The sequence below is a fragment of the Salvelinus namaycush genome, chromosome 2, assembly GCF_016432855.1.
Source record: "Salvelinus namaycush isolate Seneca chromosome 2, SaNama_1.0, whole genome shotgun sequence".
NCBI classification, from domain to species: Eukaryota; Metazoa; Chordata; class Actinopteri; order Salmoniformes; family Salmonidae; genus Salvelinus; species Salvelinus namaycush.
Genome location: NC_052308.1, coordinates 23,268,379 through 23,329,326, shown reverse-complemented (window position 1 = coordinate 23,329,326; position 60,948 = coordinate 23,268,379). Strand labels below are relative to the sequence as shown.

Here is a 60,948-nt window from a genome sequence, read left to right as displayed (position 1 = left end):
CCTCGCTTTGTGCACGGGGGCATTGTCATGCTGACACAGTAAAGGGCCTTCCCCAAATTTTTGCTGCAAAGTTGGAAGCACAGAATCATGAAAAACAGCCCCAGACTATTATTCCTCCTCCACCAATCTTGACAGTTGGCACTATGCAATGGGGCAGGTAGCGTTGTCCTTGTGAAGTGGTGGGGTTGGATCCAGGTGCAGAGAATGGACCAGATGAGGAATCAGTGATTTGGGATAAATGTAAATAGTTTACGAAAAATAAGGTAACAGAAGGATCACAGTAATACTGGAAAAAAAATAAAACACTAGGACTAGATGACTTACTCAGGCGAAACACAGAGCAACCGAAATCAAGCTTCTGCAAACAAGAACAGAAAACACCTATTTTAAAAGGGAAATGATAACGAAATGATAAGCAACATCTGAGTAACAAAGAAAGTCTCTAGTGCGGTCTCTGCCGCCCTCTGGTACCCAGAGGAACCATGACAGTACCCCACCCTAGGAGTGGCTCCAGGCTCCAGCCGCGGAGTCCTGACAACCACCACGTAGTCGGCTGAAGTCTCTTACCAGACCCGGATCCAGGATGTCCCGGGCCGGGACCCATACCGCTCCTTGGGATCGTAGCTCTCCCAGTCCACCAGGTACTGCAGGTTCCCTTGGACCCGGCGAGCCTCCAACAGACGCCAGACAGTGTAGCAGAGGAGCAGGTGTGGGGGGAGAGAAGGGACTGGTACTTACCAGCTTGAGACAGGAGACATGGAAGGACGGACAGACCCTCATGGACCTGGGAAGCTGGAGACGATAGGTAACCGGGTTGATGCGACTCAGGATCTTGAAGGGTCCTATGTAGCGAGGAATGTAGCGAGGAGCAAGTTTCCGTGAATCCACCTTTAAGGGAAGACCACGGGTGAACATTCACACCCGTTGACCCGGTCGGAGGAGCCGAAGAGGTCTTTAGTGATGGTTTGCCTGATGTTGATGTCAGGCAGAGGAGCGGAGCAAAGAGGATCGCGCTCTGATCCAGGTGCGACGACATCGTTGAATGAACGCCTCAGCCGATGGCACCCTCACTTCGGCCTCTTGTTCAGGAAACAGGGAGGGTGCGAACCCAAACTGACACTCGAACGGTGACAGTCCAGTGGACGAGTTTGGCAGTGTGTTATGAGCATACTCCGCCCAGACGAGGGACCTGCTCCAGTTACTAGCCTGAGTGGAGACGAAGCAGCGGAGGAACTTCTTTAGCTCCTGGTTGGCCCTCTCAGTTTGCCCATTCGACTGTGGGTGGAACCCCGAGGAGAGACTCACCGATGCCCCCAACAGAGAGCAGAAGGCCTTCCAATACCGTGCGACGAACTGGGGCCCCCGAACTGAGACAATGTCCTGGGGAAGTCTGTGTAGTCGAAAGACATGGATAATCAAGCTGTCTCCTTCGCTGAAGGCAACTTTGGTAAGACTATGAAATGGGCTGCCTTGGAGAATCGATCGACGACCATCAGGATAGTTGTAAGCCCTTGAGATGGAGGTAGCCCAGTGATAAACACTAGGTGTTAAAGTCAGTTTTCCACTCACCTCCTTTCCTGATTCTCACCAGATTGTAAGCGTTGCGGAGATCCAGTTTGGTGAAGAATTGGGGGTAACGATTCTTGATCATAATCTGGTTCAGCCCTCTGTAATCGATGCACGGACGCAGGCCTCCATCCTTCTTACCCATGAAGAAGAAGCCTGCACCAGCTGGGGATGTAGAGGGGCAAATGAATCGAGCCTCCAGCAACTCCCGGATGTAATTGTCCATGACCGCTGCTTCAGGGCTCGAGAGGGAGTACAGACGGCCCCGGGGAAGTGTGGAGCCGGGTAGGAGTTCTATGGCACAGTCGTATGGACGATGAGGGGGAAGGGTGGCCGCTTGCCTCTTACTGAAGGCCTCCCGGAGGTCGAAGTATTCGGGAGGAAGAGCGGTCTTCAATGGATGCAGGAGGACACGACGACGTTGAAAGTCACTGAGCCCTTCAGTAAGGCCATTGTACTGCCAATGTTCGTCTATGCAGATTGCATGGCTGTGTGCTCGATTTTATACACCTGTCAGCAACAGGTGTGGCTGAAATAGCCAAATCCACTAATTTGAAGGTGTGTCCACATAGTTTTGTATATACTGTATAGTGTACTTTATAAAGAAAGGCGCAGATTTGGCAAATCATGAACTAAAGCATGTGGTCTCTACTGAGTGGAGGAGTTGTTGGTATTATCTCATGTTGTTCCTCCATCAACGTTGATAATCCTCATAATGAGATTTAGCCACACTGATCTGAGAGGGTCTTAAAACGATTCAAACTCAGAACAGACTTCTCTACTGGTCAATCTGAGAACTGAGGGGAAATATTGTAGAAACACCAATGTTCTAAATGTGAATAATTCATTGACTCTGAATGATTTGCTGACTCAGCAAAAGTGTGTATGATCCACATAATGTACATGCACCACTAAAATGCTTATTTTCACAATGTATTCCAGTGCAGTAGTACCTTGACTACAGTGCAAATAGAGTAATACTCTCAAATATTCCACATTCATTCAACTTGATCTTGCAAGACATCCTCAACTCTGCCAGCCAAAACTATGAGCCCTGGGAGAGAACTAAGTGGGATGCAAGGGAGTTGGGCTTACTGCAATATTCCTGATGGACAGCAGAGAGCATTATATCAACACACTGTAAAATGTTCAATCCAAAAATAGGCTTATAATATTGACATACCAACTCAGTGGTCTCCACTGTGCACTTTGAATAAGTGTTTTAAATGCACTACAGTTTTCCAGTAGGCCTACCAGTTTCATTATATTTGATTGCTCCTGGTAACTGCATTCTCCAGTTCATCCATGTTTCTCCAACTTAAAATGTTGAAGTTGTTCCAAACGTCAAATTTTAAGGTGTTTAAGGTTAAGTTTAGGCATTAACTCAAAATATCTCCAAAAATCTCTTACGGTGAGATATTAAATACGAACGGTTAAGTTAAGGGTTACAATTTGGGAAAGACTTAAAATAAAAAGATCAAAGACAACTTCCTATCGCTGGAATCGACGTCCTCAGACATTGATGGACATCGAATACTGACATGTATCACGGATGATCTGGCTGGTCATGATAGTTCCATCCTATGGACATTCTCTCAGATACTGGTGGTGGACTGCAGTATTTCCACTAGGGCCAGGACAGCATCAATTGATTTATCAAATCACCATCCCATCTCCTATGGGCTCTACACAGTTGCTTCTGCATTTCAAATTGTCAATGCTAAAGAAAGATATGTTGCAGCTATTTATCTATTCAGTTCTAATGCACAAATGAACCTCTATCTGATCAAAATGGCCCTTTGGTGTGTGCTGTTTGGTGCTATGTTGTATAGAATTAGGAATTTGAGTACTAAAATGGACATGAAAGGTCTTATGACAGTAAAGGTCAGCCATTTTGGTCAGGGAGTTGGTAAACCATGGTCAGCCAGTGTGCTGTGATAAGATTGAATTAAATCAAATCAAATACTTGTCACAGGCACCATATACAGCAGGTGTAGACCTTACCGTGAAATGCTTACTTACAAGCCCTTAACCAACAATGCAGTTCAAGAAATAGAGTTAAGAAAATATTTACAAAATAAATTAAAGTAAAAAAAAAAAAAAAATAACACAATAAAATAACAATAACGAGGCTATATACAGGGAGGACCGGTACCGAGTCAAAGTGCGGGGGTACAGGTTAGTCAAGCTAATTTGTACATGTAGGTAGGGGTAAAGTGACTATGCATAGATAATAAACAGCAAGTAGCAGCAGTGTAAACACAAAGGGGGGGGGGGTCATGGGCCACCGTGTTGAGGATCAGCGTGGCAGATGTTTTGTTGCCTACCCTTACCACCTGGGGGCGGCCCGTCAGGAAGAGGGAGCTGTTTAGTCCCAGGGTCCTTAGCTTAGTGATGAGCTTTGTGGGCACTATGGTGTTGAACGCTGAGCTGTAGTCAATGAAAAGCATTCTCACATAGGTGTTCCTTTTGTCCAGGTGGGAAAGGACAGTGTGGAGTGCAATTGAGATTGCATCATCTGTGGATCTTTTGGGGCGTTTATGCGAATTGGAGTGGGTTTAGGGTTTCCGGGATGATGATGGTGTTTATGTGACCCACGACCAGCCTTTCAAAGCACTTCATGGCTACCGACTTGAGTGCTCATTTAGGCAGGTTACCTTCGCTTTCTTGGGCACCTGGACTTGAAACAGATATTGTGTAAAACAATTAATTTTAAGATTATGCTACCCCGGGTCCTCTCCAAATACTACCGCTGCACCATCGAGCGGTTGACCGGTTGCATCATGGCCTGGTACGGGAATTGCTCCGTCCACAACCGCAAGGCCATCCAGCGGGTTTTGAAGATTGCCCAGTACATCACTGGGACCATCCAGGACATCTACTCGAAATGGTGCCTGAGGGAGGCCCGCAGAATTATCAAGGACCCCACACACCCCAGCCACGAGCTGTTCAATTGCTTACAATCAGGCAGACGGTATCGGAGCTTGAGGTCTGATAACAACAGGCTCAGAGACATTTTCTATCTACAAACCATCAGACTGCTGAACACTTGAACTAGACTGAAAACCTGCTCTTATTCTCCGCACCTTAGCACACATTCACTGACTCACGCACACACCCACACAGACATACACACATCCACATACACACACACACACACATTCATGCTACACACACATCACGTCTGCTGCTACCAGACTCTTTTTATGATTTCTAAATACTGCACAATTTAAACACTTCAAATCAAATTTTATTTGTCACATACACATGGTTAGCAGATGTTAATGCGAGTGTAGCGAAATGCTTGTGCTTTTAGTTCCGACAATGCAGTAATAACCAACGAGTAATCTAACCTAACAATTTCACAACAACTACCTTATACACACAAGTGTAAAGGGAGGAAGAATATGTACATAAAAATATATGAATGTGTGATGGTACAGAACGGCATAGGCAAGGTGCAGTAGATGGTATAGAGTACAGTATATACATATGAGATGAGTAATGTAGGGTATGTAAACATATAAAAGTGGCATTGTTTAAAGTGGCTAGTGATACATGTATTACATAAAGATGGCAAGATGCAGTAGATGGTATAGAGTACAGTATATACATATGAGATGAGTAATGTAGGGTATGTAAACATTATATTAAGTGGCATTGTTTAAAGTGGCTAGTGAAACATTTTTTACATACATTTTTCCATTATTAAAGTGGCTGGAGTTGAGTCAGTATGTTGGCAGCAGCCACTCAATGTTAGTGGTGGCTGTTTAACAGTCTGATGGCCTTGAGATAGAAGCTGTTTTTCAGTCTCTCGGTCCCTGCTTTGATGCACCTGTACTGACCTCGCCTTCTGGGTGATAGCGGGGTGAACAGGCAGTGGCTCAGGTGGTTGTTGTCCTTGATGATCTTTATGGCCTTCCTGTGACATCGGGTGGTGTAGGTGTCCTGGAGGGCAGGTAGTTTGCCCCCGGTGATGCGTTGTGCAGACTACCCTCTGGAGAGCCTTACGGTTGTGGGCGGAGCAGTTGCCGTACCAGGCGGTGATACAGCCCGACAGGATGCTCTCGATTGTGCATCTGTAAAAGTTTGTGAGTGCTTTTGGTGACAAGCCGAATTTCTTCAGCCTCCTGAGGTTGAAGAGGCGCTGCTGCGCCTTCTCCACCACGCTGTCTGTGTGGGTGGACCAATTCAGTTTGTCCGTGATGTGTACGCCGAGGAACTTAAAACTTACTACCCTCTCCACTACTGTCCCGTCGATGTGGATAGGGGGGTGCTCCCTCTGCTGTTTCCTGAAGTCCACGATCATCTCCTTTGTTTTTTTGACGTTGAGTGTGAGGTTATTTTCCTGACACCACACTCCGAGGGCCCTCACCTCCTCCCTGTAGGCCGTCTCGTCGTTGTTGGTAATCAAGCCTACCACTGTAGTGTCGTCTGCAAACTTGATGATTGAGTTGGAGGCGTGCATGGCCACGCAGTCGTGGGTGAACAGGGAGTACAGGAGAGGGCTCAGAACGCACCCTTGTGGGGCCCCAGTGTGGAGATGTTGCCCCCCACCCCCCCTTTCCCAAAACACATGTAAGTATTGGATTATAAATTGTGTGTGCATTCCTGCATTATACTTATGCTAAAATGTTTATTCTATTCTACTGAGCCATTTTACTTTATGTTCATATTCTTCTTTGATTATTTGTTATTGTTGTTGCACTATCAAGAATGAACCTGTAAGTAAGTATTTTATTGGACTGTGTATACCATGTATCCCGAACATAAGATTAATTCAACTTTAAACTTGATCTGCACAGTATGTTCATTAGCTAGCAATCAATTGGAATGATTCCAATAATTTCTCAAATTAACTGACAAAATCACAACATTCCATACAAAAAATGCAGTCAATCGACAGCCATACACTGGCTGAAATCGGTTGATGATAAGACTTAGACAAGTTGTAAATGCAATAAATATGTCAGGTTTTGGCCATGACTGTTCGGGTTTTGGTCACTAGATGTCCCCATTGCACCTTTTTTGTACCTTTTGTTTTTCTTGCTCTAATTATTGTTTGCACCTGTAGGTCATTCCCTTGTTAGTATTTAAACCCTGTGTGTTCCTCAGTTCCTTGCTCAGTGTTTGTAAGTTAGCACCCAGCCCCAGCCCAAGCCTTGTTTTATTTAGATATTTCTCTTGTTGGATTTTCCAGAGGTTCTCTGGTTTAGTTCTTGTGTATTATTTGAGTAGTCTTTTGAGGTTTGTTTTTCCCTGCTGTTTTTTACCACTTTGTGGAGTTTCTTTTGTATTTTGGAGGATTTCCACTTTGTGCCTCTTGGCTTTATTTTTGGACATTGTGGATTTAGTTTCTTTGCCTGGAGATTTTGTTCTTTAATTAAACCACCATCTCTAGTACTGCTGTGTCTGCCTCATCTTCTGGGTTCTGACGATTATTAGTGACTGTTTCTCGCACCGGGTCCTGACAAAATACTGATATTATAAACTGGGTGGTTCGAGCCCTGAATGCTGATTGGCTGAAAGCCGTGGTATATCAGACTGTATACCACAGGTATGATATAACATTTATTTTTACTGTTCTAATTATGTTGGCAACAAGTTTATAATAGCAATAATGCACCTTTTTTGTTTGTGGTCTATAGCCAATATACCATGGCTAAGGGCTGTATCCAGGCACAAACATTGAGACATTTATGGTTTGTTTACATATATACATTAGAGGCTAGTTATACAGAAAATGTGTATAACACCTGTATAAACTGTATTTATAATTATACGACCAGTGTTGTAAAGCACTTAAATAAAAATACTTTAAAGTACTACTTAAGTATTTTTTGGGGATATCTGTACTTTACTTTACTATTTATATTGTTGAGCACTTTTACTTCACTACATTCCTAAAGAAAATAATGTACTTTTTATTCCATACATTTTCCCTGACACTCGTTACATTTTGAATGGCTATCAGAACAGGAAAATGGTTAAATCCATGCACTTATCAAGAGAACACCCCTGGTCATCCCTATTGCCTCTGATCTGGCGGACTCACTAAACACAAATGCTTCCTTTGTAAATTATGTCTGAGTGTTGGAGTGTGCCCCTGGCTATCCTTAAATAAAAAAATTAAAAATTAAAAAAAATTGTGCCATCTAGTTTTCTTAATATTGGGAATTTGAAATGATTTATTATTTTACTTTTCATACTTAAGTATATTTTAGCAATTACATTTACTTTTGATACTTAAGTATATTTTAAACCAAATTGTTTAACTTTTACTCCAATAGTATTTTACTTGGTGACTCACTCTTACTTGAGTAATTTTCTATTAAGGTATCTTTACTTTTACTCAAGTATGACATTTGGGTACTTTTTCCACCACTGAATAGGACAATATTTTAGGTTAATAATTATATTACACAATTTCTGATAGCCGTATATATGTACGTATGTTTTGTAGAAACTACGTGGGACCACTGAATGCGTGGGACCGAGAGCACGTTTTGAGGAGGGGGGGGCTAAAATTGGCAAACTGCTTTTCCCCACCCATTTAAAAAGACACGCGCATGCGCATTTACATACAATTTGGACTTAGTCTGTTACACAACTGTTTCTTTCTTCATTCTGCTCGCATCACATCGTCGGCTGTTTCCTCCAACACGTTTCACACTTTGCTTTTAACAGATTAATAATTGAAAATGAGTGGAGATCGTTCCCACAACGATAGCCAGGTAACATTTGTAATCGTTTGCCGTGTCATTGCGAAAGAGCTTTGTAGGACATTAAACTCGCTTGCTTTTTTATTTGCCTCAGCAGCCAGGCTACACTAACGTTAGCTAGCTAGGTAACTTGGCTAACTAGCCAATCAACAGTGAATATAATTGCAACAAATGTGACAGAAATACGTGTTTTGTCATACTTTCAATATTGTGTTTTTCAGATAATAAAAAGTAAAGTCCATTCAACTAAACTTTGTGGCTAACTGAGGATGGCCAAGGCACTGTGCGTTAGCTCGTTAGCCATTTTATCAGACTATTCTAAATTGCCAACCATCAGCAGGGTTGCTAGCTAGTCGTTAGCGAGCTAGCCAACAAGTTCAAAGTTATCCAGCTAGCAAGCCATCAATCAAGGAACATGGCTAGTTAACCAATCTTTGTTTTACAATTTGCAGATAGACTCCGGCTCTCGGGTCATTGGTAAGTGTAACGTTAATGTGTCAAACAAATGTCCCAATGATTTTCTCCTTCAAATTCTGACGTGTCCACACTGTAGTTAGCTAGCTAACGTTTATCTATCTGCTAACATGGGCTAGTTCGCTAGCCAGACATAGCTAGTTTAGCAAAGGGCAGAAATGGCGTCCAGAGACTAAGTCCTCTGCCTCACTCACAAGCGCCTATTGTTCAAATGGGTGGCTCTTTAATAGCTTTTAGACATTTTATAATCACGATCTGATAACAAATTCTTAAAGAATTGGAGGTGTTTTATTGGTATGCCAAATTAGATTTAGTTGTTGGCCGGCTTAAAATGCCACATTCCGAGTCTAAAAGTAAGGGTTTGGGGGTTGAGAACTTAGTCTCTGCGCCATTTTCTTTTTTCTGTCTAGCGGTCTGACTGTAGAAAACATAGCTGAAGTGCAGATGGCTGTGATATGGAGGGGAAACACGCAGGACCGTTTGTATCAAGACACGATTTCCAGCGGCGGAGGAAGTAAAATCATCTGATGGCCCCGTTTTGCTTTTAAACAACATTGTATAGTCTTATCCGAATGTATTATGGATAATTTTGTATCATATAGAAGTTAATTTACATTAGCTAGTTGTAGACTAAAGTATAATGCGGGATTTTATAACATCCCTGACATATTTGTGGTGCAAGTTTGACAATGCACATTGACTTCCACTACTAACACAATTTTTGATGACTGAATTCATTGATTTGATAGTTTTGTTGGCATGGTCTAAACCACATGGCCACTGAGGCCTAACAAGTTAAACCCCCAGCATTGGTATTTAACAAGTATGAATGGCCTTTTTAAGGTTTCAGAAGCTACAACATGCTTCCCCTCTCCACTAGGTACACATCTTTTTGTGAAAGATTATTTCTGAACAATTTCAAATAAGGTAATTTCAATTCATTTTTATTTATCATATGACAGTGTATTTCTTATGGACAAGGACTCCACTCCTAGCCCTTGGGACAGCATGGTTGGCTGCCTCAAAATCCTACAGCTTTGGACAAACAATTAATCTTTCCAGATTAGTTTTGTGTGAATCTGTTTTGAAGTCCAGATAGGGATTGGGCTTTTAACATGCAAGGGAGTGATTGCAGTCCCAATTCAAATATAAAGTTGTCAGAACACTGCATTGAATGCATTTTCTACTGTGGCACATCTCAGAACAGCCTTTCCTGCATCAAAAAATTCCCTGCTCACAGTGATTTTTGAATGAATACTAGGCCTATATCATATTTGGTTTGTGGTTTTGGTTCTCACCCTCACATTGTGTGCTCCTGAAATGGTTGTGTGTGTCATGTTGGTAGAACACGGCACTTGACATGCCATAGTTGTGGTTTCGATTCCCATGGTGGGGCAGTATGGAAATGTGTGCACTCACTACTAAGTTGCTCTGAATAAGAGCGTCTGCTAAATGACTCAAATGTAGTGTGGGCTGTCCATTGTTGGTCAGAACAGCCTATGTCAAGCACAAAACCTGATACCTTGTTAGAACATGGAATACAGGGGTCCAATGGAGACTCAGGGGTTAAGAGTTGTCCCTGTATACAAGACATATTTATTCCTTGTTTTGTCTTCCGCAGTAGTGGAGCATGGGGCCCTGAAGTGAAAACAGCCAGTTACCGATTTGCTCTAATTTGTTAGATTTAAGATCTACAAGAAACACTGTAATGATATACCCACTACCTACATCATTACAAGGTATATAGGCAAACATCAGTCCAAGCTCTGCAAGGGCTTGCCCCAAAGAATCCTCAGGCGAGTTTGTTAATCAATACCACGATACAAATTGTTTAGATTTTATTTCATGGCTCTGAAGAACTATAGCCCGCATTCCAACTGCAGTCCCTAACTAATAGAATCTACCGATGCCAACATATTAATTGAATCTAGCATCTGTGTCCTCTTTGGTTTCAAATGCATTTATTGCCTGCCATAGGTGATGTCAGATCATGAGGAAGGGGAAATCTGTTGGTTATTGGTGTGTCGGCCAGTAGCTTGCTGTGGGGCATAGAACCTTGTAACTGAGTCCCTTATTTTAAAGCCTCACATCTTTCAAAACATGCCTCGATTGCGCTAGGAGAAAGTAATTTAATGTATTATGTTTCTTTGGCTGTCAACTTTTGTTTGACTGCGAAGTACCTGTGTTGTATATGTATCAACTAAGGAGAGACGATTGGCATTCATTTAGCTACTATTGCTGCTTGTAGGGGTTTGGTTAGGTGAAAGCAGATGGACTAGGCCTGTTAGAGCTTGCTCCCTCTTTTCATCCATGTTGATACTGTTTCTGAGTAAAAATGAACCTCAACTGTCAATGGGCACTAGGAGGTGCTGTCTTACCATGTATGGCACATCCTCTCATGGCCCTAAGTCTGACCTGATTGTTTTTTTTTTTTTTTTAATTTGTGAAGGGTGTTCTGTTAAGTTTTTGGTCTGTCATGAACAAGGTCCCCAAATCCAACTGTGCCTGAAGTTGACTGGAGATGGTCCTATTCTATGTAACCTCTACCAACCAGTAATGTATTCCGGCTGACACGGATGCACATACAATCCGACTGTCAGTATTCAGATTCACACCCAGGTGTTGGATGAGTGTTCTGGCCTAGCACTTCCTGAGCCAAGAGGCACTCTATCTAGTCAGTCATTCAGACATTACAACACTGTCAAATCTTCCCATGTCTTTTTGTGCACATATTTGTATTTTGCGTATATATTTTTTCTCACATTGCCTGTTGGGTATTTCTTTTACTAACCTTTTAGTTTTACCATGGAAACTTGTCAACTTGTTTTGTGTGTTTCTTAAGTATAGACTGGAGTATTGTTTACTTATTGTTCCTGGTGCAGTAGATGTTTTCTTTTGTGTTTAGTATTAGCTGTTTTCACCTGCTGGGTTTAGAGAAGGGTTGAAGAAAAGTGGATATATTTACAGAATGTTTCTGTAGCCTAAATGTTTCCTATTCCTTTGGCAATGGTCATTATTTAGCCTTTTCGTCAGTCCGCGTTTGAATAACTTTCTTCTTTTGCAGATTCTCATAAGCATAAAGATAAGTACAAGGATAAAGAACACAAACACAAGGACCACAAGAAGGACCGGGAGCGTGAGAAATCAAAATATGGCAACAGGTATGACTCTCCAGTCTTTTTAAGCAGGGTTACATAGGTGAAACTTAGTGCGTCACTAGGGCAGTAATTGACACCCACACATTTGCTTTGAGCTCTTTAACGTAGCTGTTTGTATGATGATTTGTCTGATAAGCAGGGTGTGTATGAATGAGCGTAGGACCAGCCAGAGACTCCTCATTGTTTTATTGCTATAGTATATCCTCAAATATACACTCTTAGTTGATTTCCTTATTGGTATGTTCAATCTGATGCTGATGTAATCTGTGAAATTCCAGTGACCATAAGGAGTTCTCGGAAAAGAAACACAGAGAAAAGGAGCGAATAAAGCACGAAGATGTCAGCACAGACAGACACAAGGACAAACACAAGGAAAAAGACCACAGGAAGGAGGAGGTGTGCTAATTATCCAACGGAGAGGGATGCATCGCTGCCATTTTGGTTTAGATGTGCCAATCAGTTTGTCAAATATTTGTCCAGTCTCTTCCTCAGTGAAAACCTGAATTTATAGCTCTTAACATTTCAAAAGATGCATGTTTTAACTCTTCGTTGTCATCTTGCAGATCAAGCCGAAGAAGGAAAAAGAGAATGGCTTTGCCAGGTAGGTTTGGTTTATATTGTTAATTTGACATTTGTGCTGCTTACAAATGCTGGTTACATGTCTAGGGCCCTATAAAATCAGCAATTGTATTATTTAAAAAAAATATACATACTTTTTTTGCTGCAAAAGTTTGTTTTCCCCCAAATTCAGGTTTTGGTCTCAATCACACTTTTTAAAATGGAACATCCCATGTTGTTTTTCTAAGTCCATAACAATGCTTAAACCACATCTGGAGACCACTTTTGAGGTCTGGAAAAGGCTAAGAAATGTACATTTTTGGATGCAGTTACCCTTTAAGTGCCAGAGATGGTTAGCAATGTTTCTGTAGCGTTTATGTGATTCCAGAGTTTGCTAAATAAATTGCTGCTTGATTGATGCAAGTAATCACGATATCATTCTGCCAGTTAGACATAGGCTACTTTGTATTTAACATTTAATTGAGAAGGTTTTTGAGAGCCTTAAATCTCGACCAGAAGGTTATTATTAGCATCATTGCTAACGTCTACACAGTGTAGACATGTGCACGGGGGCATTCCTGTGCTGTTGCAGGAAAATACTAATCAGATTTTGTTCATGTGTTATGATTAACTTGGGCAAATTAATGCATTTTCTATAGTTCAATACATTAAGTTGATTTCCTACTCATTTCAATCAGTTTTTGAATATTGTTAAATTCCGTTATGTCTACATTCCGTGCGCGTTTTCCACAACAGATTTTATAGGACCCTACATATTTGATTTCAAATGCACAATGAATGTACCGGTAAATGTTTGAATTCTATCACCAGCCCTCATCGCATTAAGACGGAGCCGGACAATGATCACTTCTACCACTCTCCCAAGTCCCTGAAAAGACAGCGTGACAATGACGAGTGAGTAGATCTGTACTTAACTCTGTCAACTGGCCCATTTCTTCCTTAGTGTTTGGCCCTGTTACATTTGTATGATAAAAATGTTGGCTGTAGTTGCCATGTTTAGACCAACCCCATCTGGTTTTTCCTCGTTTGTTGGGAAATGACAATGTTTGGTCATTGTTGGCTTTGCAAGAAGCACACAGCTGCCTTTCGGTATGACTGTAGTTTGGTGTAGAGAAGACAAGATAGTTGTTGAATCTACCATTAGTCAGGCCTCCTTATATAAGGTGTTTTTTATTTTTTTAGAACTGAATTCAAGCCCAAAAAAATTAAAATTGAAAATGACAGAGTGGACAAGAAAGCAAAGAAGAGGAAACAAGATGAGGTACGTGGAAATCTTTGGATTTTATATTGGATATATTTCAGTGATCCGTTGCGAGAAAGGATACTCATGCGTTCTTTGTTTCTTGTAAAGGACATCAAGCCCAAAAAGACACAAAAAAACAAGAAAGGGGAAGTTGCTGACGGGAAAAAGAAAGCAAAGAAGGAGCCTGAGGAGAAGTGGAAATGGTGAGTGTCATAGTTGCCCTCCAGCTGTGTTGCTGCAAAGAGCTTTTGTGAAGGCACACTGACTGCCTCGTTATGGAATGCTCATTATGGTGATGGATAAAATATGGATGTTCTTTGTATCTCTGTTGGACAAAGGATTTAGTTTGTGCATCAACCATCACTTCACGTTGTTGTATCCTGTTGGACTACAGGTGGGAAGAGGAGAGGGCAACTGACGGTTCCAAATGGAGGTTTCTGGAACATAAAGGCCCAGTCATGGCAGCACCTTACGAAACTCTTCCCAGCAAAGTCCGATTTTTCTATGATGGTAAGATTAATACTCAAGTGCTGCTATTTCTATGACACTCGGTCCATTTATGAGTGGGCTTTGCTGAGTGGAAGTGGAGGGTTTGGCTGGTTGAACAAGTCTGTTGAAATCCCTCTGTAGGGAAGCAGATGAAGCTCGGCCCAGCGGCTGAGGAGGTGGCCACCTTCTTTGCCAAAATGCTGGACCATGAGTACACTACCAAGGATGCCTTCCGGAAAAACTTCTTCAAAGACTGGAGAAAGGTAGTGAATGTTTAAGGCTGTATACCTGGAGTTTGCAATTGCATTGCTTAGATTTCTTTCATATTTTTAGAAATGGTGATTTGGAACAGTAATTCCATACACACATGATCATGACTTGTCTACCTTTGTTCCCTCTTCTACAGGAAATGACCTCGGAGGAGAAGTCTAAGATCACAGACCTGAAGAAGTGTAACTTCAATGAAATGGGGGAATACTTCAAGGCTCAGTCTGAGGCCAGAAAGGCCATGACTAAAGATGATAAACTGGTGAGCAAGAACAATACTTTGTGCTTTTTCTTACATTTGTCCTTTTTTATAACCTCGTTCAGACCACGACTGTCCAGTGAAGTTCTACATGAGGCAGTGGAGGTAATACCTGGAATCTTCAGGCTGGTCCGGTGTTCCAACAACTGTACCCAGATCTAACTAGTTTGTCTCTGGTTCTCTGCTTCTTGTAGAAAATCAAAGTGGAGAATGAACGCCTCCTACAGGAGTATGGCTTCTGCATCATGGACAACCACAAGGAGCGCATTGCTAACTTTCGCATTGAGCCCCCGGGCCTGTTCCGTGGCCGAGGAGACCACCCCAAGATGGGCATGCTGAAACGCCGCATCCGCCCTGAGGACATCATCATAAACTGCAGCAAGTGAGTGACAGGGTCCTGGGTAGGGGTGCAACGGTTACATGTATTCGTACCAAACCGTTTGGTATGGGGACCTCAATCCGGTCCGCACTGTGAACCTAAATGAATACATAAAATAAAAAAACTAGGCCATAAGGCTATGCCTCTTGAGTAAATCTGAGCTGAGAACATTTCAGGCACTAGTCGTTTTAACAGAATAGCCTATGTGCACATTGTAATCGGAATTCTTGTCTTAATTGGCACGTTTTGTAAGGCGCACCTGGGAACTAGTTCTGTACGATGGCGGGTGGGGGCGTCCATGAACTAGGAGTCTCAATCATTTAAATCTCCAGTTTGGGAACATTTTGGCTTCCCAGTAGATTACGAGAGTACCCTATGCAGCTGCCAACACCTCAAACATGTTGACACATTTACTCTGACATCACCCCAGTATTCCTACCACCGGAGCAAGACGGAAACGCAATAAAACACCACTTAGTATCCGCTCTGCATTCAAGCAGCCCATCGAGCGTTGGGTCAGTAACCGGAAGGTATCCACCTTTCCCTTTCCACAGCTGATTACAAACCGTGGGTGAACCATTACACTCATAGTCCTGGGTGCAGGTGGCAATATGAACATAATGAAAAGGCTTACAACATTTTCTACAGCGCTTTCCCCTTCTCTTGATTATATTAACCGATGGACTGCTTGTTTGGACCAGATTAGTGTGTGTATGTCTGGGTACTTGCTCTGACTCAGCCACTCTATTCTTTCTCTCTCACACAGGGACTCCAAGCACCCCAAGCCTCCCCCTGGTACCAAATGGAAGGAGTTGCGTCATGACAACAAGGTGACCTGGCTGGTGTCGTGGACAGAGAACATCCAAGGCTCTATCAAGTATATCATGCTGAATCCCAGCTCAAGAATCAAGGCAGGTTCATCTTTATTATGGCTCATGGTGGTTGCAGTGATGGTGGGGGCGAGTGACGTCTTGTATCGTTAGCTTTTAATGAAGTCTCTTGAGACGACAAAGTCTGCAATCCTATTCAACATTTCTCAATTAATTAAAGAAAAAAATTATCCCCTGTCTCGCCAATTTCGAAGTATCCAATCGCTGCAACTCCCGCGCGGACTCGAGAGGCGAAGGTCGAGAGCCGTACATCCTCAAACCCAACCAGGCCGCACTGCTTCTTGACACAATGTCCACTTAACCCAGAAGCCAGCCACACCAATGTGTTGGCGGAAACACTGTGCACTTTGGCGACCGTTTCATCGTTCACTGCGCCCGGCGCGCCACAGGAGCCGCTAGTGCGCGATGGGACAAGAACATCCCTGCTGGCCAAACCCTCCCTAACCCGGACGACGCTGGGCCAATTGTGCGCCACCCCATGGGTATCCCGGTCGCGGCCGGCTGGGACAGAGCCTGGACTCGAACCCCGAATCTCTAGTGGCCCAGCTAGCACTACAATGCAGTGCTTTAGACCACTGCGCCACTCGGGAGACCCAACCTTTCACAATTCTGTTTATTTTTTTTAACATATTTGTTCATTGTTGTGCCCCATGTATCTTCCCCCTGGTTGCTGTAATGGTGGTGTGTGTTGATCTGCAGGGAGAGAAGGACTGGCAGAAGTATGAGACAGCCCGAAATCTGAAGAAGTGTGTGGACCGGTTAAGGAACCAGTACCGCGAGGACTGGAAGTCCAAAGAGATGAGGATCCGACAGAGAGCCGTGGCACTCTACTTCATCGATAAGGTGAGACTGCTGCCACACACACACACACACACAGCTCCAAGTTTGGTTGTAACATGTTCCCTGTGGTGTTGTGCACCAGCTGGCTCTGAGAGCAGGTAATGAGAAGGAGGAAGGGGAGTCTGCGGACACAGTGGGCTGCTGCTCCCTCAGAGTGGAACACATCAACCTGTACCCCGAGAAGGACGGCCAGGAGTTTGTGGTGGAGTTTGACTTCCTGGGTAAAGACTCCATCCGCTACTACAACAAAGTCCCTGTGGAGAAGAGGGTAAGGCCTTGAAGAATTGACATTTGGTTCACCAGAACATTTTCTATGTCCTTTTTCACTCAAGTTGAACTACAATGGTTTCCAGATTACTCTCACTTCAGAGAAACTCTCACCTTGTTATTCTTATGAGTTGTAAATATTCTGTCCTCCCTTTCTTAGGTATTCAAGAACCTGCAGCTGTTCATGGAAAACAAGCAGCCAGAGGATGACCTCTTTGACCGGCTCAATGTAAGAACAAAAAAATACTTTCAATTCACGTTACTTGTGAATTGCAGTGTATTAGTCATGTCACTGGACCTTGTGAGGGAAAATGAATACCCTGTTTGACGTGTGGGAATTGGATATCCTCTTGTAATTCTGCGTCTCTTGCCATCAGTCATATTTAATGGTGGCATTCCTCTCTATCCTCCATCTCTCCAGACCTCCATTCTGAACAAGCACCTTCAGGAGCTGATGGACGGGCTGACGGCCAAAGTGTTTCGTACCTACAACGCCTCCATCACTCTGCAGCAGCAGCTGAAGGAGCTCACCAGCCGTAAGTCCTCACGGTCATGAAGCCCCACCCAGAGACAGAGGGTCTAAGAATGCACAACCTACCCAAAAACACATTTATCTCATATTCTGGTTCGGTATGATCAGAGGTGGGGACAGGGAGGAGCTGTTGTAGATAGTTGTGTGCAGGTGGTCACTTGTAATATGGTGTAAAGTCTATAGCAAGAGTCATAGTAATGTCCATTTTCTCCCCTACTTGTAGCGGATGAGAACCTTCCAGCCAAGATCCTGTCATACAACAGGGCCAATAGAGCTGTGGCCATCCTGTGTAACCATCAGAGGGCCCTGCCCAAGACCTTTGAGAAGTCCATGCAGAACCTCCAGACTAAAGTGAGTCACGGGGAGGACACACGGCCAGTTGACCTGACAGATGAGACGGCTCTTTGCTGATGGGAGAAAAGGAAACAAAATACTATTGCTATGATTTGGGATTTTGTTTGGGGTTTATTTGTGACTTGTATTTAGAGTTATGTTTGTCTGCTGGATGCATACTCTTGGTTATTTTGGGAATACTTGGCTCGGTAATGTCTCTTAATAGCTGCATAGTAAGAATCCAGCTCTACTTGGCCTTAGTTTCAAGATTATTGACGTTGATAATATTTCTACCAGATTGACGCAAAGAAAGACCAGCTGTCTGACGCAAAGCGGGATGTGAAGAGCGCCAAGGCTGACCTCAAAGTACGGAGAGACGAGAAGTCCAAAAAGTAAGTATGTGGATATGCTTGGCTTGTTGAGGCATCCACTGGTACTTGTACGCTGGGATGTAGAAGTAGCTGATTCTTTCCCTTACTCCCCCAGAGCTGTGGAGACCAAGAAGAAGGCTGTGGAGAGGCTAGAGGAGCAGCTGATGAAGCTAGAGGTGCAGGCGACGGACCGTGAGGAGAACAAGCAGATCGCTCTGGGCACCTCCAAACTCAACTACTTGGATCCACGCATCTCTGTGGCCTGGTGAGACATGACCACGAACATGTTGACAATCATGCACAACATCTTGCTTTCTCCATTGCTTGTCCCTTGGCCCACACAATCAGTTGCTCAGGATATGTGGCACATGTGGCTGTCTTTTGATTAGTTAAAAGTAGTGAGTGAGTTGAGGGTTTTAGTTTCGAGTGTCTAAACTCCTGGAGGGTTTATCATTCTAATATCCTCCTGCTGTCTCCTAGGTGTAAGAAGTGGGGTATCCCTATCGAGAAGATCTACAACAAAACTCAGCGTGAAAAGTTTGCCTGGGCTATCGACATGGCAGAGGATGACTATGAATTTTAAATCCTGTTTGCGGTTTTATAATTGTGATTTCTATTGTAATTTTATTGGATACTTGTTTTTAGCTTAACCGATTATACAGAATGGCCAGCCTGACAAGGAAATTATAGAATGAGTGTACACTCAACAAGCATGGTGAGGTTGAATGTCAGGGGTCAGGACGTATAGGCCATTACAGATGAGCTGGAGGGAGGGGGGACGAGGTGGGTTAGTCTGAGGTCTGGTCGGACGTCAGATTCAAGGGCAGAACTATACCCATACCCAAAGGTGACGCGGTAATCTCTATGATTGGATGAGAACCAGTGGATTGCCTTTTGGTTCTCTTCCTCTTCAGCCACATGCACGACTTAAAGGTCTTTGAACTCTGGGGTCCTATTGCTACTGTATTCAACAAAAAATGACTGCTTTGTGTATTAGATTTTATTATTTTTTTGTTCACTTGGTCTGTATTTTTAGCCCTCCCATGTATTATTAATGGATTCTATATTTTAATAGAGAGAACAGTTAAATCAAATGAAATCCTGAAGTACACCCATGCGCCTTTGAGGAAATTACATGTGATCTCTAGGTATGAGTTGTAGGGGGGATAAAGACCATGAAAGCTGTGTTTTGGTGAGTGTGATGTTTTAAACTGGACTATGTTGATTGTGTACCATAAAGAGGATGCGTTGACACGGAAGGGAAAATGCTACACATGTCAATATTTACATAAGCAGGTAGGATGTGATTAATTTGTTTTACAGTATCTATCAGGGACTGATTTTCAATGTAAATGTGAACCAATCATTTAATTTTTCTCCCCTTGTGTTGCCAGCATCCTCTGGATCTTTCTGCATAGTCTATTTGGTTTTAACTTTATAATTTCTAATGATTGTTTGAGTGGAAAACAACTCCCTTATCTGTTACTTGAAAAAAAAAAAAAATGCTATTTTAATTTAGTTCATTGAAAATATATTTTTCTTCCAGAAGGGTATGTGAGGGATATCAACTTTGCCAAAAAAAATACCAATCTGTTACAGTTTAGGCAGTTATTTCTTAAATTGTGTTAGACTGAGGATGAAGAACATTAACAGGAGTTTCAATGTGAATTTTATTCCACTCTAGTGTTTTTCAACCTCTTCTGTCATAGCCTCCAATCATGTTCTTGTTTTATGCTCATTGTAGGTTGAAAATGAATAAAACCCCTCAACTCCACACTTGGTCTATTTTGTGTTATTGCTGCACTTGACTGATAGGCCTTGCACCAAAGGGATAGTTTTTTTTTTTCTTGTCAAACTTCCTCCACAGAAGTTGGATCTGTCACTGGTATGTTCAGCCTGCTTAGTCACTTTTCAACATTTCTCTTGAAAGTGTTCTGTGGTTATGTTTCAGGAGGGTTCCTGTGTTCCCAAAACCCAGTGTAATAACCAGCTCAATCTTTCCTGAGAACAGAACCCAGGAAGCACCACTGCCTGTTGATTTTAGACCAGTCGCTATGAGCGATTAAGCAGGGTTTGGCACAGGCCTGGCTCTCATGTTTGGAATTCTTTAACACCTTGGATCTTTTATTTTTAATGAAAAGATGAAGCTATCAAATTGTGCCTCTGACAGACTGCTGTTTACAGGGTGACCGAGACCAGTTGAGTGCAGACGTCAAGGCCCGTACAAGTGCTCTACGTAAGATTTATTATAAACGGTTTGAGCACTGAATGCTGATTGGCTGACAGCCGTGGTATATCAGACCGTATACCATGGGTATGACAAATGTTTTTTTTTTTTTACTGCTCTAATGACGTTGGTAACCAGTTTATAATGACATTATGGCACCTCGGAGGTTTGTGGTATATGGCCAATATACCACGGCTAAGGGCTGTATCCAGGCACTGCGTGTTGCGTCGTGCTGAGAACAGCCCTTAGCCGTGGTGTATTAGTCATATACCACAAACCTCCGAGGTGCCTTATTGCTTAAGTATAACGGGAGTGCAGACTTCCAAGATGGTCCATTTGCACTTAAGGGCATGTTTCTGAGCTGGGATCCATTCAACATGAGCAATAACTGAGGCTGATTGGACTGATATGCATAATGTTTTCAGTATTGTTCAATAAATATCAGTAAGGCAAACATCTGCAGATTTTGGATATCCTCTATCGTAACAAAGGTATCTAAAATGTCTTACATCTTTAAACCCATTATTATGCATTCTTTCATGTCCCTAGACTTAAGTATGGAAAATCATTCAAAGGACCAGTGAAATGCCATTTCAAAAGTAGCTAGTGATCAGGCCTTAGATTTGGAGTCCCAAGATTGAGCTGTTCATATTGACATAGGCCTACACAATACATTTTTGTATGGCTCTGATTACAACTTGCCAAATACAGTACACTGGAAATAATGATTATAGACTTCTGCCATGGCAGCAAGTGCTCAATTTCCCTAACCAATTGATTGTTCTTGTTGGCATGTAGTTAACAGAGAGAACAGTGCATCAACTTGTCCTCTACCAGTAGATGGCACTACCTGTGTTTATAAAATAACCTGCCAATTCTGTATGTTTGCCAATTCTTCAATGCAATTTCTGTAAATTAATACACCCATATAAATATCCAAAGGCATCTTGAATTCATTAGCAAATGTCATGTACTATAATCATTCTACAGGTGTGATAGCTTTTAATGTGGCAATAAAAACAAGTAAACTGTTTCTCTGAGTATTTATTCAGTAAAGATTCAAAGTGTAGAAAGGATGATACAACAGTGCTTTTTGATCAAACTATTTCATAAAAGTGATCATAACACCGTAAGTCCAGATTTCTTTTCATCTTTATTTTTCTAACCAAAAGAAATAGTTAACATTCAACACAAGTGCATACACTGCTGGTAGGAGATCGCCTCCAATTTGGATGGTATAGCACCGTTTTTCTCTATTTAGCAGCTATCAGGGATGCAGCTTTGTAGGATTCATGTAGTGACTACCTTTATATGAAAATTCAGTAGAGTGAAAAGATCTCTTCATTTGGCTCTCTAGCTAGCACAAGACCTACCTCTGTGTCCTCCAGGGCATTTGATCAAATTTACCTTTATTTTATAACATTTGCCAGTAATGATATTTCATATTATTACAGCTGAATGTTAAGCTTTTCCAAGAATACAGAAGCAGCATATTTTTTTATTCCTAGATATAGACCATCACAGGAGTGACTAATACACTGGCACCTTGTTTTGATCTCAACATCACAGCAGCTGGAAAGCTATAAGTGATGGGCAGACCAGTCATATAAATGCATGGACAGACTGAGTAAGGCAACGTTTGCGTGACAGGCTTCTTTTATGTTTGGGTTTGCAGATGAAGCCAGGGCAGTGTATTGATTCTGTCAGCTCTCTGCCAATATCTTTACTCTGGGGCAGTGTGGTTTTAGCATTGCTGTCTGCTAGTGCATTGTATTGTCTGTTGCGTATAGCTGAACTGTTAAGTGATCACCAACATTTATACAGAGCTAAATAAAACTAAAGGCTCAATTGCTTCTGGACTTACAGTGATTATAGAAGAAGAGTAAGAATTGGAGAAAAAAAATGTTTTACAGAGAAAAGAAAAATTCAAGGCAGTGAAGTACGGGTTGCTAAAAAAGTAAAAAATATCACAAAGCCAACAACAACATCTCCTAGACACTTGTCATTTTGTCCAGTCAACAAAACCCCTCTATAGTGCAGTTTGAATCATATACTGTACATCTCATTATCCCTCTCCCATCTTCCCTCACTCAAGTCAATTGTCCAGTCAGTGTGCGCCTCCTTTCTGTCTCAGTTTCACCGCCCTCTACATGCATCTTCCTATTCCCCACATGACCACAAAGAAGCATGAAGAAAGGCTTGAACACCACAGGACTCAATGGTGAGAAGTTCTTTCTTTAGAGGATGGCAGGGTGTGATGGTATAAGGGGGGGGGGGGGGGGGGTATTCACAGTTACAGTCCAACGGTCCAGCAACAATCACATCTGCTGTCATAATGAACACACCAGACCATGGCCATCTGTAAAGCCGGACAGCCAACCCATCCTTTACCCCTAGTACGTTTGGGCCACTCCATCAGACTTCAAGCAGCTCTATCCTCAGACGATCCCTGAAAACACGCGCACACACGCATTAGTACAATATTGTTCTGATTAAATTACATTTCCCATGAATACATGTCATATTAAGTGTCTTTAGAATCAGCACCGTTAACAGGTGGTAGGAAATCAGAGACTAAGTTATGTAACAGCCAACTCATAAAATACAATTTTCATGATTTATTCACATATATTAGCACTCTCTCTTAATCTATAATTCAATGGCCCAGACTCCAACTCTTCTAAAAATAGCTTCTTAATACACAGACCTTTGATTGTCTGTGAAAGCCACTCTGTATGAGTACCCACACTCCCTCCCCGGGTTTATTTTGTTCTTCAGAAATCACAGTAATAACTACAAACACATAACTGACATTTATTTCTTTAACGTAATTTTCACAGTTTACAAAGCCCTAAATAAATCATATCCAGTTTCAGAATAATATATAGCTACTGTAGAAATCAACAGTATAGTGTTTGACATTCTGTTATGGCCAAGGAGCAATATTAACCTTTGAAAAATAATCATCAGTCTCAAAGAGTCTGACAAGTAAACAACTGACCTAACATATACATTCCATGAAGGTATGGGGTGATCACAGATTGAGTCATTTTCAGTAGACAACGGTAACTGATAGAACTCACCTGGCCTCTGCCTGCTTCTCCCCAAAGGCCTGGCTGCTAACCGGCTGAGGGTGGTCATCCTCCCTCTCTGCCCAGTGACCATGTAGTCCTTCTGTCTCCACAGCTCTCCCTCTCTCCCCAGTCTCCTCTGGCTCTGTTGCACTCAGCAGTGGCTTCTGTGTGTCTGCGCCCCACCAGAATCCCAGCTGCCCTGAGTGGAGCTCCTTAGGTCCTTCATTAAGCTGCTTGTTCACCTCCTGCTCCACTAGTTTCCTATTAACCTCCTGGGGATTGATCAGTGCTTCAGAGTCTCTGTGGCCCTTTCCCTCCTCTCCCTCTACAGGTAGGCACTGGTAGCCCTCCAGCCATTTCAGTTGGCCGTTCTGGTGGATGTAGCGGCTGTCGCTGAACCAGCGGACCACCTCTGGATTTGGCAGGCCCGTCATGATACTCAGCTCCTCATACTGCTGGCTGCTGGGCCACCGTGTGCTGGTGAATGCCAGCCTCAAAAGGTGTACCTGCTGGGGGCTTTTCTTGGATGGGTGTGACAGGTCTGAGACATGTGTCTCAGACTTGAGCTCTGGAGGGAAGGCCTCTGAACCAGGTTTGGCAGCTGGATCACTCACCATGAGCCTCTGCAGGTTGATCTTGATGGGGTCAACTTTTAGTTCAGGGCAGGTTCTGTCTTCCCCAAAATGGTCTTCCTCTTTGATAAGCTGCCGCAGGACTGATATAGCTTTCATAGGAACCTCCTTGATGCATTTGCCATCCTTAATGATAGATATGCTGTTGCTGCTACTGCTGCTTTTGGTAATGACACTGATGCTGGTGTTTTCGTTTTGGGCTTTGCTGGCAAGGTTCAGGTTATTGACACTATCATTATTTCTAGTGCTGGAGTAGCCACTGCTAAAATTGCCATTGTTGGACTTGTGGATATTGTTGTTGTTACTGTCATCATCGTTCTTTGTTGATGTGTACTGATCCTGGTTAGCTGTGTTGCCATTGCTATGAATGTTATAGGCGATAACGTTAGATTTGCTGGTGTTACTCATGATCACTTTACCTTTGTTGCTGCTGTTGCTGAAGCCTTCCAAGACAGATGCAATGCTAATATGTCTGCTGCTTTGATTGTTTGGTTTGTCATGGCTGTCAGTGCTACAGTCATCTTTGTTGCCAATGTTGGAGGAGCAACTGACAATGCTGTTGCTGGAACTGATGTTGTTCATTGGTTTCCTAGTGCCATGGTCCCTGCTGTTACTACTGATGGAGGAGTTACTACTGATGCTGCTGCTACTACTGCAACTACTACTGTTACTGCTGCTGCTACTGCAACTACTACTGTTACTGCTGCTTCTGCCGCTGGTGCTAATGACACAACTGTTGCCCAGCCTCAGAGCAACAGTCTTGTCAGACTCTTGGCTGGCCACAGCAGTGGGGATAGTGTTCCTGGCCACTACCTGTGTTGTTCTGCTGACTACAGTCTGATATTTTGGGGGGATCATGGTTGGGGTAGCATAAGAGACCCTAGTGGTGACCGGGTGACCAGCGGCTGACATGCTAGCCGAAGTGGATATGACTCCAGTATGCCTGCTCACTACACTGCCATGGGTCACCTTGGCAGCCTGGTGGCTGGGGCCCACTGGAGCAGGCTGGGCATGGACAGTGTGATGGGTCACAATGTGATTTGTGTGCCGTTGCTTGGGGGGCTGTTTTTGGGGTGCTGCTCCTTGGAAGACCGTGTTGAACATCTTCCTCCTGGCCTCCTCTATCTCCTCGGGGGACCAGCTGATCCCCTGTTTGAGTCTCTGGGCAGTGAACCACAGTTTGATCTGCTCCTCTGGCCAATCAGAGACCACAGTCAGGTAGCAGAGCTCAGCTTTGGTCGGGTAGGGGAACTTACCAAAGGAAGTCTTGAGAAAGCTACTGGTGTCCATGGCAGAATCATAAGTGGGGATGCTGCTCAGGGGAATCATCACCTTTGGAAGGTTTTTGCTGGAATCCGAGGAGGAGAAGGTGGGAGAGCTGTGCTGGTGATAGGTTTGATTGGGCACTGTTGTTGTTATCACATGAGTGACAGGGTTTCTCAACATAGCAGCACCACCGGTCCCACTGAGAGACCCATTTTGTAGTTCAGGCACATTCGTCAACATGGTGGGGTCTGTCCGCTCCATTTTCTTCCCAGTGTCTTTCCTCCGCACCTCCACCGTGTGGGAGACCACAATCTTCTTGTGCTCTCCCTTGGCCTTCATCACCCTCACTATAGGTGTTTTAGTGAGGAAGATTGCAGTCTCGCGCGAGTCCTCCCCATTGGTCGTGAACAGGCTCTGCTCTACGGTGGTCGCACCATCTCTCTTCCTGACATGCAGGGAAGCGTAGACAGAGCCCCCTGACACCCCAGGGTGGGCTTTAGCATTGTGCAGAGCCAGGGCCTCAAACCTGACCACTGACACGCCACAGTTCAGGCAGGAGAAGCTGGGTTGGGCCCTGAAGTCTATGTGGCAGTTGTGTAGGTGGTCCAAAAAGTAGTTCAGCTCTCTGGACTCAAAGCGGCAGGGTGGGCAGCTGTATGTGCTACCTTTCTGCCATTTGTCGCCCCTTTCAGGTCTGGAGGAATCATGGGAGAAATGGCCTCTGTCTTCTCCAGATATACTGAGGATGCTGTCCTCTGGGATTGTGGGTAGGAGCTCAGGAAGGCAGCCAAGTATGATCTCCTCACGCATGTGTTTGCTTTTGGATGTGATCATACAGGGCACTGTTGACTTCCTCTTGCTGGCCATTGTAATATAGCTGTGTGCAGATGATGGGTGACTGACTGGTTGTCCCGTATGGTAACGGAGGGCGAGTGGTTTGTGGATAGGGCTGAGAGTTTAAGTGTCATGGGCCGGCCGCGATGACTTCACAGTGTTGCTTCATGTTTGCCCTCAGCTTCTGGGACTCCTCTCACACGATGAGTTAGGGTTAGACAGCTGTTTTAGCAGTTCACTGGGAACCTATAGGAGAGAAAACAGAACAAATATGTGATAAGGTAAATCATTCCTTATAAGAATAACACCACACACAATTGGTTAATTAGCTATTTAGTTATTTTTACACTGTCAGTAAAAAAAATGATGGTTGTATCCTATCCTTCTATATGGGTCCTTAACCCCCCACCCATACCATCAGCGAGTGTCTAATGAGCATCCTGATCATGTGCCTCATATTAATGCCAAACTCTGCCAACCTTGGATGAGAGCCACTGTTCACATTTGAGCCACTGTTCACATATTTATGACGTATGAGTGAAGTATGAGTGTTGGCACACACACACATCCATGCAGAGGCTTCATACCCATAGGGGATACAGGGGCATATGCACCCCCAGATCTGTCCGGTTTAAGAAAATATTTATTTAATTTAAAAGAATCTCTCTCTCTGTAATGCCTAGTGCATTCCCCAAGAGAGGACGGCTTTCACTTCAGCAGTAATAAATTCATGAACTTCTTTGAGGAAAAGATCATGATCATTAGAAAGCAAATTAAATCTGCGTATTCCTCAAAAGCTCAGTTGTCCTGAGTCTGCACAACTCTGCCAGGACCTAGGATCAAGAGAGACACTTAAGTGTTTTAGTACTATATCTCTTGACACAATGATGAAAATAATCATGGGCTCTAAACCTTCAAGCTGCATACTGGACCCTATTCCAACTAAACTACTGAAAGAGCTGCTTCCTGTGCTTGGCCCTCCTATGTTGAACAAAATAAACGGCTCTCTATCCACCGGATGTGTACCAAACTCACTAAAAGTGGCAGTAATAAAGCCTCTCTTGAAAAAGCCACACCTTGACCCAGAAAATATAAAAAACTATCGGCCTATATCGAATCTTCCATTCCTCTCTAAAATGTTTGAAAAAGCTGTTGCGCAGCAACTCAATGCCTTTCTGAAGACAAACAATGTATACGAAATGCTTCAGTCTGGTTTTAGACCCCATTATAGCACTGAGACTGCACTTGTGAAGATGGTAAATTACCTTTTAATGGCGTCAGACCGAGGCTCTGCATCTGTTCTCATGCTCCTAGACCTTAGTGCTGCTTTTGATACCATCGATCACCACCATCTTTTGGAGAGATTGGAAACCCAAATTGGTCTACACGGACAAGTTCTGGCCTGGTTTAGATCTTATCTGTCAGAAAGATATCAGTTTGTCTCTGTGAATGGTTTGTCCTCTGACAAATCAACTGTAAATTTTGGTGTTCCTCAAGGTTCCGTTTTAGGACCACTATTGTTTTCACTATATATTTTACCTCTTGGGGATGTCATTCGAAAACATAATGTTAACTTTCACTGCTATGCGGATGACACACAGCTGTACATTTCAATGAAACATGGTGAAGCCCCAAAATTGCCCTCGCTAGAAGCCTGTGTTTCAAACATAAGGAAGTGGATGGCTGCAAACTTTCTACTTTTAAACTCGGACAAAACAGAGATGCTTGTTCTAGGTCCCAAGAAACAAAGAGATCTTCTGTTGAATTTGACAATTAATCTTGATGGTTGTACAGTTGTCTCAAATAAAACTGTGAAGGACCTCGGCGTTACTCTGGACCCTGATCTCTCTTTTGACGAACATATCAGGACGGTTTCAAGGACAGCTTTTTTCCATCTATGTAACATTGGAAAAATCAGAAACTTTCTGTCCAAAAATGATGCAGAAAAATGTATCCATGCTTTTGTTCTAGGTTAGACTACTGCAATGCTCTACTTTCTGGCTACCCGGATAGAGCACTAAATAAACTTCAGTTAGTGCTAAATACGGCTGCTAGAATCCTGACTAGAACCAATTTTTAAAAATCATATTACTCCAGTACTAGCCTCCCTACACTGGCTTCCTGTTAAGGCAAGGGCTGATTTCAAGGTTTTACTGCTAACCTACAAAGCATTACATGGGCTTGCTCCTACCGATCTTTCCGATTTGGTCCTGCCGTACATACCTACACGTACGCTACGGTCACAAGACGCAGGCCTCCTAATTGTCCCTAGAATTTCTAAGCAAACAGCTGGAGGCAGGGATTTCTCCTATAGAGCTCCATTTTTATGGAATGGTCTGCCTACCCATGTGAGAGACGCAGACTCGGTCTCAACCTTTAAGTCTTTACAGAAGACTCATCTCTTCAGTAGGTCATATGATTGAGTGTAGTCTGGCCCAGGAGTGTGAAGGTGAACGGAAAAGCTCTGGAGCAACGAACCGCCCTTGCTGTCTCTGCCTGGCCGGTTCCCCTCTCTCCACTGGGATTCTCTGCCTCTAACCCTATTACAGGGGCTGAGTCACTGGCTTACTGGTGCTCTTCCATGCCGTCCCTAGGAGGGGTGCGTCACTTGAGTGGGTTGAGTCGCTGACGTGGTCTTCCTGTCTGGGTTGGCGCCCCCCCTTGGGTTGTGCCGTGGCGGAGATCTTTGTGGGCTATACTCGGCCTTGTCTCAGGATGGTAAGTTGGTGGTTGAAGATATCCCTCTAGTGGTGTGGGGGCTGTGCTTTGGCAAAGTGGGTGGGGTTATATCCTGCCTGTTTGGCCCTGTCCGGGGGTATCATCGGATGGGGCCACAGTGTCTCCTGACCTCTCCTGTCTCAGCCTCCAGTATTTATGCTGCAGTAGTTTATGTGTCAGGGGGATAGTTATATCTGGAGTATTTCTCCTGTCTTATCCGGTGTCCTGTGTGAATTTAAGTATGCTCTCTCTAATTCTCTCTTTCTTTCTCTCTCTCGGAGGACCTGAGCCCTAGGACCATGCCTCAGGACTACCTGGCATGATGACTCCTTGCTGTCCCCAGTCCACCTGGCCGTGCTGCTGCTCCAGTTTCAACTGTTCTGCCTGCGGCTATGGATACTGACCTGTTCACCGGACGTGCTACCTGTCCGAGACATGCTGTTTTCAACTCTCTAGAGACAGCAGGAGCGGTAGAGATACTCTCAATGATCGGCTATGAAAAGCCAACTGACATTTACTCCTGAGGTGCTGACTTGTTGCACCCTCGACAACTACTGTGATTATTATTATTTGACCATGCTGGTCGTTTATGAACATTTGAACATCTTGGCCATGTTCTGTTATAATCCCCAACCGGCACAGCCAGAAGAGGACTGGCCACCCCTCATAGCCTGGTTCCTCTCTACGTTTCTTCCTAGGTTTTGGCCTTTCTAGGGAGTTTTCCTAGCCACCGTGCTTCTACACCTACATTGCTTGCTGTTTGGGGTTTTAGGCTGGGTTTCTGTACAGCACTTTGATATATCAGCTGATGTATGAAGGGCTATATAAATACATTTGATTTGATTTAGTGCCATGGTCCCTACAGTCTGATATTTCAGGGGGATCGTGGTTGGGTTAGCCACCTAGCAATTTTATGAAGTTGGCTTTAGCTAGTCCAGATAGGTTCCCAACCTCATAACTACTTGCCAAGAAGCCATTTCAGGCTATCAATCAAGTTAGAGTAGCTAGCTTGTCCAACTACCTTAGCTGGCATGCCTGCTGCAAGGTTGGTAGACTTTAGAAAAGCAATCAATAACGAAATGTAATGAATAAGTTTATCAATCTTTTACCCAGATTTTTGCAGAGAAGCATATACAGTGGGGAGAGTATTTGTATTTGATACACTGCCGATTTTGCAGGTTTTCCTACTTACAAAGCATGTAGAGAGCTGTAATTTTTTATCATAGGTACACTTCAACTGTGAGAGACGAAATCTAAAACAAAAATCCAGAAAATCACATTGTATGATTTTTAAGTAATTAATTTACATTTTATTGCATGACATAAGTATTTGATCACCTACCAACCAGTAAAAATTCCGGCTCTCACAGACCTGTTCTTTTTTCTTTAAGAAGCCCTCCTGTTCTCCACTCATTACCTGTATTAACTGCACCTGTTTGAACTCGTTACCTGTATAAAAGACACCTGTCCACACACTCAATCAAACAGACTCCAACCTCTCCACAATGGCCAAGACCAGAGAGCTGTGTAAGGACATCAGGGATAAAATTGTAGACCTGCACAAGGCTGGGATGGGCTACAGGACAATAGGCAAGCAGCTTGGTGAGAAGGCAACAACTGTTGGAGCAATTATTAGAAAATGGAAGAAGTTCAAGATGACGGTCAATCACCCTCGGTCTGGGGCTCCATGCAAGATTTCACCTCATGGGGCATCAATGATCATGAGGAAGGTGAGGGATCAGCCCAGAACTACACGGCAGGACCTGGTCAATGACCTGAAGAGAGCTGGGACCACAGTCTCAAAGAAAACCATTAGTAACACACTACGCCGTCATGGATTAAAATCCTGCAGCGCACGCAAGGTCCCCCTGCTCAAGCCAGCGCATGTCCAGGCCCGTCTGAAGTTTGCCAATGACCATCTGGATGATCCAAAGGAGGAATGGGAGAAGGTCATGTGGTCTGATGAGACAAATATAGAGCTTTTTGGTCTAAACTCCACTCGCTGTGTTTGGAGGAAGAAGAAGGATGAGTACAACCCCAAGAACACCATCCCAACCGTGAAGCATGGAGGTGGAAACATCATTCTTTGGGGATGCTTTTCTGCAAAGGGGACAGGACGACTGCACCGTATTGAGGGGAGGATGGATGGGGCCATGTATCGCGAGATCTTGTCCAACAACCTCCTTCCCTCAGTAAGAGCATTGAAGATGGGTCGTGGCTGGGTCTTCCAGCATGACAACGACCCGAAACACACAGCCAGGGCAACTAAGGAGTGGCTCCGTAAGAAGCATCTCAAGGTCCTGGAGTGGCCTAGCCAGTCTCCAGACCTGAACCCAATAGAAAATCTTTGGAGGGAGCTGAAAGTCCGTATTGCCCAGCGACAGCCCCAAAACCTGAAGGATCTGGAGAAGGTCTGTATGGAGGTGTGGGCCAAAATCCCTGCTGCAGTGTGTGCAAACCTGGTCAAGAACTACAGGAAACGTATGATCTCTGTAATTGCAAACAAAGGTTTCTGTACCAAATATTAAGTTCTGCTTTTCTGATGTATCAAATACTTATGTCATGCAATAAAATGCAAATTAATTACTTAAAAATCATACAATGTGATTTTCTGGATTTTTGTTTTAGATTCCGTCTCTCACAGTTGAAGTGTACCTATGATAAAAATTACAGACCTCTACATGCTTTGTAAGTAGGAAAACCTGCAAAATCGGCAGTATCAAATACTTGTTCTCCCCACTGTATATATAGATATATATATATATATATAGATATATATATATATATATATACACACACATGTTTTACATGTACGAACCACCAGTCGGGAGGATACAGACAGCTCAATAAGTATGCATTGAATTAAGCATAATGATTATGGCTCTAGATTGCAGGAAAAAGCTATTTCAGGTGTTTGAAAAATGCTAAATTCTCCAACTTCCGGACCCGGGGGCCTATCCCCCTTCCAGACCAACCCCCAGCCATCCTCATGTACTTTGTGCCCCCTCAGATTTTTGGGGTGCATGCCTATCCATCCATGAATACCCCCTTTGTACTGTAAAACACTCACGCATGACGTTCCTCACAATTGCTTAAAATGTCACATATGCACGCACACCCCTTAATGCAGTTTGAAACCTTTTCAGGACACAGGTCAGTGATTTCCGCTTATTCTGTTTTTACAGTTATGTAGCTAAATATCTCATAATGATTGTTTCTCTGGGCACTCTATCATATGCAACAACATTCTGAGCACAAAAACAGAATCGGAAAGTGAGAACACGAATCGGCTTCTCTTACTCGCTGCACTCTTGGTGAACCCTACCCTCCCCACACATATTTTTTCTCTCTCTCTATCTTTCTGTCTCTCCCTCTCTCTGACTCTCTTGCTGTGAATTTGTTGATGTGTGATGTGGTGTCGAAAACTGCTCTTTATTCATCTAGTTCTCACAGAGATATCATGATGCTTTGGTAGATAGACATGTGTAAGCTCTCTTTAGCGAATGTTCATCATCATCCTCATCAGTGCCGCTCTCAGTACTTAAAAGTATTTATTACAAGGAGTGTTATTACTTTATATATTACAATAGAGCCCACTGCTCAGTATGCAGAATGCGCACACTATTACGTTATTGAAATCTTAAGTCAAATGATTTACAGTCATCCACATTCTCTTGAACATGGCTACACTCCTAAAACAAAACAATATGTCTTCAGCCAGTGAAACTGAATGGAGTCACATGTATGCATTCACCATGGCCTGCTGGTCAGTAAATAATTTTTTTTACCTGTTCCAGAATTTAAAATCCCAAATGACTGCCCACAATACATGCTGATCCCAGATGGGCCGTGACGTCCTTTTTGTAACTGCCTCTTTATTTCTAATGACGGCTCCCTTTCAACAACAAAAAAAAACACCCCAAAAAACTAGGTCACCAGCCTCTTATGCAGTAATCCCGGTTTGCTGCATCCAGACGTGGGCATTTGCTGTATGTTTAGCCAGCGGAGAGGTCATGATACAGCACACAATTAACCCCTGACAGCAGGTTTAGTGAGTGCATTCCATTGAGATGAAGGCTATAGCTCTCATGCGAGAGTCTGGTCTTCTCATGCTCATCTAATAAAATGTGATGCTATGGTTTTAGTATAGTGTGGACAGTGGACGGGCAGCCAATGAAGTTAAGTTACTGGTTATGATACCGTAGTTAAAGAAAAAATCCACTAAAAACAATGTTTTGGTGTGTTTTTCATTAGTCCACTGTTGATACTGTCCCAAAATGGCAGCCAAGCACGAGTGCTCAGTGTAGTATCCTTTTAGGACACGTGTGAGTTCGCTAATTCCATTCAAAAAGTTTCCTAAAGTAGCCGGTCTAGACTCCATCTCTTAATGACAAATAATATAACAAAATTGTAAAAATATAAGAAAATTATGATGATCAGCATATGTGCGAGGAATGACAACAGGTGTCAGTTTTTTAGTTTCTTTCCTCTCGTTATCATTAATGGGGATGCAACTGAAGCAAACATAGCTCGATTGAATCTTGTTGGCTAATATTTTCAGTATCATTAATTCTCTCTCATTACGGAGTCTTCTCTAGCCACTATGAACAACATGATCTTGCATTGACTGCAGCAGGTTGTAACGGTGTTGTTTATTGTTGTTCTTAAAATTCAAACTATATATTGCGCAAAATTTGCAAGCACCACATGTTCCATAACGTTGTCATGGAAAATGTGAATGTTGTTTCCAACTACCAATCAGCAACTGCGCCATAAATCCGGCTCTATATTGAACGTTGAGATTGCCGAAAGCAAATGACAAGAGTGGCAAGGAGTAGAATGTTAGCTAAAAAGACCGGTAACCAGACTAAAAGAGACTGGTACTGATCCTGCGTTCAAAACAACTGGGAACCCGGAAATCTCCGACTTGGAATTCCGAATTCCAAGTCGGAAACTCAGGCATCTTTCTAGAGCTCTTGCTTTCCGACTTGAAGATCACTGAGGTCATGATTTGACCTTGATCTTTTCCAAGTTCCCAGTTGTCTTGAAAGCACCATCAGACTAGCCATGTGGCAAGTGACGAATGGTGCTTTCAAGACAACTGGGAACTCTGAAAAAAAACAAGGTTGAATCATGACCTCAGTGATCTTCCGGTCAGAAAATCAGAGCTCTAGAAAGATGCCAGATTTTCCAACTTGAGGGGCTTCCCAAAATGTATAGTGGCACAGCCTTAGACCACTGCGCCACTAAAGATTCTGGGTTCGAGTCCAGGCTCTGTCGCAGCCGGCCGCGACCGGGAGATCCATGGGACGGCGCACAATTGGCCCAGCGTCGTCTGGGTTAGGGGAGGGTTTGGCCGGCAGAGATGTCCTTGTCCCATCGCGCACTAGCGACTCCTGTGGCGGGCCGGGCGCAGTGCACGCTGACACGGTCGCCAGGTGTACGGTGATTTTTCCGACACATTGGTGTGGCTGGCTTCCGGGTTAAGTGGGCATTGTGTCAAGAAGCATTGAGGCTTGGTTGGGTTGGGTTTCGGAGGACACACGGCTCTCGACCTTCGCCTCTCCCGAGTCCGTACGGGAGTTGCAGCAATGAGACAAGACTGTAACTACTAATTGGATACCACGAAATTGGGGAGAAAAAGGGGTAAGAAAATACAAAGGCCATGCCATTTAAAAAAAAGACCATGTGATGGAAAATAATGTTATCTGAGCACTAATAGGTTATTTGATGTAGCCTGTGTGGATGTGGTCCAGGACAGGAGTACTGTGCTGAGCAATATCCTAGTGGCAAGACAGCCGTTGCCCTGGTATCTCTCCTCCTAAAACATCAAATTTCCTGCATGACAAACCAAAGACAGGCCAAAAGTTGAGCAAGGGTACATAAAGAACCAGGTCACCTTTCAAAAGAATGGGGTGCATTATCTAGCGAGTAAGAGGTGCGATCAGACACAAGACAAGGGCTTCCCAGACAGGGACTGGAGCCAATGAATTGTGCACTTTGAAAAGAGGGGCCTCGTGTTTCAGCGCTGAAGGAGACGACTCAGACGAGCACCATCTCCTGGTGTGTCATATGTCCCGATACTGGCACTGGCTCTATGGCTGAGATTAAAAGAGTTTAATCTCCGTAGACCTGGGGAGTACTGATCTGAACTGAGGCAAAGTGACAGAGCTCTCAGACAAGCTCTTAGAACACCTCCGCTCACTCTTCACAAGCAAAGTCCTCGTATTACCTTGTGTGCTCAACTCAGCCAGCATGATTTAATTTCAAGAGACTACTTCATGTTTGGCTTTTTAGAATAAAATGTTAAGAAAAAATGTGGCTTCATATCTAGAAGGGGTGTAAAGTGGTACACATTCAATAAAATAGCCCATAGGCACTCGCACTGTTGACATTTGCAAACAGATTGGTATTTGCAATGCCATGTCGCTGGTCACATGACTGAGGAGTGAGGGGACAGAAGAACGACATAGGGAAAGCAGACCCAGACAGACAGCTGGGTGATTATGACAGAGAAAGTGTTTTAGTATTCCACTTCCTCCAATACACGCACACAACACACACCCTTCTTGCCTGTTCTCTTCAACATCGTTTTACACCAAAGCTTTCAGAAATATTTCTCTTTAAACTCAACTGCCAGTAAACAGTCTGTGGTGCTGCAGTCACACAAGGGCTGATGAGAAATCTTGGCTGTTTTATGACAACATTTGTTTTCCATATATTATCATTTCAGTGATCCATGGCTGTCTTGAAAGTCTGACAGACTCAGCCTGCTTCCCTGGTTTTGAGTTGAAAATCAACAGAAACAGTGCCTGGCATAAGTGGGTGTGGGACAGACAAAACAGTTCCTGATAGACACACCTAAACAATAGGAGAAATCTGTTTAGGGGTACATCTTCTGCCAAATGTTCATTAAATAGATTAAAGTCATGTGAGTGGATCAACTGGACATCCAAATATAAGTCAGAAACAGATAGCAATTACTTCCCTGAACAAGGAAGATGTTGGGAACAATGGCGCCTCATTTATAAGAGAAAAGTGATCCAGCACTGGGAACCTTATTTAGACGACTGTCCGTCAACTTGCCATTGTTCAATTTCCTGCATGTCTGGATGTCTGCTGTGTCTATTATGATTTCTGTATCTAGTAATGTGTGTTTGACAATGGCTGCGACTTAGTTTGCACATCATAATTAAAGTGTATTCTCATGGGTTAGTGTTTGTATGTCCATAATATCCACATTAACTACAGAGTTGTAAGCTCCACAAGTGGTTAACCCAGTGTATCCGTCTTCAGCATCTGGTCGTTTGTATGCCCCTTAATTCTGTGTTTGACTGTGTCTTCATGGCGTGTGTGTGTGTGTGTCTGTCTGTTCTATGTATTTATGTGTGTACCAGTATATGACTAAGGGTGTGTGAACGTGTGAATGCCTGCTGAGAGACGCAGGTGTTGTCAACCGTCTCCTCCTCACCCCCCTTACCTCCATGACTGCAGCCCGGTCCGCTGGGAGACCAGTCGGCGGTGCCACTCATGTGTTAACATTGCCATAGCAACCCCTCTCTTCTCCTTGCCCACCACACCACACACAGAGGAGTCTCTCGACTACACCCACCACACATCCAGACGCATTTACACACACACACACATACACACATAAATGAGCACCTTTTATGCCAGGCAAAGGACAAAGTTAAGCCTCCTGCTGTGCCATCTTTGAAAATGCCAGTCTTGGCTTAGCTGTTCCAGACCATTGGGGTTGGGTGGGTCAGTGGTAAAGACACCTTCTCACAATGACAATACAAAAATACCTGCTCGACTGCACAGTCCACTCTACTGATTAAGTGTTTGTGACAGTCCTTTCATAAAAGACAAATGAGGGATATATACATTGCAAAGGACATCCTGTCAGTGTTGTCTTGTAAAATTGGTACAGAGGTCTGAGGACTGAGGTATTGTAATACAGTATAATGTACACTGCCAAAGCATCTCTTGTTCTGTTCAAATGCATTTTCATGTCATCCACCACAATCTTATATTGTTCACCAAAGCCTTCCTCTATGGCCTGGCTGAATGACAGACCAAAAATGTGTGAAAACATCCTGAGTAATGAGAGCCTATTTCTGTGTTTTTTTAATGAATAAATCTCCTTCAGTTCTGTATCTTGGACTCCATGCCATTGATATGGCAACTTAAAAAGAAAAACGAAGAAAAATGGCAGCGTATCGCGCATTGTACTGTCCAACCTAAAATGGCTGACATCACAGCCTCTTGTAAGTGCCAGAGCTTGGCAAATGCCAGCTCCTGCTGACCAAACCTTTCTTGCACGGGACAGAGAAAGTGGCAGGGGCTCTCTCCTCTCTAGCCCCCAGTTTTTTTCTTCCACGAGTGCAGAGAAGTTTCTTTTGGTTGGAACTGAGCAAACATGCTGTCTCAGGGAGGCTTTCGATCGCTTTGTGCCTCGATACTCCTAAGACAAAAGCAATACCATACGATGAATAGGAGAGAATAAGAGCAAACCCATACAGAGTGGTATAGACTTTCAGACTAACAAAACAAAGCTCTCTAAGTAGTATGCTTATGGGACTGTTTTTGTGAGGAGGGGGAAGTATGCTGTTATCACGAATATGGTTGTTTGTACGGAACTGCTGGGAAATAGATCTGGTTGGCATTAGATAGCTGATTTTCCTCTCTGAACTCGAGGAATGTTATACACTCGATGTCAGCTAAAACTGCAAATCACGACCATATGACCTCCTTGATGGTGCTCTGGCAATGACTATACGGCACAGTGAAACCTAAGCCACAGACATGAAAATATTATCTGACTGGTGTCGATAGACATCAGAACATTTAATCCTCAAAGCGGTATATTCGTACAGTAACTAAGGAGTGGCATTCAATTATGTTTTTGTAGAGTGGGGTGGGCACTCTCTGCCCATTACACAGTGTCTGTGTATACAAACACTCTCTGTTATGGCCATAACCAAAACTGTGAGCTGTTCCTAATTGCAGGGAGTCCTGATAAAAGGCAATATGCCGGGCCTCATTAGAACAGTTCCGAGAAGGGAGATGGAAGAACGTTCCCAGGGATCCACAAAAGGGAATTGACATTCCCCCAGTGTAACCGCCTAGAAGAGTGCAAACCTCTACACAGACACATTCACTGGACCAGGCTGAACCTAGCTAGCCTAGAGGAGCCAAGCTATGGGAGCCAAGCTATGGGAGCTAGCTTGTCTAGCTTTGTATTAGTCAGTAAGGAGAGACGTCTGCCAAGCATAGTAGCAGAATGAGGCTCTTTTACGAACTTCATGCATCTATGTATTTTGAGGGGGCAATAATGGTCAAATTAGGTGTCTGCATATTCATTCTAGTTTAATAACCTTAAATTATATTTCATTTACCACTGGTAGCATGACATGCTCCTTCAGTTCCAATGGGCATGATGCCCCTGGCTCATTGCATGTGCATGAATCACTCACACATTTCCCCTGATTAGATGGTTGAATATTTAAACCAATAGTTTCCAGATGAATATTTTGTGCTGCTCATTCAAGAGGTAGAATACCATCTTATGGTCCAATATAAAGTTGTAGGCATGATGGCCAGCTAAGAGACAACAAAAATTTGATTTTACAGGGTCAATTAATTGGCTACACATGAATAATGTGCGAGTCCTGTCTGTTTTAGTGAGATTGGAATCGTGAGGAAAAGTTTACAGTGTGCAATATCCTGACAGTTTGACACACATTAAAAAAGACAGATGAAAACATGATGACAGCTTCCAAAATGCAGTTGATTGTCGAGCTCTAAGCATCAACGCAAGGCGGTAACAGGTGGTAAAACAAAACAATTGTTCAATACATAGGCTAAAACAACAATGTCTGCAATGAAACATCATACATTAGCCTACTGAACTGATTAATTGAAAGGCTGGATTAACGTCGCTTTAAAATTCATAGATTAAAAAGGAAGACATTTTGGGTAGTAAATCCAGCCGGACGTCTGGGTCTAAATTAGACTACCAGACATCACATCCAATAAGATTATGTATTCGTTATATAAAAAGTCCTTAGAACTTGGATACTGAAATAGTCAGCACTGACTCGCTCAAAAAGCAGGGGAAATATTCAGCGTTGTGCAATAAATTAATCAGAAACGTCACATTGTAGCGTGCGAGAGGGCAAGTACAACGTTGAGTAGACTACATTCTTGAAACTGTAACAAAAAGTCAAGTTAACCCTTTCACTCCAGTAGCCTGTTGGCAAACATTGGCTCGGTGTTTGGGCTATTTGCGACTATCTTCAACTCATACTGTAACGTTAGAATGAAACATATTCCCAAAAATCCTAACTCGGCACCCCCCACCTACTGTCGCCATTTTATATATTGGCGACTTCATATATACTGCCTAGACTACAGCACCAGATACAATTCAATAGCCAGTAAACTATCTGTGATTATACAAAAATAATTCGAGCTATTCTATTGTAGGCTACAAGGAAAAGGGACCTTACCTTGATAGTTCGACCGGGGTAAAATGGAATACGACATTAATATAGAAATTAATAATATTAGATTAGCGCCGTTCGTTGCGCTTTGAGAGGAGGGGGGTGGGTCCTCTCCTCAGTTGAACCCGATCAACTGGCGTGAACCCGTCCGACAGTGACCACAGCAAGGTACATTACCTCTCCTAGCACACTGTATGGACAGAAAACAACTATGCTCCGCGGCCGGACGAGGTAGCCAAAAATTATACGGAGTGTATTTCCTATGAACACGTGATTCAGAGCGTCACCCAACATCCTAAACCCTTTCATCTAAATTTTGGAGAAGGGCGGGGGTTGGACGGTGAATGTATAGAGAGATACGCTCTAACGAAGCGAAAGTGTTGGACACGAACCACGGTCGGTCATAGTTTTGATGTCTTAATTAGCCTATGCCTATTGAAAACTGAAGAGTGTATTTGAGAATTTGCCAAAGATGTGGCTTAATAATTTTGACGTCCTTTCCTATCAGAAAAGGTCTTACCTGCCACATAATGAAAGCAGTCTAGCCTAATGAATACCTATAGGCTACATAATAATTGGGTAACTCTGTTTTGCCAATTTAACGTGTGTTAAGGCGCCTCGTCTGTCTAACCACAGGAACGTTGAGAGTGAGATTGTCCCTGAATATCAAAAAGGCCTGCTCAGCGTAATGAATAGTGCGCGTAAAGGGCTGGATAGCTCTTGCCACAAATATGTCGCGCCGACGCGCCATATCCTATTTCTATTTACATTTTCCAGCTTTACTGACTCAAGCTTCATCGAGGGACAATCCATCTGAGGTCATAGCTAGCTAGCTTCACTGGTCCATTAAACAAATAAGGTATACCAAAGACTAGGCTCTTACTCCTTGGTTGGTTATACAGTACGTGTGCGTAAAAAGAAGGCACAATTTGTGGCAATATGGGGACATTGACTCCATCATTTGCATTGCCAGATGATAATTATTATTTTGATTGCCAACAACAATATGTTTAATCTTTTGAATTCAATACAGGAATACATAGACCGTATCAATCACTTTAAATCATGCTGGGCTGGTGCTATTTTTTAAATATTAGGAATCAATGTCATGATAAATCAGCCAATTAGACGTGTTATTTTATCATCATATGATATAGCTTATTTCAGACCAGGCCTATACCCAAAGGTCTACCGTGAACCTTCATCGTGTCTGTAAAAATGTACATGGTCTTACTCCTTGGTTATAGACTTGTGGTAAAAACAGAAGGTTCCAATATGTGGCATTGGGACATTGCGTCCATCATTTGAATTGCAAGGTTAATTATTAATTTTATTGCCAACTAAGTTACACTGTTTAAACGTTTGAATTATTAGGCATAAACTACACATACATGATCTATACCACGATACCACAACTAACATAACTTGATAACACACATGATTAATGATTAAGTGGTCTCCTTTTAAATATTAGGGACATAAATGTCACCAGTCAGATAATTAGGCTTGTGCTTAGTTTTATAATCATATGATATAGCCTACTCCTTCCGTGATTTTTCGTAGTGTCAAAATGTACAGTAGTTCTACAGTAGGCTAGTCCGGGCATTTGAGGTCGTGACTTCAGAGTGGATACTGGATAGGGTTTGTTTGCCTCCAAATTCAAACTGCTGGCCAATGAGCGAGCGCTTATAGCGGAGTGACAGGTCTAAAGCGCAGGCTTGTGTACACGATTCTGGTTCCTAACTTTCGAGTAGCCAATGCCGACTACGGATGGGCTGGAACTGAGCAAATTGCAAAATACAAATTTGCTTCTTCTGGCTAGGCTACATTATATCACGCGTATCAGAGGGACACTGAATTGAATAGTTACTGTCTATTCTAAATAGTTCACCTAACGTTATGGCTCTATCGCAATGTTTGGAAGATTCACCTGTGAGGTGGCCGTCAAGAAAACAGGGAAATGATTTGAATGTAAAGGAGTTATACAACGAAAGGCACCGACTGGCGTTAGAGGAACTTATTTCAGGTGGAGTTGATTCGTTTTTGGGATTTCTAAGAAAAGAGAGAATTCCGAACTTTCTCTCGGATGACGAGATCAGACGCATTGGCCGTGCTGCGGTGGTTCCACGCTGTGTGTCCCTCCACGCAGAGGACGTGATTTTTGAACAGTCGGTAAGCAGCTCCATGGACTGCTCCTCCGTCACTTACTTCCCGGAGGTCTCGGACGTGGAGCCACCACTGTTGGAAATCGGCTGGCCCGCCTTTACATCGGGCTCTTACCGAGGAGTCACTCGTGCTGTCGCCCACTTCCAACCCAGTTATGGAGAATGCATCTATAGTTGCAAGGAAGCTGCGAGAAGAATGATTCAAAGTGCCAAGGAGGTAAAACATTAACAAAACACTAAAATGGTCACCTAGGTGAGCACAGTAAAATCAACTAAATTGTTGAGCTTAGTCGGCTCTGTAGACTACAGTGTTTAATGTGTGCATTTATTTTATTGAACCTTTTATTTAACTAGGCAAGTCAGTTAAGAACAAATTCTTATTTACAATGACGGCCTTATTGATATAGATTGTTTCAGGACTAGGCCTATAGCCTATGGAAAGAACCATTTTGCTATTTTACTCAATTTTGTACACCTCAGATGTACAATTCAAACGATACCAGCCACGTATTGATTGTTTGATTTGAGTCAGTCAGTCAATCGGCTCCTGACCCTGGGTGTGTCTGTTTACTCAAACGTGACCATCCAAAGCATCCACTCAATCACTGACTGATGGTATTCTAGGCCTTTATACAGTGCATTCGGAATGTATTCAGACGTTGACTTTTTACACATTTTCTTACGTTACGGCCTTATTCTAAAATCGATTACATTGCCCCCCCCCCCCCCCCCCCCCCCATCAATCTGCACTCAATACCCCATAATGACAAAGCAAAAACTGGTTTTTATACATTTTTTTGAAATGTATAGAAAAGCAACAACTGAAATATTACATTTACATAAGTATTCAGACCCTTTACACAGTACTTTGTTAAAGCACCTTTGCAGCGATTACAGCCTTGAGTCTTGTTGGGTATGACGCTTGGCACACCTGTATTTGGGGAGTTTCTCCCATTCTTCTCTGCAGAGCCTCTCAAGCTCTGTCAGGTTGGATGGGGAGTGTTGCTGCACAGCTATTTTCAGGTCTCTCCAGAGATGTTTTATCAGGTTCAAGTTTGGGCCACTCAAGGACATTCAGAGACTTGTCCCGAAGCCACTCCTGCGTTGTCTTGGCTGTGTGCTTAGGGTCATTGAGGTCCTGAGCGCTCTGGAGCAGGTTTTCATCAAGGTTCTGTCTGTATTTTGCTCCGTTTAACTTTTCCTCCATCCCGACTAGTCTCCCAGTCCCTGCCGCTGAAAAACATCCCCACAGCATGATGCACCATAGGGATGGTGGCAGGTTTCCTCAAGATGTGACACTTGGCGTTCAGGCCAGAAAATCTTGTTTCTCATGGTCTGAGAGTCCTTTAGGTGCCTTTTGGCTAACTCCAAGCGGGTTGTAATATACCATTTACTGAGGAGTGACTTCAATTTGGCCACTCTACCATAAAGTCCTGATTGGTGGAGTGCTACACATATGGTTCTCCCATCTCAACAGAGGACCTCTAGGGTTCTGTTAGCTCAGTTTGGCCGGGGGGGGCAGCTCTAGGAAGAGTGGCCGTCTTTTCACTTTGTCATTATGGGGTATTGTCTGTAGATTGAGGGGAAAAATATTTAATCAATTTTAGAATAAGGCTGTAATGTAACGAAAAGGGGAAGCGGTCTGAATACTTTCCGAATACACTACATCTTTCTGAGGTCTGGATGAACCTTTATACTGTGATGCTCTTCTCAATACTCATATTTAAAGTACTGTTGCATTTTCTTATAATTCACAGATAGTCTTTTTGAAAACTATATCACCTAATGTGAGGAGCACAAGATACTTGAAAGGTCAGAGGAAAGAAAGACACCTGTTAGTCACATGTTCAAACTCAACACATTTCTCGACGTGTTTGGAACTGTCAGTTTAATGCAGTTTCCTTACCATCCTGATGAGTTATCGTTCCAGAATGGAGAGATTGATGAAAAGCTTCAACTCCAAGTCTGGTTCAGAGGAGCGCCTACAGTAATAGTACATTTAATGAATGTGTCTGAACATGCTTTTCACATGTAATAGTGTTGGTGTGCACTTTTCTTAATGCTTATCCTTGTGTGTCATCTTCCTCTGTGTGCAGGTGAGCTGTAGGTTGGTTTACAGCTAAGTGGGAGAAATCAGAGTTGAGTTACATCTTTGTATTTACAGGGAATTTAATTACTCTCTGCTTCAGGCCTTATAGTTGATCAGCATCAGTTTCAGAATAACAATTTAGGAAATGCCCCAAATGGCCCTTGATCTGTAAGCTATTGAGTTATTGTTGATTGTCCAGATTGTCCATGTCATAGAAACACATTTGTTTGCAGTCCAAGCATTAAAGATGATTGCCATGGCAACATACCACAGTTGACTGCAGGGAGGCTTATCTAGATACACGACAGAGAGAGTGTGGCCAATAGAGGAGCCGGCTTAGTGTTTACTCCTTCTTAATGTTTGATTAAGACCTGGTTTGTGGGCACAAGCATGCATAAGAGCCCGTTTAGAGTGACCCTAAATAGTAAGGCAGAAGAGCAGCCTCTTTTAAATTGTAAACTGGGCCTATATCAATTGTGCTTTGACTAACAAATGATTTGATTTACCATTACAGGTGATCGCCATAGTGACAGACTCTCTGACAGACCTGGACATCTTTAAGGATCTCCAGGAGGCGTGCACACAGCGCAGAGTTCCAGTCTACATCCTGCTGGACTGGTCCTGTGTGCCGGCATTCCTCAAAATGTGCAACAACATCAATGTGCGCCTGGACGATCTTAAGGTATATGTTGTTATGACTCCACCTGTGTGTCATGTCTTATCGCCAATAAGCTGATATTTTATTACTGATTTAGAAGCATGATAATTCAGTATTTCATACTGTTTTTGTTTCATTCCTCAACAAAGCAAATGCGAGTGCGGACCATAACTGGTGGTACATACTTCATGAGGTCAGGGGCCAAGATTACTGGGAAGGTTCATGAACGGTTTATGTTGATTGATGGGAACAGAGTGACTACAGGCTCCTACAGGTAAAGACTTCTTGCTTTACTACCACATAATTATATGCAGTATAGCATTGAAAAATGTCCCAGTTTTTTTACAAGACCCCCGAGCAAAAAGCCTATAAAACACTCAATACTTTCAACTTGTATGAACCTAGCTGCTGTAAGTGACTTTGCCATCCTTATTTGACTGATATGGGGTATACAACTGTAAAGCCCTTTGCTTACATTCTTAGGTTCAATTGGACTGATGGGAAACTAAACAGCAGCAACATGATCGAGTTGTCTGGCCAGATCACTGAGAACTTTGATGAGGAGTTCCGGATTCTTTACGCCCAGTCCATGCCTGTTATTACCAGGGGCCCAGCCAGTGCACGAAACAGTGGCATCTACGACCACCTCATCAAACACCCCGTCACCTCATCCCCTCAGCCGGCCAAAGAGAGGTCCCCAGTCAAGCCTGTCTGTCTGGAAGTATTGGGGAAAACTGCCTGTCTGACCAGCACACCCAGCCGGGCCCAGGCTGTGGCAGTGCCGCCCTCCAGAGAAATGACTGGGAAGAGCAGCCCGGTGTCGGCCTCCTCCACTATAGGGGAAGACTGGATGGAGCAGCAACACATGCAGGAGGTCCTAGCTGGAAGTGCTGCCCAGTGCCTGCCCACAGGTGACCCTGCCACGGTCACATCAGCAGTGGATGTGCAGGTCACACCCTCCGTCCCTACCTGCTGCCATGTCTCCACCCAGACCAGCTGCCCTGCGGTGGACCTTGGAGTGCAGACTGATCTGACTCAGTACACTAAGCACCTCTCCCCCAACAAGGCTACATTTACTCCCATTACCAGCACCACTACCCAGACCAACAACATTCAGAGTGAAGCTGCCTCCTCAGATTCTGTCTCTACCTCCCCCAGGCAGCACCTCGCCCCCCATGGGGTGGACCGTCGCCCTGCAATCCGTCACTGTACTGCACCCCCCGATGGGAACCTGAGGGAGTGCTTCCGCAAGCTGACCAAAGAGCGTCAGTATCACTACTCCACCATCCGCTCCAAGCTGGAGCACATGGTGACCATGCTGTCCCACCGCCGTGAGCTGGTGGACCTCACCAACATGGCCCTGGGGCCCGGGCTGCACAGAGCATGCAATGCCCAGAAAGAGCGGAGACAATGGCAGAGGCAGGGGCATAACCCTGACCTGCTGATGGACAGTGTGGGCATGGGCACATGGCCAAGGGCTAGATGTTTACACTAACAGGACTTACAGGGCTGCAGGGGCTTGAAGGTGGAGGGTGTTGTTGAAACCGCTCTGTGTTTCGTAGGTATACACTACTTGAAACAAATGGGTTTAAAGAGCAATATGAAATATGAGAATTAGTCTTCCTTAGTGTTTAGAATTTGAAAGTATGTGTCACTGTGTCTGTGTTGTGATGCAGCCTTCTTCCTATTTTTATTGTGAATCTCCCTTTTCTTTGACCCCTGTTTGAACATTTCTACTTTAGAAACTGATGTCAAATGGCAGTAGACAGGCGATGGATATACTGTTTTTGCCTTGACTATTTTTGCTACAAAATTTAATGTTTTTAAGCATAGACATTGTGCAGTAAGACACAATCTATATATAGTTTTGATGATTAAAAAATATATATATTGAAACAATAAGATTGTCCAAAGATTTATTTGAGAAATACTGTAATTGCAATTCATAAATTGATATTTGATGAACATTTTAGATGAGACATTTTGTCTGTAACTAACATTTTATTAATCAGCATTCTAACATGGAGGCTTGTTAGATTCCAATTTTGAGTAAATAACTCACGGACACTAGAGAAGCTTAACCAAGTTTAATTCTTCCCAAAGAGTCGTTACAGCGGTAATTCAGACCAAAACTTTTTTCACACAAGCACTGATATTTAACCCTTTCTCCTAGGCTGAGTCTCCTCTGCAACTGAACAGCCAATGCATCCCTGTTGCTAGACAGGACCTTAGTGATTTCTGTTCTTCCTCACTTCATCTAACCTGACCTCTACCCCAAAGTGTTCACTCCTCCCCAACTCCAAGGCTGCCATGGTTATTGATACCAGACGGTGTCTCTTCTCCACCCAGAGGATACCTGATGGCTAACAATAACATATCCTGACATAATTATACATCACCCTCTTTCCCTCAGTGACATTGTTAGGTTCTAAGCTCTCCACCCGTCTCCCCTACACATTCCCAAAGCCATCTCACTCCTACAGATAACCATTAACTTCTGATGTTAAACCCCAGTCTCTATCATCCCGCAGATACCATACTTCTGATCTATCATGTCTCTAGTACAGCAATGTTAAGTTTACCCAGAATCCAACAAACTAAATCTGAGTACTGAGAAAGCAGTTACGTGATATCAATTGATGTACTTTATTGCTGACACTTAAAATAAAGGAGTACTTCATGTATCTTTTTTCATCTATCACTTTTTTTATTACATGTACACTCTCCCAACCTCACAATGAGTACTTGGAACCAGTGACCGTGTGTCCTGAAGCCCAATGCTTAAACATGCTGATCGTTGTATTATGAGACGTGATCACTATGGAGATCTTCTTTAAATGAATGATAATGTTGAGGGCAATAGCTTTTTGAGTCTCATTCATAAGAATATTGTGTTTATATTGTTATGTTATTGAATAATTGGCTAATAACTATTGTATAACATTGTGCCACTTGCCTCAGTTTAACATCTGGGTATTTGTGGGCCACTTTGCAAGGGAAATCATCTCTCTTCACTCTGTAGCCTTTGCTTTACATGTGGTAGACGTTCATCTAGCCAATATTTTCATAGAATATGTCAAGGGAAGCTGAGCAGCAGCACAAATGGAGTAATACAATAACAATATACACATTAGACTAATGTATTTCCGGTATGTGTTGGTTATCTCCTATGACATTATATGTAAGGCCTTGTACTATACTGCTATAGTTCATAGCGTCATCTGGGTTTGGCAAGAACATGTTGTTTTTCTCTCATCTGAGCACAAAGGTCCTTCGATGATCAAGCCAATGTCTTGGCTCCTTTGAAAAATGCCCTCATAAATGTGTTACTCAGAGTTTTGTGAGCAATATTAACCCAGAGGGGAGGGACACAGTGACTGGTAGTATAGATTAAACTTTGTCCCAAGTTTGAAGTCTGAAGTTAGGAGTCACTTCACTATAAACCAGTTTATTGATTGGAATGTCCCTTGGTATACCACATTTTTATAAAAAATAATTATTTGTAAATATTTTTTATATAGTTCATTCAATTGTACAAAAGGAAAACATTGGATGGTTACCTAGAAGTATGATAACACCCCCGCTGAAGGCCAGAGGTAGTAGTGCTTCATTATTGTGTGATCTGTAGCTAACATTATCACTTTAGGGCCACTGCCTCATAATTATAATCTCCATAAAATGTGATCATATTATTGAAGTAATAACAATGAAAAATACATTAACAGAAACATGTTTTTTATTTTAATGACGTTATCAGAAGCCAGCAGGCTCAATTTATGTTCCCAAAATAAGGCAGGCATTTTACCAACTCTCTTTCAGACTTGTATATCCCCACAGGGCAGCATATTAGAACCCACTGTATTCATGTATTCTAGTAGTGCAACCTAAGGGAACTGATCTGTGAGTAAATGCACTGGTTGTATTGTGAGGTAAAATGAGATTCTAATTAAGTGCTGTAAGGCTGTTTCTACAAAGGTAGCCCAATTCTGATATTTTTTTCACTAATTAGTCTTGACCAATCCCATCAGGTCTTATCCCATCAGGTCTTTTCACATCAGCTCATTTTCAGAGCTGATCTGATTGGTCAAAAGACCAATTAGTGAAAAAGATCAGAATTGGGCTGCCTGTATAAACGCAGCCTAAGACAACAAGTGTGTTTGTAATGAAAGAAGCCACAGGGGTTCCATAACATTGCACTCTTTTTTTCTATTAGGTTTTTCACTCATTTGTAAATAGTGTGTGTCACAGGAGGCTGCTGAGGGGAGAACGGCACATAATAATAGCCGGAACGGAGCACATGGAATGGAATCAAACACCTGGAAACCATGTGTTTGTATTTGATACCTTTCAACTAATTCCGCTCCAGTCATTACCACAAGCCCGTCCTCCCCAATTAAGGTGCCACCAACCTCCTGTCTGTGCATATCCTGCTACACACAGCACTATTAATGAAATGTATATAATTTAGTGTATAGGTGGTAAGGGTAGGTAACAACACATCTGCCACGCTGATCCTCAACACGTGGGCCCCTCAGGGGTGCGTGCTCAGTCCCCTCCTGTACTCCCTGTTCACCCATGACTGCATGGCCAAGCCCGACGCCAACACCATCATTAAGTTTGCAGACGACACAACAGTGGTAGGCCTGATCACAGACAACAATGAGACAGCCTATAGGGAGGAGGTCAGAGACTTGGCAGTATGGTGCCAGGATAACAACCTCTCCCTCAACGTGATCAAGACAAAGGAGATGATCGTGGACTACAGGAAAAGGAGGGCCGAACACGCCCTCATTCTCATCAACGGGCTGTAGTGGAGCAGGTTGAGAGCTTGAAGTTCCTTGGTGTCCACGTCACCAACAAACTATCATGGTCCAAACACACCAAGACAGTCGTGAAGAGGGCACGACAGCGCCTATTCCCTCTCAGGAGACTGAAAAGATTTGGCATGGGTCCTCAGAAGTTCTACAGCTGCACCATCAAGGGCATCCTAACTGGTTGCATCACCACCTGGTATGGTAACTGTTCGGCCTCTGACCACAAGGCACTATAGTGGTACGGCCCAGTACATCACTGGGGCCAAGCTTCCTGCCATCCAGGACCTCTATACCAGGTGGTGTCAGTGGAAGGCCCTAAAAATTGCCAAAGACTCCAGCCACCCTAGTCATAGACTGCTCTCAATTCTACTGCACGCCAAATGTTGCCGGAGCGCCAAGTCTAGGTCCAAAAGTATTTATTTTTTACTTCAGTTTATTTGAGTAAATACTTTCTTAACACTTATTTTTCTTAAATGCATTGTTGGTTAAGGGCTTGTAAGCATTTCACTGTAAGGTCTACATGGCGTGTGACAAATACAATTTGATTTAATTTTTGATTTGATAATTGACAAACTTGTTTTCAGTTGCAAGTATATCCTATTTTCAGACACTGAAAGGCTTCTGCTATTAAAATATTGTATTTGTTTTCAGTACATGGCACAAATTGGGGTACATGCTTTTGGACCCAACTAGTGGTTTTACATTATTAACTTGTGCTTTAACTACTTTGACAGGAAAGAAAGGCATGCAAAGATTGAGATTATCAGTAGGGTTTAAACTGGCTCTTGATGAGCAATTTTGGTACTGAAAACAAGTTTATTTACAGTTGACTGTCTCTTGTAGAAGTTCTACCATGTTCCGTCATAGCATTTATTAGGAACGACTATAATGATCTACTATAATTACTAAATTGCTAATAACTAAAACTAATGCTGAATGCTGTCTGAAACGGTAATGTATGGGGGGTAAAGGGATCTTCCTAATTATTCATTGCATCAACAGTACCATGTCTCTGCCACCAGAGAGAGCTGTAGCCTTGGTTATATCAACATGGCATATGGTGTGATCTATTGTGTCGGTCTTCAATTCCTCTGAGACTCGAGGACTTAACCATTTCATATCGTTTGTTTACCACAACAGTCCAGTTTCTCAAATCAATGGGAGGCTTGATATAGACAATGTACACAATTAGAGTCATTTGATGTCCTTTTCAGGTCATTTCTGTAATCCCAGGAGGGCAGAATGTTTCCTAAACCAAAAGCATGCTGGGTAAAGTCATCTTGGCTGTCATAGTGGCTGACAAAAGGTGTAACATTGTGTCCCGACACATATTGAATTAAAATGTAATTAGATTAGTAACTTAGAGTATGCCATTAGTGATTACCTTTAATCAAAATTATATAAAAGATAATTAACCTTGTGCTTGTCTGTTTTTAGAGCAACATCTGTATAATCACTTTTGTCTATCTATAACTGAGGCAGACATGATGCATGCATTCCAGTCATACTAATGCTTTGTGCATTAACCTTTTTTTGGCTGATAGGTCACAGTTTTGAAATTCTTGTTTTATAGCTCAGATAAGGTGGACAGTGTTTGTGTCAGTGCTCGTGAGCATGTGTTCACATGTGCTGGGGAATTCCTCTCACCTATAACATCAACAATGTAAATTCACACAGGAAATCTTGCTGAAATCTTTAGCAATAAGAAAAGTATTTGGCAAGGGGCACTTGCCCTTTACTTTTGTCAAGTATTTCCATACCAACCCCACCCTGTCCACCCCCCAACTGACCCCACACTGATCCCTTATTGAACATCATAGACGGGGTGAGACGGACAGTAACAGCCACCTCCATTGATTATTGGATTTGTATCCATCACCCTGTGGATTTGTATTGGCTCCCTTGGTGCCTGGGTGCTGAGGTATTGACTGCTTCTATCTGTAGCCTAAGTCACACATTTGCAATGACATTCATTAGAGGGTGATTTGAAGAGCACACAGCGAGGTAGGCACACTCATCCTTTGTGCAGTTTTACTCAAATTGTTTTAATACTAGTTTCAAATGTAGGGTTTATAATGCCAACATAAATGTTAAGGCAGTTTCTGGTCACCACAACTTTCTGGTTTGCCTAGTGTTTAATTAATGTGACAGATTGAAATGGCTTCCCTGATGCCTAAAGTAAACCTCTCAATTACACACACACACACACACACACACACACACACACACACACACACACACACACACACACACACACACACACTTCTCTCTGTTATCAGCCTGAATAACTTGGTCTAAGCATTTAATTTCAGAAGGCTACTAACTGTTAAAACACCCTGACATATAAATACTGGTAAAACCTGCTCAGTTGGCTGAATCCTGCTTTGTTTAGCTGTCCCCTGTCTTGATTAATCCTGTTTTTAATCTCTGCTTTATTTTCCATGAAGGGATGCAGGGGTAGTCACTGCACTGGAGAGGGAGTGTTCTGCCTCAGGCTACAAAGCATAGATATAAATGTTCAAGTAAAGTGAGTCTAAAGCATGTAGTCAGGTTTAATGCTGTTGTTCTGTGGTTGTTTGGGTGGGTGAGTAAGATGGCACGTATCATGGTTCAAATGCATGGAATTCTGTTACTTCCTTGCCTTCAAATGCTGATGACTCAGGCGGAGGGTATTGTTGATAGACTCTCTATGCTAACTGCATGCTCTGCATTTACACACTGTTCAACAACAGCATGACTGCTATTTTTAGACGAGTCCAGCTGCTCCCCTGCACCACCCTTTAACCAGCTATTCACCAATGATTTATAGGAAGAGTCCATGTGAAACAGTTGTAGTGTTGGGACACATGTTTGGTTTGTAAGAGCAGTGCCAGCTAAGATTGGTCAGGCCTCATTAATGGTGATACGTATTAGAAAAGTGAATATGAAAACTATATATAGGCCTATACTTTACATATTTTCAAACTTACAACATTTACTATTTTTATTTGTAATGTGTAAGTACCAGGAGAAATCCCTCAAAGTGACAACTGTTGTTATGTTGCTGTTGCCCTTGCTGTCGTGGAAGTGCTGGCTCCGGTTCTGCAGATACACACTTGCTGAGGTCAGACAGGGAACAACCATGTTTTAGACCTCTAACACTTGTCATATGATGTCACACAGTCACAGTAATGATGAGTCAACAGCACCTGGACCCAACCCAAGTAACACACTTGTGGTCATTCCATGGTATCCAACCCACAGACAAGTCCTTGCACAAAGAGACATGATTTAGTTAGCGTAGTACACTCAATAGGACACCATGCTTTATTATAACAAATGAGAACTAGAACAGTATTTAAGCATGCCCTGCCTGTTCCCAAGAAATCATTCAACAAACTACTTGCGTTGTTTATGACCGGCAGACGAGATATGTCTTCCCTTTGCTTGTCCTACTACAACCTTTTTGTTTTGCAATAGTAGGTTACAGTCCTTTCAACCCCCCACTCCCTGATACTGTATCTGCAGTCCAGTTCCTGGCTAAGGCTTTGCGACAACCTTCCTCTCACAGTGAGACCAGTATACATGATCACACTGGTAGGCAAGGAAACACCTTATCATTCAGTTACTGTCCTTACCACAAACACACACATTCACACACACACGCACATACACACAATACAATGCAGTCAAATACTCTTATTTTATAATGATAAATAGACAACTATTTTTGGCAAAGCATTTGGACAGTGTATTCTGTGTGTTCCACGTGACACCTACTGTGGTGTCTATTTCAGCAGCTCTCTATCCATGTATTGATGCATGCCTTCCATTGATTCAGGCATTGATTTGCCATGCAATCCATTACCCATCTGTCTGTTTCAGCTAGCTTTTAAATGACCAGTCAGACTGAGCTATTAAGGTGAGTGCTGGTGAAGTCCAGAGGTTGGTGATATAGCCATACACAGACCGGGGCATGGATAAAGTGATTGAGAAAAGAGTGGATGGAAATGGACATATCAACATAAAGGGGATTTCATAGAAATATTTTGTGAACAGTTTATGTGAAATAACAAAGTCAGAGGAACTAAAATTATTTCGCAATAACTGCTTTTATATTTTTGTTGCCTTAACTAGCCTAGGCCTGCGTCTATGACTGTGTTTACACAGGCAGCCCAATTCTGATCTTTTGCCACTAATTGGTCTTTTGACCAATCAGATCAGACATTTTTCCAATAATTGGACAAAAAAATCAGAATTGGACTGCCTGTGTAATCGCAGCCATTGACACTGACCTAGGCTAGTTAAGGCAACAGGCTGTCACTGAGAAAGTAGAGAGTCCAGTTAACAGAGGATAAACTTTGACCCTGTTACTGAGGCCAGTCAATCCACAGTGGGGTCAAGTGGTGGGTGTGCCGTATTGGATGGATTCATGGCTAATGGGATTGATATCATTACTCCTTTAGATGGTCAATTATTTGTTTAATTAACTGAAATGGACCTTGGATAATTGAACTATTGACTGGCCTCTCAGTAACATTTGTCTTTCATAATAACGAGTGGTGCAGATAAAGCTACTGATCCTGGGGTCCTATATGTGTGGTTCAGAACAGTATGGGCTTGGTTGAGAAGCATGAGATAATACTGAAATGTGACTAATTCTTGAGTGATCTGGTGCACTCATTGCGTAAATCGAATCAGGACCCAATTTTCCTTTGGTTTAATTTTCCTTTTATACAGTATACAGTATAAACCTCGCTATAACCCTAAATTATATTATGTTGGAGGAGCTCCAAAAACAACAATGAAACAACCATTTCTAACCATTAAGCATTTTCTGCATGTCAGTCTGCTGGTTGCATGTCTGCAGCTGTCTCAATAACGCTGACAATGCAGCCAGTTTCTGTCCAACACCACACTGTCTCTGTGTGTGAACTTGGATTTAGCTCAAGGGTACATCCACCCAGCTAATGTGATGTTGCTGGAAGAAGGAAACAAATTGGGCTGACATCTCATACAGTAGCTTGTCTTGATTGTGTGATGGCTACCGCTGCTAATGTGTTACGATGGGTAGACCTGCGCAGGGAGAGGGGTGCAGGAGTGGGGGAAGGGGCACAGACTGCAAGATCAGCACAACTGGAATTGCATTGATTCAGTTAACTGCAGAGTTGGCGCTTGATGTGGAATTCTGTTTATCGGGGGAGGTTTACACGCTGGTCTCCATTTTGTTCTCATTTCTTACACTGTAGCCATAATCATCCTATGCTCTATTACTTACAGTAAGCAGTAGCGTAGTACAATGTGGTATAGCTGCACACGAGATAGGATTAGTGTAATACAATGATGTGTGGGTGATGTTGATTAAATGTTTTTGGTGGTAAAAAGAAATGCTTGTAATGCATTTTCCCAAGGTCTTTATTTCCTAACGAGCACATAATTCATACATTAATTGATTAAAGGCCTTAATCTCCTGCAAGTGTGCCTCTCTGTCAACAATATTTAGCATAAAGACTGTGGGGCTGTCCTTTATGCTGGAAGGGTCTGATACTAGTACGCTATTTCAGTTTGTCACAAGGAGACAAAGACATTTTAGGAAAAATCTTTCCCAGCGACCTAACCCACCCCCCTCTTTCTCTCTCTCCATCTAGCTGAAGGGATTTCTGTGCCTGAAGGTTTATTCTGATTGCCTCATATATTCCTTCCAGTTTAGAAATTTGCTGATCCAAACATTTCTCATATTTCAATATTCTTATCATCCAGCAGCAGAAAAATGATACATTTTACGTCTGTCTAATAAGTGTGACTATGAGTCAATATTAAGGAGGGACAGGTAATAGTAGTAATCGTAGTTAGTAGTAGACATGGTTCTGGACTCAATGATTTTATACAGAGTCAGCAAGGGTGTGATGTCAACCATCTCTCAGGGATGTGGCTCCATAGTCTTCTATTGGAAGCTTTAATCTTAATTGAGAGCATCACACATTGATATTCCAAAGGCCTCTCTGCCCTTCCCCTCTCAGCTACTTTCATTTAGAGGATAGCCGCACTGCACTAGAGCATGGGGAGTGCTTTGTCAGGCAGCCAAGAGGCCAAAGGCAAGGTCAACTCTTCTTTATAATGGCGGGTGACTAGGAAAGGTGGAATCGCTGCTTTGATGATGCCGCTGGTTTCTCTATTGGAATCTTCTGAACTTAGTGCAGTGCACGGCTAAATGGTACTTTTCTCCTTTCTCTTTCATCCATTATTGTCCTCTTGTTGGAATTGAATGATACATTTTGCCATAATCAAATGTTAGAGACTTTGAGAGTGATTGTGTGTACTGACTGTAGTTGCTGAGTTATAAACAAACAGCTTTCCCCACAACGCAAGCCAAGGCCAAGGAGAATGGAGAGTGCCAGTAAAAAACAAATAATTTCCATAAATGTGTAAGTCAAAGCTAGTTCATTATAGCCAGTGGGATGATCTGATGCTGAGTATCTGTGTTATGTCTGTCTGTCTGGCACATCTCCCTGTAACATATTGTCACATGACACAATAGGCTAATTTCCCAAATATCAGTTGTGTGGTTTTGTTGTCGAAGCGCTGAATAATGGTTTACTTTTGAGGCTGCACAATTTCAGTGCCTTTGTGAACGTACTTGAGCAGGGTTTTTAGCATTGATGACAGAATTTAGGAGTGCATTGTCTTGGGTCACAAGCAGAGAGCCCCTTATTGGAACGTTAACTGTATTAAACACCACAATGGGTGCAGTTTCTGCTCTTTAATCCCCAAACGCCTCTGTGGAGTGACAGAACAGACCCATATCTGCCCTGTAGATCAAGGCAGTGATAAGTCACCTGTCAGGCCGGGAGCGAGGTGTGGGACTGTAGCGCTCTCTCCACTCCTGAGGGAAGGCTCGTCCTGCCGCTTTTCCAGTGAAACACACACACGCACGCACGCACACACGCACAGACACACACACACACACAGACACAGACAGAGACAGAGACACAGACACACACACACACACACACACACAGAGGCTGTTTAACAGTGTTAATATCACAACCAGGGGTGTCACAGCTGAGTTGACAGCCCCTATCTGTGGGACTGAGCTCTCCCCTGTGTTTCAGGCTCCAGCCTCAGCCCACTGCTGACACCGATACTGGTAGGTTATACAGAGATAGTTATGTATGTGTGTGTCAAAATAGCCGAGGGGGCCGGTGAGTTTAGAAACATGAAGAGTGTGGGAGACGGTGTATGTGTCTGACAGAATGAGAGCCAAACAACTACAACATTTCCATATTTGGTTTCAGTAAAAAAATCAAAAAAATAATAAACTATTCAGTGAGGTGTTAAGTTGATACAATAAATAATGAGTGTATCAACATTTCCACAAACAAACACATAGTGATGAAGCGACGTGTTTCCTTATCTACTTATGAATTTAAATTGGTTTTTGGATTAGCCTTAACAGGATTAGAACTTCAAAACATATTATTCTACTCTGTCTCCCCTTTGTGTAACTAGTCAATGTGTAAAGTTGAAATGACAGTCACAACTACTTGTGGGGGGAGTCTCGAGGTTGATTTGGACAGGTTTATCAAGTGATCAGTGATAGAAGCTGCTCCTATTTCAAAGTGTCTCCCCTGATGCTGTGGGTAAGCCCAATGTCCCTGCTTTACACTTCCACCAGAAACCACAACTACCACACAGTTCCAGTCATCATAGTCAACTAGTGAACGCAAAGCAAGATGAGGACTCTGTCAGATGTGTTCGACACGATATTGAGAAGTCACAATTTGGGAGGCGAGGGGGAGTTCATTTTAACTCAGAAATCAATGAAATCTATATAAACCATATTGTATTGAAAGCCTGTTATTGTATCAATAAATAGTAGCATGGTTTGTATCTCACCTGTTAGGTGACCTAGATACTACATTTTTGGGTTGTCCTAAATATCCAACGGATTTGCAGATGTATTTGTATCTTCATGTGAGAAACACAAAGCAGCTAAAGGAGCCTAATATGATCTTGAATCCAGGCATGACCACTTTCCTGGCATGCAAGCTTAAAATTAGAGCTTCATTTTTTCAACGATCTACATAAAATACTATTTTTTAAATGTATTTTTATTAATGAAAAATAATGAACTAATATATCTTAATTAGATAAGTATTCACCCCCCAAGTCAATAAATGTTAGAAACACCTTTGGCAGCGATTATAGCTGTAACTCTTCTTGGGAAAGTCTATTAGAGTTTTGCACACCTGTACTGTGCAATACTTGCCCTTTATTCTTTTCAAAATTCTTCAAGTTTTGTCAAGGTGTTGTTGATCATGACTAGACAGCAAATGTCTCTTGCCATAGATTTTCAAGCAGATTTAAGGGAAAACTGTAACTTGGCCACTCAGGAACATTCACTGTCTTCTTGGTATGCAACGTCAGTGTAGATTTGGCCTTGTTGTGGATTATTTACTGCCAAAAGGCGAATTCCTCTCCCAGTGTCTGGTGTAGTTAAATGTTCAAGTTTCAAGTTTTATTACTCGTATGTAATACACAAGATATACACCGTCCAACAAAATTATTTCTTGCAGGGTCCTTGTCGACAATGCAACAACAATAATAAATAATGAAATATAAGAATACAAACATAAAGTAAATGGTTCAGTAGAAAATAACATTTTTGGGGGCATAAGTATAATACATGAAGGCACAATTTATAGTCCAATATTTACACGTGTTAAAGGGAAGCGGGGATTGGGGGGAAGTGTTAAAATTGTGCAGCATTTAGCAACCATAGTCTGACTCTGGTAGCAACAGTTCAGTGTGTGTAGCATGAACATACACTAAGTGTAAAAAACATTAGGATCACCTGCACTTTCCATGACATGACTGTAAGTTGGTGGTTGAAGATATCCCTCTAGTGGTGCGGGGGCTGTGCTTTGGCAAAGTGGGTGGGGTTATATCCTTCCTGTTTGGCCCTGTCCGGGGGTATCTTCGGATGGGGCCACAGTGTCTCCTGACCGCTCCTGTCTCAGCCTCCAGTATTTATGCTGCAGTAGTTTATGTGTCGGGGGGCTAGGGTCAGTTGGTTATACCTGGAGTACTTCTCCTGTCTTATCCAGTGTCCTGTGTGAATTTAAGTATGCTCTCTCTAATTCTCTCGTTCTCTCTTTCTTTCTCTCTCTCTGAGAACCTGAGCCCTAGGACCATACGTCACGGCAAACCGGGCATGATGACTCCTTGCTGTCCCCAGTCCACCTGGCCTTGCTGCTGTTCCAGTTTCAACTGCTCTGCCTGCGGTTATGGAACCCCTACCTGTCCCAGACCTGCTGCTTTCAACTCTTAATGATCGGCTATGAAAAGCCAACTGACTTTTATTCCTGATTATTATTTGACCATGCTTGTCATTTATGAACATTTTGAAAATCTTGGCTCTCTCTAATTCTCTCCTTCTCTCTTTCTTTCTCTCTCTCGGAGGACCTGAGCCCTAGGACCATACGTCAGGACTACCGGGCATGATGACTCCTTGCTGTCCCCAGTCCGCCTGGCCTTGCTGCTATTCCAGTTTCAACTGTTCTGCCTGCGGTTACGGAACCCCTACCTGTCCCAGACCTGCTGTTTTCAACTCTTAATGATCGGCTATGAAAAGCCAACTGACATTTATTCCTGATTATTATTTGACCATGCTTGTCATTTATGAACATTTTGAAAATCTTGGCTCTCTCTAATTTTCTCCTTCTCTCTTTCTTTCTCTCTCTCGGAGGACCTGAGCCCTAGGACCATACGTCAGGACTACCGGGCATGATGACTCCTTGCTGTCCCCAGTCCACCTGGCCTTGCTGCTATTCCAGTTTCAACTGTTTTGCCTGCGGTTATGGAACCGCCACCTGTCCCAGACCTGCTGTTTTCAACTCTTAATGATCGGCTATGAAAAGCCAACTGAAAATTATTCATGATTATTATTTGACCATGCTTGTCACTTATGAACATTTTGAACATCTTGGCATAGTTCTGTTATAATCTCCACCCGGCACAGCCAGAAGAGGACTGGCCACCCCTCATAGCCTGGTTCCTCTCTAGGTTTCTTCCTAGGTTTTGGCCTTTCTAGGGAGTTTTTCCTAGCCACCGTGCTTCTACACTGTAACGATCGTCGTCATATTCCTCCTCCTCGGATGAGGAGGAGCATGGATCAGACCAAAACGCGGCGTTGTAATTTGACATGATTTATTTTAGACAAGACAAAAAACGAACTATACTTGACTAACTAACAAAATAACAAAACGGAGTAGACAGACCTGGACATGCGAACTTACATACAACGAAGAACTCACGAACAGGAAAATGACTACACAAAAGAACGAATGTACAAACAAACCGAGACAGTCCCGTGTGGCGCGACAAACACAGACACAGGAGACAACCACCCACAAACAAACAGTGAGAACAACCTACCTTAATATGACTCTCAATCAGAGGAAACGTCAAACACCTGCCTCTAATTGAGAGCCATACCAGGCAACCCAAAACCAACATAGAAACAGAAAACATAGACTGCCCACCCAAAACTCACGCCCTGACCAATAAACACATACCAAACAACAGAAAACAGGTCAGGAACGTGACAGAACCCCCCCCTCAAGGTGCGAACTCCGGGCGCACCCCTACAACTCAAGGGGAGGGTCTGGGTGGGCATCTGTCCGCGGTGGCGGCTCCGGCGGTGGACGAGGACACCACTCCACCACTGTCTTTGTCCCCCTCCTTAGCGTCCTTTGAGTGGCGACCCTCGCCCCCGACCATGGTCCAGGAACCTTCACTAAGGCCCCTCCTACATAGAGGAGACAGCTCAGGACAGAGAGGTAGCTCAGGACAGAGAGGTAGCTCAGGACAGAGAGGTAGCTCCGGACAGAGAGGTAGCTCCGGACAGAGAGGTAGCTTAGGACAGAGGGACAACTCTGTACTAATGGCAGCTCCGGACTGAGTGGCAGCTCCGGACTGGGTGGCAGCTCCGGACTGAGTGGCAGCTCCGGACTGAGTGGCAGCTCCGGACTGAGTGGCAGCTCCGGACTGAGTGGCAGCTCCGGACTGAGTGGCAGCTCCGGACTGAGTGGCAGCTCATGACTGAGTGGCAGCTCATGACTGGAGGGCAGCTCATGACTGGAGGGCAGCTCATGACTGTAGGGCAGCTCATGACTGGAGGGCAGCTCATGACTGTAGGGCAGCTCATGACTGGAGGGCAGCTCATGACTGGAGGGCAGCTCATGACTGGAGGGCAGCTCATGACTGAAGGGCAGCTCATGACTGGAGGGCAGCTCATGACTGTAGGGCAGCTCATGACTGTAGGGCAGCTCATGACTGTAGGGCAGCTCATGACTGTCTGGCGGTTCTGGCAGCTCCTGACTGGCTGGCGGCTCTGGCAGCTCCTGACTGGCTGGCGGCTCTGGCAGCTCCTGACTGGCTGGCGGCTCTGGCAGCTCCTGACTGGCTGGCGGCTCTGGCAGCTCCTGACTGACGGACGGCTCTAGCGGCTCCTGACTGACGGACGGCTCTAATGGCTCGGGCCAGACGGGCGGCTCTAATGGCTCGGGGCAGACGGATGGCTCAGAAGGCGCTGGGAAGACGGATGGCTCAGA

At 43.3% G+C, this 60,948-nt stretch overlaps 3 protein-coding genes across 4 annotated transcripts; 2 read left to right on the top strand and 1 right to left on the bottom strand.

Annotated features, from left to right (window-relative positions):
• The first annotated feature begins 8,171 nt into the window (after window positions 1-8,171).
• LOC120060294 (DNA topoisomerase 1-like) lies at window positions 8,172-20,143 on the top strand. Of its 2 annotated transcripts, XM_039009496.1 has the most exons (21): window positions 8,172-8,300; window positions 8,741-8,765; window positions 11,827-11,923; window positions 12,199-12,316; window positions 12,484-12,521; window positions 13,310-13,393; window positions 13,682-13,760; window positions 13,851-13,945; window positions 14,137-14,252; window positions 14,373-14,494; window positions 14,638-14,760; window positions 14,952-15,139; window positions 15,903-16,047; window positions 16,726-16,869; window positions 16,949-17,134; window positions 17,294-17,362; window positions 17,555-17,669; window positions 17,889-18,016; window positions 18,296-18,390; window positions 18,485-18,634; window positions 18,850-20,143. In XM_039009496.1, the coding sequence occupies exons 1-21, from the start codon at window positions 8,268-8,270 to the stop codon at window positions 18,950-18,952; spliced, it is 2,253 nt and encodes a 750-aa protein (XP_038865424.1). In that variant the 5' UTR covers window positions 8,172-8,267; the 3' UTR covers window positions 18,953-20,143. The 2 variants fall into 2 exon arrangements, with proteins under 2 accessions (XP_038865424.1, XP_038865416.1); XM_039009488.1 differs by lacking the exons at window positions 8,172-8,300; window positions 8,741-8,765 and adding an exon at window positions 9,184-9,276.
• Window positions 20,144-21,624: 1,481 nt separating this feature from the next.
• On the bottom strand, window positions 21,625-39,832 carry LOC120060278 (zinc fingers and homeoboxes protein 3-like). Its single transcript, XM_039009463.1, has 3 exons — window positions 39,635-39,832; window positions 23,680-26,648; window positions 21,625-23,045 (listed from the first exon to the last, which is right to left on the bottom strand). The coding sequence occupies exons 2-3, from the start codon at window positions 26,433-26,435 to the stop codon at window positions 23,012-23,014; spliced, it is 2,790 nt and encodes a 929-aa protein (XP_038865391.1). The 5' UTR covers window positions 26,436-26,648; window positions 39,635-39,832; the 3' UTR covers window positions 21,625-23,011.
• Window positions 39,821-47,214, top strand: LOC120060286 (protein FAM83D-like). Its single transcript, XM_039009475.1, has 4 exons — window positions 39,821-42,010; window positions 44,397-44,564; window positions 44,690-44,814; window positions 45,024-47,214. The coding sequence occupies exons 1-4, from the start codon at window positions 41,528-41,530 to the stop codon at window positions 46,033-46,035; spliced, it is 1,788 nt and encodes a 595-aa protein (XP_038865403.1). The 5' UTR covers window positions 39,821-41,527; the 3' UTR covers window positions 46,036-47,214.
• Window positions 47,215-60,948: the final 13,734 nt, after the last annotated feature.

Coding starts and splice junctions, on each gene's coding strand:
- LOC120060294 (XM_039009488.1), top strand. CDS start 9,207: ATGGCTGTGATATGGAGGGGAAACACGCAGGACCGTTTGTATCAAGAC. Junction 14,761..14,951: donor TGACTAAAGATGATAAACTG/GTGAGCAAGAAC, acceptor TGCTTCTTGTAG/AAAATCAAAGTGGAGAATGA. Junction 15,140..15,902: donor ATCATCATAAACTGCAGCAA/GTGAGTGACAGG, acceptor TCTCTCACACAG/GGACTCCAAGCACCCCAAGC.
- LOC120060278 (XM_039009463.1), bottom strand. CDS start 26,435: ATGGCCAGCAAGAGGAAGTCAACAGTGCCCTGTATGATCACATCCAAA. Junction 23,046..23,679: donor GAGAAGCAGGCAGAGGCCAG/GTGAGTTCTATC, acceptor GCGTGTTTTCAG/GGATCGTCTGAGGATAGAGC.
- LOC120060286 (XM_039009475.1), top strand. CDS start 41,528: ATGGCTCTATCGCAATGTTTGGAAGATTCACCTGTGAGGTGGCCGTCA. Junction 44,565..44,689: donor TGCGCCTGGACGATCTTAAG/GTATATGTTGTT, acceptor TCCTCAACAAAG/CAAATGCGAGTGCGGACCAT. Junction 44,815..45,023: donor GTGACTACAGGCTCCTACAG/GTAAAGACTTCT, acceptor TTACATTCTTAG/GTTCAATTGGACTGATGGGA.